The sequence below is a fragment of the Rhipicephalus sanguineus genome, chromosome 11 (assembly GCF_013339695.2).
Source record: "Rhipicephalus sanguineus isolate Rsan-2018 chromosome 11, BIME_Rsan_1.4, whole genome shotgun sequence".
NCBI lineage: Eukaryota > Metazoa > Arthropoda > Arachnida > Ixodida > Ixodidae > Rhipicephalus > Rhipicephalus sanguineus.
Window position 1 is genome coordinate 103,726,432 of NC_051186.1, and position 63,049 is coordinate 103,789,480.

Genomic DNA, 63,049 nt, shown 5'->3' on the forward strand with positions numbered 1-63,049 from the left:
TGGACCTGTTGGAAGAATTTCGCCCGTCTTTCGATGTCGCTCAAACTTCTCTCGGCCGCACGTCGGCCGTTACGCATGGCATCGACACTGGCGACCACCTGCCACTGCGGCAACGTCCATATCGCGTATCTCCCGCAGAACGCCGTGTAATCACCGAGCAAGTCGACGACATGCTTCGACGTGATGTCATTCGACCCTCCAACAGCCCCTGGGCGTCTCCTGTCGTTCTTGTTGCGAAGAAGGATAGTTCTGTGCGGTTCTGTGTGGACTACAGACGACTCAACAAGATCACTCGTAAGGACGTGTATCCACTACCGCGAATAGACGACGCGATTGACAGCCTGCAAGGCGCCGAATTCTTTTCATCTCTCGATTTGCGCTCAGGGTACTGGCAAGTACCTATGGCTAATGACGCTCGACCGAAGACCGCCTTTGTCACGCCCGACGGCCTGTACGAATTCAACGTCATGCCGTTTGGGCTGTGTAATGCGCCCGCCACCTTTGAGCGCATGATGGATACCGTTCTGCGCAACCTGAAATGGCACACGTGCTTGTGCTACCTCGACGACGTCGTCGTGTTTGCTCCGGACTTCTCCACGCATCTTCAACGCCTACGGCATGTTTTGACGCGTTTGAGCGACGCCGGTCTGCAACTCCATCTAAAGAAGTGCCGATTCGCAGCACGACAGCTGACAATCCTCGGCTACGTCGTGTCGAAGGACGGAATTCTTCCCGATCCAGCCAAGCTTCGGGCCGTGACCGAGTTCCCGAAACCTACGTCCGTCAAAGAACTGCGCAGTTTCGTAGGACTGTGTTCCTACTTTCGGCGCTTCATTCGAAATTTCGCGACTATCATATCGCCACTGACGAAGCTCCTCGGAAGTAACGGGCCCCTCCATTCGTGGTCGTCAGAGTGCGACGACGCTTTCGCAAAGCTCCGTCGTTTGTTGACGTCGCCTCCCATACTACGCCACTACGATCCTACGGCCCCAACGGAGGTACACACGGACGCCAGCGGTGTAGGCCTCGGCGCTGTCCTTGCGCAGCGCAAACCAGGGTTCCCCGAATATGTCGTGGCATACGCAAGCCGTACGCTTACCAGAGCCGAGACCAATTACACAGTCACGGAAAAAGAGTGCCTGGCGATCATCTGGGCCCTTACAAAGTTTCGACCTTATTGTATGGTCGCCCATTTGATGTCGTCACCGACCATCATGCACTATGCTGGCTGTCGTCATTGAAGGATCCCTCAGGGCGTCTCGCCCGCTGGGCACTTCGCCTGCAAGACTACGACATCCGCGTGCTTTACCGCAACGGACGCCAGCATGCTGACGCCGACGCGCTCTCGCGCTCTCCCTTGCCTGACGACAATGCGCCCTGCTCAGTATCTCACATAGCTGTTGCTTCAATCGACGTTCACACCATCGCTACCGAACAGCGCAAGGATAAATGGATCACCTCGCTGATCGACTTGCTGGCGGATCCGTCGGCAACACCATCCACTCGCGCGTTGCGTCGTCAAGCCCACCATTTCGCCATTCGTGACGACCTACTGCACCGACACAATTACAACGCCGACGGCCGCCAGTGGCTACTAGTGATACCCCGCAGTCTGCGTTCTCAAATATGCGAGGCCTTCCACTCTGACCCGCAATGCGCGCACTCTGGGGTAACCAAAACTTACCACCGCATTCGACAACGATACTTCTGGCGAGGGATGTACCGCTACGTGCAGAAGTTTGTTCGCTCCTGCCTCGATTGCCAACGCCGAAAACCTGCAACGCACGTGTCGCCAGCAGGTCTACAACCATCACCTTGCCCTAACCGTCCGTTTGGGCGCGTGGGCATCGATTTGTATGGACCACTTCCCCTGACTTCGGCTGGTAACCGCTGGGCCATCGTCGCTGTTGACCATCTAACGCGATACGCCGAAACCGCCGCCCTCCCAGCGGCTACAGCGCGCGATGTGGCCTCCTTCCTGCTCCACCGATTCATGCTGCGTCACGGTCCGCCCCAGGAGCTGCTCAGTGATCGAGGCCGTGTCTTCTTGTCGGAAGTCGTCGAAGCCATTCTCAAAGAGTGCAACGTCGTTCACCACAAAACTACTGCTTACCACCCGCAGACGAATGGCCTCACCGAACGCTTTAACCGCACGCTCGGCGACATGCTCTCAATGTACGTCGCAGCCGACCACACAAATTGGGATGCCATTCTGCCCTTCGTCACGTACGCCTACAATACCGCCTCTCAGAGCACTACTGGTTTCTCGCCATTTTTCTTATTGTACGGCAGGCACCCGTCGCACACCATCGACACCATCCTTCCCTACAGGCCGGATCGATCTGAATGTGCGCCTATTTCGGACACAGCCAGGCTTGCTGAAGAATGTCGCGAGCTTGCGAAGACCTTTACAACGCACGAACAAGAGCGGCAGAAGAGCCTTCGCGGTGACACCACCACTTCTGAGTGCACGTTCCTCCCTGGAGCGCTCGTGTGGCTCTCGGTCCCGACCGCTGCAACTGGCCTCTCTTCCAAACTACTGCCCAAATACGAAGGCCCCTACCGTGTCGTCGAAAGCACGTCCCCGGTCAACTACCTGATTGAACCCATTGAGCCATCTTCGGACATGCGCCGTCGAGGGCGCGACATTGTGAACGTGGAGCGCCTCAAGCCCTACCATGACCCGCTCATAGTGACCAGCTGTTAGGTCGCCGGGCGGCTCCCTTTGCGTACCCGGGGTAATTGTACAGAAGCATTAGAACGCTGTAATGGGCCGCCTCTTGAGCGCCTTCCAGTGGGTCGCCTTCTTCGCCTCTTCTCAGGGAGCACGCCCCTCGTGCGCTTGCTCGTGAGAGTCTGCGAGTCTGCGCTCTGTCGTTACTGTCGTCGCTGCGCATCGTCGCCATCGATCCCGCCGTCAATAAACGCCTTTACAATATATATATATATATATATATATATATATATATATATATATATATATATATATATATATATATATATATATATATATATATATATATAATTGCAGCGAGTAACTTCTTGGACGCCGGTAAATAGTATGAATAAAAAGAAGACACACGTCGAAAAACAGAATGGTTTTCTTCACGTTTCGGCCGTGGGACCGGCCTTCCTCAGAATAACCATTTTAACGCGACAGCGTTAAAGAGCTCGTATCGCAGAAATTCCGCCGTCGGCGTCGGCACCGTTGGTTGTGAGCGAAAAATCATCATCTTGTCCGTGACCGAAAAATCGAAAAAGCTGCAAATAAAATAAATAATAAAAATATTGGGTCCGGGTGAGAATCGAACCCTGGCCGTCTGCGTGGCAAGCAGGTATTCTACCACACAGCCACGCCTCTGCTTGGAGCAGCACTGAAAGTAACTTTGATGATTCCGAAAAATACGCGTCTTGTATACAAGTGTAACAGTACGAGATGTAATATCGCAGTAATATTGCGTGGTACAAGCGTACATTGCCATCGCGCGTCACACCATGTCATTATCATAACGACTTTGTGGTTTAAAGACAGCCACCCATTACAGAAGGCTCATTACTGCGCGTATTCCTTTAAGACCACGTAGTGGGTGCAACGCAACTTCGAAAAAGGTTCTCGCGCATAATTGCTCCTGGTTTAAAGCATGCTACCCATTACATAAGGCACACACCTTAGTGCGCGCATTCTGTTAAACACTCGTAGTGTTCGAAGTGCGCACTAGGGGCAGGATATCCCTATCGCGTTCAACTCTTAAAGGCGAAGCTTAAGCGTCCCCCCATTTTTTGACGAGTTATTCTGACGAAGGCCGGTTCCACGGCCGAAACGTAACGAAAACCGTTCTGTTTTTCGACGTGTGTCCTTTTTATTCATTATATATATATATATATATATATATATATATATATATATATATATATATATCAAGAAAAGATGATTCTGGGTCCGGATAGATATACGCAGTGAAACAGACACGCGTACGAAGCGATTTATTGACGTTTCAGCCGCGGGTCTGGCATTCATCAGAATGATGAAGGCCGGACCCGCGGCTGAAAAGTCAATAAATCGCGTCGTACGCGGTATATATATATATATATATATATATATATATATATATATATATATATATATATGTATATATATATATATATATATATATATATATATATATATATATATATATATATATATATATATATATATATATCGGAGATGACCTCATGGGACAAAATCGTGCGATCAAAGTAAATACACGTGCACCGGCGTACAAAACGCCAGGCCTGCGCGGAAAGCGCAGCACAGTCACAGCGAAAGCTCGAAGAGCGGCATTTCTAGAGCCCGTTATAAACTGTCTTGTGGCTGCGCCGTGCCGTCCGAAGCGTTTCCCGGCGGGAACAACTACATTACCAACGTACCCACTACACCACAAATCATAATTTTTGTGAAGTTGGGAAGCACCCACCACGACATTACTCGTCATTCTGCGGATAAGCGAGGTACCATCTGTAAGGCATTATGTGCAGTTTCTTGATGCGACGGCTGATGGCGATGAGGAATTCTTACTGAGCCTTTTGTAATGGGTTGGAAGCTTTAAATGACCCACGAGTAACGTAATTCGCATTGTGTGACGCCCGGTTGTTATTTCACTCTCCCACCACGCTTTATAAGATACGCTAACGTCTTTTCCCTTCAATTTGCCCTTTTCGGTAGTCAGCAAAGTATAGAGGTCGAATGGCTGTCGACCTGGACGCTTTTGTCGCATGGGGCAGCCTACTCAGCCTTGTTCACTCATTTATTGTGACACTGTCCATAATGATTGTCGGTTGTTTCGCCGGTAGTGGATGTGGTGTTCGTGGGCTCCGATTCTTCAGCTTCGGGACCTAATGTCAGTGCTGCATGCACATGTGATCGCGAGGCAGCGTTGCTACTGGCACTACATGCATTCGTTGATTGTTCGGACGCAACACGGTCATGTTTAGGGATACTTGCCATGCTTCGTTCAGTTGCTACCTTGGGCTGCAAACGTGAAGGGTAGTCTGCAAAGACTGACGCTACTGCATCCTTCTTAAGCCGCCGCGTCTCATATTCTATGAAATCTCCGCGTCGTAAACGACGGCTACATATTCTGGTGTAGTTTGAAGATATATTAGGAGACCAATTATCCCACCTAATTAGTGCAAGCACCTCTACCGAACATCAGCGGCAGCTGGAACTTCATGGAACGACAGCCGAACAGTGTATTAAGGCGAAAGCCTTAGATGCCTCATCAAACGCGAAAATTGACCGTCGGCGGCGTCAGCACGAGTGATGCAAAAAATAATTACGTGATGACGTCATCATATAACGTCACAGATAATAAAATTTTTTGACATCGTCGTGACGTCATATAACGTCGTCATATTGCATCTTCGCTTGGTCAAAATGGGCCGATCACGGAGGCAGTGCATGCCTCCGCTGATGTGCAGAAAGCTTGCACTGCCTCCGATCCTTGAGGCTGTAAGAAAACCACGTTATAGGCGCAGCAATATCTCGGAGGGAGGCAGGAAATGTTCAATAAATTCACTAGAAGAAAAAGAAGAAGATGGCTTTCGTCTTTCAGTCGTCTTAGATGAATGCATAAGGGACCCTGTGAGCTTTCTTTTTCCTTTATCAATAAAGGGGAATTAAAAATAAGACAATCGTGATCGATTTCTTTCAGTTCCATTTGCAGAGTGGAACACAACAGTATGACATACTAAAGCATTGGGGTGGTTGAAATAGCCTGAAATAGAAAAAAAACGCGAATACTATCAAACTAGAGTGCAAGTATCGAACCGGCAGCACGGCCTGACAGACTGCCTGCGGAATACGTACAGCGGGAATGGAAAGAAGACACGTCTCGCATTTATTTTCAAGTGGTTACAGCCTAGATGACTGATGAAACGACGAAGTCATCCATGACAGAATAAAAGACCATCTAGCACCTTTTCATTGTCACCACGGTTAGAGCGTGATGAAAACAGCGCGCCGCTATGTTCGCATTTCTTTCCGTCCCCCTGCACCTGTGAAAGCCTGCAAGAAGCACAAATTCAATTAAACTCGGATGCAAACACGAATTCGTGAGCTTCGTGATACGCGCGGCCATTCAGCGCCAGCTTCCCGCAGTCTACTTGCACAGCGCCACCACGCGGCAGCGGGGAGCGGACGCGGAGAGCGCGCTCGACGGCCCGAGGAGAGCGTTCGCCCAGGCACTAAAAAATAGAGGAGGCGCTGGTCAGACGAGCTGCGGTACACTTTGAATATATGGTCATTCCTTGACGTACAATCACCTAATTGATGGCCGAGTTTAACGAGTGCCTCCCACTGATCCGGATACTTCAAGCGTGACTTCAGCATCACGTTCGGGAGCTTCTCCTTAACGCCTATATCTTGCTGATCGCCTACAGTTTGGCGGTGGGGAGGCAGTGCGCGTAGATACAGTGCAAAGTTTCTGCGGTTCGCAAACAACCTCGCTTCTTGTTTGTTTGGTTTCAGTCGCGTGAAAGGCGGCTTCTGTTATGGGAACACTGCGCTTGCATAGGCGGCTCCACCAGCGCGGCGGCGTTCAGCGCCAACGCGGCCATTTCCGCGTCCCTGGGGTGATAGAGTTCCCTTTCGGACCAAACGCGCGGCTGCTTGTGCAAGCACGGTGTCGTCTGCGTGCGTTCTTCTGCAACTGCTGGCTGGTTTTCAGACCGTCCAAGGTTTGGATAAATTTTTCCGGGGAGTAATCATTGATAAACGCAAGCTTCTGTAGGATGGCAGGTCATGCACACGATGTTAAAGAACTTGTCGCTTCGGACGGAAGCGTGGTGACAGGTCAGCGTGTGGTCCCGACCGCGCATCAACGCACCGTCGCAGACCATGAGATTTAGAGTGCATAAGCGTTTTTATTCTACAGTCTCGTTTTATTTCATTCTCTTTTATTGCTTTGAAGGACTTTCGAAACTGATGCGTCATTGACGCGACCTGCGACTGCAGGCAGGCATAGCCGACTAGTGGAAGCACGCTGCAGCAGTGGCTGTGTACCTGCAGAGATATAGAAAACTGATTTTACCACGAAGGTTTTGTTATGTAATGCTAACCAAAATAACATACAAGCATGACAAGCGCTAAAAAGGTACACCAGCCCTAAAGATATAAACTGCGAATCGAGTACGTCTAGAACGAACGTAATACTCGTGGCTGTCAAGCCTAAACAACATGCAAAACACGCATAAATGTTACCGAACCTTACTCCCTACTGCAAATTTTGCTATTTTCTGTGGGCTCCCAGTCTGTTCCGTCAACGCTGCTCATGCAATAAGAACTAGAATTAAACAATGTCTTCACCATACCGATTCAGCGGGAACAAAAATACATCGCCATTTGGAGACCATGATTAATGGGGGTATCACAATTAAGGCAGGTCTGAAACAATGTTTTATTCCATGGGCGCCTCTCCCATGGAAAAAACGTAACACTCTGCACTGAATAAAAAGACAAAAAGTCTTACTTGTCACGGTGAACAAGTTGTATCCAACGCTGGTGTCTCTCCTTCTCACAGTGAGCCTTCGGGAAGCGGTAAAACTTTGTTCCAGGTGAATTGCTGTAGGTATTGTGGCAGCCCACAACGCAAGAAAAGTTGTTACAGCGACGCTGAGCCATGGAACGATCGCAAAAAAGAAACGCACCGGAAAACTGCGGTAAAAGACTGAGGAGCTGGCACGAATGCTGTCACCGGCCGCGACGTTCGAAAGCTTCCATCACCCCAAGGACACGCGCGCCGCCGCTAGAGGCGTTCCCGTCAGCGGATATTGAGAAGCGCAGTGTGCCCATACAGTGCAGCTCTTAGGCGCCCGTTACAAGGTTGAACGTCGTGCTCTCTCTCTCTCTCTGTAACCGAGCGAACGAAGACAGCGAAAGATGTCCTAGCTCGCGCGCCTTCTTTTGCTCTTCCTTGCCCTTCTTCTCCCCTTCTTTTGCACTTCTTTCACACCTTCTTTCAGCAAAATAAAAGCACGCAATGCCCCTCTTTTGCCCTGCTGGTGAGGCCGCCGAAACTGGGAATAAGGACGAAGAAAATACACACTGACAACACGCAATAAAACGAAGAAAATATGAATTAGGAAGTGTGAAAAACAATAAACATTGAAAGAAAAAAAAAGAATTGTCTGTGCACGTCTCTACAAAATTATCTGCCTCAATACATAGCCAAATGAAAACACGCGCACAGCAGCTCTCACATTGGGCATTAGGGAGCATCGTAATCGTCGGTTTCTTTTTTTTTTTTTTGCCAACACCTTCACCTGACGCATCTGTCATTCCTTCGTACCTACAGGGTGATTCTTTTATCGCTCAGCTATCTTAGTGGGCTGTAGTTTTGTTACAAACCATCCGAGTTTAATGTGGCTGGCGGCAAAAGGTTCAGGTAAGATGAAAATTTAATGGCCCGTCCCGTTTTTTGATGCGCAATGGCGAAAGAAAGAACAATAAGAAATAATGAAAACCGCGAAATTCCATACAAGAGGGATGCCGGACGCGCGCAAATGGTCGGTTTCCGCGTCAACATAACGGGATGCACCTGGCGTCACCAACTTCCGCCGCCGCTGGCTCACGGCAACGCTGCGCCGGATTAGCCATCCTTGTATGTATAGTATTTCGCGAGGCTGGTTATTTCATACTTATTCTTTTTTGTCGGCATTGCACATCAAAAAAGGGGAGGGGACATATTCGTGTCATATTTCCTGAATGTTTTGTCGCAAACTGCATTGAAATCGGATAATTGGTAACAAAACTATGGCCCAGTAGAATAGATCGCTTCTAAAAGAATCACCCTGTATTCTTACCTGAACGAGTCTACACGAGTATTTCAAGGAACGAGGTAGCGCTTCGAATAATGCAAGTCATAGCGGGCTGCCCCTGTTGCCGTCTAATGCGCCTGCGCTGACCGTCTTCGAGCAATTTGATCCACTAATGAGTTGAATGCGGTTATATGATTCAAAAAGCTGAGGCTGCCATGGCACTCCGTTTTATTTATTCTGCCAGGGTAAGTTTTGAGGTCTCCTATTAAGTATATGATGTTCTTTCCTCGGCGAGTTCGGCGAAAGAAGCCAGCAAAAATAGCATAAAGGCGAAGAAGAACGGAAAACACGCGCTGAAGTAACTTCTATAATCATATGACGTGCTGTCCTTATCTCAACAGAATGGTTAACTGGGGAAGTTTGTTGACTTCCATCTTGGTAATCATTTTTGCACTCGAAAGACGAAAACACAGAAAGACGACAGCAGAAGGCGCTTACTCGCAACCAATGGGGGACTCGCAACAACTGGGGCAACGAGTGGTTCGGGCCCGCTGACTGGATAAACAACTCTTCATTTGCGCGAGTTCGTTCTTCGCTGAAAATGACGTAATGTGTAGTGGTGTCCGAATATTCGAAAATTTCGAATAACGAATCGAATAGCGTTCTATTCGATTTGGTACTAGTGCATATTCCAAATACGGAATATTTTTCGAATAGTTTTCGAATAATCAGCAACAACGCAAATGCTCGAAGGAATGAGACGTGGGAACAGCGAGAGGTAACTTTTCTTGTTTTCTTCATGGACTTACCCAGATGCATGCAGTCCATGTACTTACGCCATATTGATCACATGATGAAGTCGTTTTGCCTAAAACTCTAGTGTCGCCGACGCAACAGTGTCAGCAATCAACTATCTTCACTATGACATTCATGACAAAGTTAACTCATAAAAATTGCTTAATATTTAATATCAATTTTATTTAAAAGTTGTTGACAATGTACCTCCTTAAATACTGTAGTCACTGCTGTATTTCAGCCTGCAGTTACAAAACATTTCGAAAGGTCGAGATGCTGCTCAGTTTAAATAGCTGTGGTATTTTTTTCGGTTAAAAGTGGTCTTAACGTACCTTTGCTGAAGCTCGTGAATATTTGTATCAAATGAGACGTCGTGGATTTCTTGGGCCCTTTTCTTGAGAATTGTCACCTTACCAAACTAAGGCTGCTTTGAAAATTGTTACCTTATACTATTCGAAAACTATTGGAAAACTATTCGAATAGTAATCGATTCCTATTCGCATTCAATTCGGTGTCATCACTCTTCGATTCGTATTCGATTCGGTTCTAAAATTCACTATTCGCACACCCCTAGTAATGTGAGGCGTTATAATCCGGACAAACATCCAAAGAAGGGTCCTGTTCTAGCCGTGGGACTCGGCGCACGATGTTTAGCCGGCTGCAATGATGAACGTTTCCAGCCATTACACCAAGACCTATTCGTGTACAAAATGCGAATAAACCATAGTGTCTCCTACGCCCGCGTCATTCTCGGCCAGCTCCCGCAAACAACGTCAAGATCTAAAAAGTGGTGGACGCGGTAATGATGAACCTTCGATCGAAGAAGCTCTCACCGACAGGCATAGGTGCGTGAAGGGTTCACCATTTAGAATGGGTTAGAATGGGATGGGGGGGGGGGGCAATTACGTCGAACGTGAAACCTGTGGAGGGGCGAAGCATGCAGTGTTCGCCGGTGTTTCCCACAGCAAAATATCTGCTAATGGCAATGAGAGACAGAAAACCCTACCAGCGCCTTCACACAAAAGGAGGCTGTCGCACTTCGCCGGCTACAGACCCGAACTTTTCCAAATATGCACTTCATGCATAAATTATATCCAACTCGCTATACCGATGACTGTCCAGGATGTGGCGCCATCCCCACAACGTTTCATGTAACCGTAGAGTGCACCGCTGTCTACTTCCCTCGCCTCCCACCAATCCTTCGGTCCATCCGTACCTCAGAGCAGTGGGAGGGCACCTTTCGCAACGCCACTCCCGAGGTCTCTGGGGCGCTCGTACGGCGGGCCCGGGCCATCGCAGGGGTTCTCATAAGAGACGCGGAATAGGGACCCTCCCCGTTCTGTTTGCGCTTTAGGAAAGAAATGTTTTCATTCATCCATCCATCGACCCCCTCCCCCTTAGCTTGGCAAAGGCTGTAATGCCACTTTGTAGACGTTCGGAGAACTAAGGTGATTTTGTGCACCATTTCTTTAGATCATCCAGCCTTCATTTCATCATATTCTCAAAGGTAGAACAGGTTTTCATAATAAAGAAGTACGTTGTGGTTAGTTTCTACACAGGCTGTGTGATCACCTTTGTCACGAGCTCTGAAGTTGTTGGGACATCAGAAGAAATTTATGTCAAGACTGCAGGCCATCAGTGAAGGTCGTCTAAAATAAGAAAGGACCATTTTGTTCACCTCGTTCGCTCCATTGAAAGACGAAGTCCGTGTCCCCTCATTTCGTTTCGGTAAGGTCAGCTTGATCCGGACATGCGGATCGTGTGGATAACACTCAAAGCCTTCTGTTTTTTAGGGGCGAAGCTCCTTAAAGCGGCACCCGTTCGTCCCTCGTAGTAGTGCGTAACCAGTCGTAACGCTAGTACCAGATCTTGACCTCCAAGGTGGTGCCGGTGGGAGATTTTTCCTGTGCGTTGTTGAACAATAAAAAATTCGCAGCGTGCGCGTTAACTAAAAGCCGAATTCTTCTGTCTCTCATTCCCCATTAGCAGCCATTGGCATGTTCCAGTAGGAAACGTTAGTAGAAGTAGAAGTGTTAGTGTTAGCTAAAAGCCGACTTCTTCTGTCTCTCATTCCCATTAGCAACCATTGTTTACCTCCAAGGTAGTGCCTGGTGAGATTTCTCCTGTGCGTGATTAAACAATAAAAATTTTGTTCAAAACGCCGTTGATTGATGAAATAAACCAACGAAAGACGCCAGATGTTTTCTAAAAGCAAAACGAAAGAACGCCAGATGTTTCTAAAGCAAAACGAAAAGACGCCAGCTGCTTAACGAAAGACGCCAGAAGTTTTGTAAAGCAATGGTTTTCTAAACAATGAAAATTCACAGCGTACATGTAAAATTAAAGTGAGCTGCAAGTCGTCATAACTCTCATCGAACCTTTAGTATAAACGCGCCCGATCTCACGTCGGTGATGATGTACTGGGCAGAATTCACGGAAGATTCACGGTTTACCGATGAACCTCCACAGCTTCGCCCACTCATCATCATTCACTCCGTGGATATGCTGTGATTTTTTTCAATCAAGACGCTGCCGCGACGCTGCTTCGCGACGCTGCCTGCGTCGGCGCCGCTGCGCCGCGAGGCAAGAGAGGGGGGGGGGCGTAGGAGAGGAGAAAGAGGGGGAAGCGTGGAGAGGAGAGGGCGATACATATCACGTACTGTCGCAGCGCATTGTCTTTACGGAGCCTTCATGTGTGCACGCCCCCTCAGTTTTTAAGACTAGTTACACACTACTACGACGGGGACGAACCGCCCCTAAAAACTGGAAAATTCGCAGAGCACATGCGGTCACGACAGTACTGGTCGGCGCCACCTAACGGTCTCTCAACCTACAGAGAGCGCGAGAGCTCACGTCATGCATAACTCGAATACGGTGGCATCATAGATGCTACAGAGTGATCATTACAGAAAGGAAGATACTACATGGCCATTGATCTGACGCAATATCCTTGATGAATGTGCTGTAGGTTAAAAGACAGAAGCCGTTGATGAACGTCTATCTAATGCAGCTAGTTAGCGTGTTCTTGCTATAGGGTTTAAGCATACTCAGAGAAAAGACATATGGCATGTAACGACGAGAGAGCGTATTGCGAGCATGTATAATAGCCTTTTGGCAACTAGGTTGCTTCAATTGGTTCCAACGTACGCAGTGCGACCCTTTCAAAGACACACGCATCTACGTTCGTTCACGCTATGTCGTATGTACCTTCTGATTGGGACCGTTCGTCGCGCTCCCATGGTAGTGTAAATAATAGATGGAAATGAAATCATTTTTCCGAACATGCTGTGCTTTCGGTAGTAACAGCAGTTAAAATGGTTAAAACTCCCAGGGTACCTTATGCATTTGCAGGGATGACTCGAAGGCGAAAGTCATCGTCTTAGTCTCCTCAGTCGATATACCGATGTTCCCCACCCCCATCGGATAGCTTTCTGGACCTAAGGTTGGTTTGTTTGCACTGCCTCCAGAATCGGAGGCATTGCAAGCTTTCTGCTCGTCACCTGGTTTTGCGCCGCTACCATTATCGTCCCGCCTTTGACCAAGCGACGGTTTCATGTGATGACGTCGTCATGTGACGTCACGGTACGTGACGACATGATGCCGTTAGAAATATTGGCGATATGCGAAGTCATTACGTGATGATGACTTTTTGCATCGCTCGTGTTGACGTCGATTCGACGGGTATATGCCAGACGTTTCGCCAATGTACCGTTACATTGGCGAAATGGGACAGCCTGTTAATGTCAGATTAAACGGGCATCGCGCGGACACAGCAAAGAAGTTACCCAAAGCAGTGGCACATTTTCATGTAGCAGGTAACAACTTCGACGATCTAAAACTTTACATACTTCAGTCAAACTTCCGGTTCCCAAGAGACAGAAAATTTACAGTCGTACGTTATTCAGAAGTTCAGTACACTACAGCCATCAGGTATTTACGTTTCTAAGGAGGCTCTTGAATTCATTCGGTATGGTACATACACGACGAAAACCACCGACAGTTAAACCCTTCTTCTAGGAATTTCGAACCTACTGTTGTTAAGTGCCACGTGCTTCCTCTGACAATCATTATCCAGCGAAACGTATACCCCCATTCCCCCCCGGTTTTGCTTTCCTATTTTTTTTCCTTTTCCCCCTTCCTTATGACTCACCCAGTTCGTCACGCCTGCCTCTCTCCCCCTCCCCCACCCCCACTTTGGCAGTTGCCCTGCCCTTCTCCCTTGTGATGGAGAAGGCACGAAGCATATACACACGAGAGCTAAGGAAATCAGTTCTAGCCTTGAACAAAACAAGTCCATTTGTCGAAACGTCGGCTCGACCACGCACTCCCTGTTTACAGTTTGTTTTCATTAAAATGTACAATCACTTAGCTTCATATTCATATCTAGTGTTACACTGCATCTATCGTATTGTTCATAGCAAGAAAATAATTACTAAAACATACAAGATGTCGCCAATTTTCTCACGGTCACCAAAGAGTTGAGGACCCCCTATTTTTGTTTACACGACACAAATTTTCTTACAAGTGGACATCATCCACATGGAGCATGTATTTGCAACGAACGTTTATATGCAACACTTTTTTCAACATGTGACGAATGCAGCAGCTCACTTGGCAACTACCATACTACAGTTTTAGCAGTTTTCGGGAAAATGGCTTGTTTGCATACATATTGGCAGCTGAATCGTTGTCTGTGATATTAAGAGCATGGTGATTTGGCGGTGACCTCATGAATGCGTGGCACAAGAGTTCAATGGGCCCACTGATGTTGCCTGGCTCTTCCTTGCGCCTCAAAATCGGGATGTTTACAAGTACGTCAACAGTACACTTGCCAATGGTTTCTGGTGGTTTGAAAATGGACTTCCGTGAAGCGGCATGGTTCCGGCGAACCACTAGAGAACTTTCAAGAAATACGCGAACTGTTTCGCTGGCAACACCGGTGTTGTGCAACTTAACGCATTGGTATGTGCCAGCTCAGCTACAGCGCATACAGTGTCACTCAGAATAACGCTTGAAGAGTTTCTCAAAGTAAAATTTACGTTCTAGAATGTTGGTCTGTTAGCGCAAACCCTGTACTCCAAGCAACTACTCACGCGACGCCAAGGTAACAAAGGTCTTCATTGTCGTCGAAGCTGGCAGCAGTCATAACTTTTCGCTTTTTCCTAGCTTCCTTCTGACCGCATTCAATCTGAAGATCGCGCTTTTGAATACTTGATTCAAAGCGTAAATTGGCAAGCACAGGCTTTAAATACGAGGACTAGCCCGGGAACGCGCTGGGCACCGCTGCCTTGTCGGATTTTGGCGCCGTCGCTGAAGCCAGCGGCAAGGAAGTGCTTACTGTAAACGATGGAGTAATTTGATATACTGTTCGGCTCCCATTTCTTTGGCGAGGTAACCGTTAGCCATGGCTGGCGCAACTCGAAGTCGGCAGGAATCTTGTGGAATGATACCCCGATATCATTGTTTTTTGCACTTGATATGCACGTGGGCAAGCAACATTGCCTCATGATGAACGCTGTCCGTACACAAAACTTGCTTCACGACATGTTCCTGGGCGCGTCAACACCATCAACTGAAAATTGCATTTCTTTGCTCCTGTGAATGAGTGCCACAAGCCCGTGCACAGCCGGTACGAATTGGATGGAACGCTCCGCGCTGTCCACCGGCAGCGCCACAAGAGGCGAGCACTAGCGAATGAAAAAGGGAAGCAGGCAAGGGTGGGATTCAATCGGATGGCCTCTTTTGACAGGCATTGTTTATAAAGGCGGAGTCGCCTCATCTGAACAGAAAGAGTTACGTCTCAAGAATACTTGCACATACTTTTACACTGCCGGACAGAAGTGCAGTGCTGTGTAGAGGCACGGCAGCTCAATGAAAATGAGGTGCGGCTTGCCGATTGGGCGTAGTTGCAATGGGGAAAAGAGTAACAAGCGATATTACCAGACGCTACCGCAATGGTGTTGCACATCGGTAAACCACGGCCGCTCCTCAGTGTACGCTAAGGCGAACGCAAGCCGGCGCTGTTGCTTAGAAGTAGATACAGGCTGGGCCAAGCATGCAAGAAAAAGTGTACTTTCTTCTTGTGGCGTCACCTGTGTCATTGCGTGCTTAATGCGGTCCGATATTTCACCGTAACCGCATTGTGATAAGTTGTTGTGGGCTGTGGTGCAGATGAAAGGTGGAAGAGCTTTAACGTTTACTTCTCGACCTCCCCGTGAATTATCAACTCCGGACTGCATGGTTAAGAAATATTTCGCGACGAGGGGACCACAAAGGGAGCAAGTGTGTGCCGCACCCAAAGACTGTCCTCAATTTGTTCAATTGAAGCGAGACAATTTGAAGGTAGGGTTCTAGCGCAAGGTGCAAGGGCCGATTGCCGTGCCAACCATATCCCACGTACAAGCAACCAGCGGCCTCGCCCAAACGTTGACCACTTCATTGAGTTCTGACAGCCGCGGCCATATAAAAAACGAAAAGTTAAAAAAAAAACTTGGAGGACGCTTGAGCTTTGCCTTCAAGAGTAGAACGCGATAGCGTAATCTGCCAAAGTGCGCACTGCCTTCGCAATTGCTAGCCTATCATTGGTTCTCGGAGAATGCCTCAACTGTGCCACAAGGAAATGAACGTCTGTGCTCCTATAGCATTGACTATTCAACTATCCTAGAATGCCTACTGCAAGTATAGTCGGGCAGTGCCCACTATGCCATAATTCTACCTCTCGTTAATCAGTGAAGGGCCCACTACGCGTCTGTAAGTCAACACGCGAACCTACGCAGCTGCTCACTTTATTGGTGCGTTTGCTTATGACGGTAATTAAATATATCTGAGCGCTTTGTAATAGTTGGGCCCTTAAAACACCCACTCGTTGCGCAATTCACATGTTTTGACGCGTGGCACGATTCTATGCTTCTGCCACGCAATATTACATACGTTAAGGAGACTCATCCCACTACATGACATTCATATAGTGTTTTCTTCCGAAGCAGTTTCAAACAATGGCGTGGCTCTCCTGTAGAACACGCGTTTGCCACGCAGAAGGCCGGGGTTTGATTCTCACTCAAATGGAAGATTTTTATTAATTATTTCATTTGCATCTTTTTAAATTTTTCAGTCACGGATAACGCTCATTTTTTGATAACAACCAATGACGCCGACACTCGAATTCCTGCGAAACGAGCTCTTTAACGCTCTCGTGTTAAAACGAAACTGTCCACCACTCATGTGCGGACATTAATGCCAAGGAAAATGAGGTCAGCGCAACGACGTCGTTTGCGGGCGGGGTCTCTTGGCCGGACGACTGCCTGCGCACTCGTACGTTGAAAGACCATGTTAAATTCAAGAACGCCAGATATTTTTTTTTAATTTAACGAGCTCCACCAAAGGCAGTAACAGAAACTAGCCCCACCAGACACTATCTCGTTTCATTCTAGGCAGCAGGTGCTAGTTGCATACTAGTCAGCAGAATCAACGAGCGGTTACAAATGCTACAAGAACAATGCGACGACTTACAGAAAATGCTGCATCAGTACGATAAACACCGAGCCGTGTAGGCTACAACGAAGATCAAGAAAGCTGCATCAGAGGGTGACAAATCTGCCAAATTTTTTATTGAAGTAGTTCCCAATTTTAACAAAGTAAGGCCGTTATTGCAAAAGAGTACAGTGCTAGAATGTCTGTTTTGGAAGGCGACTTAGCCTAAAGGCTACGACCACGTGAGAGCGAGGAAAATTTTCAAGGTGCCTTACCGGTCAAGCTAGGTCGAAGAGTGGAGGGCCGTTGTTTGCGAAGAGAAAAAAGGCCGTACTGCAGCTTTATATTGGATCAAATGTCGATACAGTGGAAGTTTGTTCAGGATCGACAAGTGGGTAAAATGTTCATACTCGTCGATGTCCATGATTAGGCTGAAAACGTAAGGCTGATAGCCAACAGGCTCCATAACATTATTTGGTTACAGTGCTCGGCTTCTGAACCGTAAGTCGCGGTCATTTCGATGGAGGCGAAATCGTGGATACGCGCGTGCACTGTGATGTCAGCGCACGTTAAACAACACCGGATGGTCTAAATTTCCGAAGTCATCCACTACGGCGTGCCTCGCAATCACGTCGTGCTTTTGGCACGTAAAACCCCGCAAATTATTATCACCAAGGACCTCCTCCCTGCACGAGCGGTGCTTCTGTTATTGTGAAAGGGTTAATTTGCTAATACTAGAGAAATATTTTTAGGCGAAAGCCTGAACTGTCTCGTCTACTTTGGACGAAACAGGTAACGCGAATGAAGCTGTACAAAACCCATGTGACCTTATCCCAGCCAGCCGAGTGTGGAGAGGGCACCGCTTGATGCTACGTCATCACGTGGCGTGATCATGACGTCGTAGACCACCAAGATTAGTGACGTCATCGCATGACACCAAGGAAGGTGCAAAAAGCGTCCCGGGGAGACGGAGAAACAATGTAATCGACCGAAAACGTCAAAGGAAGGTAATGTGTTTATCTCACACTGCTGCTCGTTAGGTATTGCAAGCAGTCTGGTCTTCTGTTGAATAATTTAAGGCATTACCAAGCGTGCAGCAAGCCTTCGCCCTTCAAATGTTAGAGAGAGCGTAACATGCTGCCGAAGTCTTAAGTGCGTAGCATTTTAGGGGTCCGGCTTGTCGTCCATCCACCGCCTCATGTGGCATGGTCACGCAATGGTCAATAGAGGCCTAAAACTAGGTTAACAATGCTCAAAACCCGTGGAAACGAACTAACAAGGTCTAAAAGAATATAATCTACAGAATGCTCCCAGATTTAGATCGTCATAATTTACTTAACATCGCGAAAAAACGCTTCGGAAACACCCGACTGATACCCGCGCCACGCAAGAGAGGGTGCCACCACCTCGGCAAATGCACGATTGTCAAGAGAATCGCTGGGTTGCCCCAGCGATTCCAGGGCCTACACAAGAACGATATTAGCGCATGATTTAGCGCTAATATCGCCTTATGCTTTAGAAGCACTCTTAGCAATTTGACGTAAATTATTGGGATTAAATCTTGGTTATTTTGAAAGTTGATAATAATTTAGACTATGTAAGTATATTTTGCGCTGGGGTTGAGCACGGATAGCCTTGTTTTAGGCCCCAATTGGCCACTACGTGACGATGCAACATGAGAGAGTGGATGAACGACAAGCCTGGCCCCCAAAGATGTACGCACTTAGAAGGGCAGCAAGCGAGACCATTCTTATTAGTCAGTATTCCGTGAGCCACGCAAGTGAACTCTCTAAACTTAGCGGTGCATGATTATCACATGGTGACATAACAATGGCGAAGCGTTTCGGCCTACAACACGTAACTAGGCTTATGGCGTCTGGCGTTAGACAAACAATATTTGATAAACAAAGCAATTTATTGTCCAATATGTGCAGAGGACACGAGAGCAGCACGATCGGTTAAAACGGTATGTTGCGTCTTTCACTTTCATTCGGCTTAAGATGAAATAGAAAAAAACAACAAAAAAACTTCTTTTGCTAGGCGAGAAGGTGACACATTCACTGATCGGATTGCTGCAACCCAGCCTCAATGATGACGAAGACATTGACAACTTGAAGCTATCGTGTATTGTACCCTCATGATCAAGGCCCTCCTTGAGAGCGGTTCTTGTTAAGTTGGTGTGTTTTCGTTTGCGCTTAGCATTCTAGTGTAGTAGGCCCCCAAGCATTTGAATCATAGTCCATCGCTTTTTGACGTCAGCGGTTGAATGAAAATGATGCGCGCAGGCAGCAAAGTCATGTCAGAGTCATCATTTCGATGCAGTGAAAAAAGTTCAAGGCTCGTTTGACGCCTGCTTCTACGCAGGCTATTCATCCGTAAAGGAAGCAAGTTGTTGCACGTCGTCAGAAACAGAACTTTCCTGTAGGAATGTTGGGTAAGGTAGCCGACATAACCAGTCCAAAAAAAAAAGGACCTCAAAAAGACGTACTCTAGTATGGTGACGTTAACCCTAATGCCGCGTTTGTGCTGTCCTCCTCGTGTGTGTTGTGTTTATGTTTGCGTGCGCGCTTCCGTTTACCTACTGTGAACCTCTGCGACTGCAGGAGGCATTTTTAAGTGCTTCGAATTTCAGGCCCTACAAGGTGCAACAGACGATCCCTGGATTGATACATTCTACGACATTTTGTGCAACAATGGACGACACTGTACTATAAGGGACAGTGCAAGGAATTTTCAGAGATTGGTAGCTACATGTGTGGAAACGAAGCGACCTGTCTCTTGCCCTGAATATGTTAGGCCAGAGTTCAATCGTGAGCCGTGATAATGAATGAAAAAATGGGTGATTATGTGACTTCTATTCAACAGCAAGCCATGCATTCCCATGGGCAAACATAATAGACACCTTGGCGCACGCATTATTTACCAAAATACCTAGGTAGCCATTCACCGAGATAATGTGAGGGTAAGGCCTACCGAAGTGCTGCAATAATGAGACAATTTGTGTTATTATGAATAAAGCAAACATGGGGATGCGCGTTCAATCGTAGATGAGTAATGGTACTAGCGCTTACATTATTAGCCAGAACTCGATGCATAGAAGAAAAGCATAGTATTATATGCTTAACGTCGGAGATACTATCACCACAGGGGAAAGAGAAAGAGAGAGATAAAAGCAAGAGAGCAAAAGCATGCACGCTAGGCAGGTCGGTTTGCTACTCTGCACTTGTGCTTGGGGTAAAGGCAGGAAAAAGGAGCAGGAAAGTGAAGTTTGCCCGCCCACTGCAGTCATTCATTCACATCCGTATCCTTAGAAGAACGCACTGGCGGTATTAGAGGAGTTCAGGTTTACGACGCTCCATTACAGGGCCCGATAAAGTTGCTGCCCGAAAAGGAATGGCTGCTGGTTCTGTCGAGCGTAGCGCTGATGGTAGACTTGTCTTTGTCCTCCGGAGCGGCGACAATCGCGCGGAAGGTGAGCAACTATCAATTTTCTCCCATCACTTCAGATTCTGGACTTGTGGCCTTTCCGATGACATAGAAACAGGCATAAGCAAGGGCTGCCTCAAGGCACAGACGACAGATGAGGCAAGTCATGACAAACGGTGTGGAAGGCCGAGCTTTCACAGAAAGATCCGGAGAGAGGCACTGGTTTTTAAGGAATGTTGAACTGCAGTGTTCGAAGGTAAGCTTACGTGCAGACGCGCGGAGTTTTGGAGTAGCAACGCAATCCGCATGGTCACGTGTAGATGAAGCGGCTGCATCTCCTTCGTCATTTCCGATGATACCACAGCGGCTTAGCACCCATTCATTCTAGGACTGCATCGTGTCTTTTCTCATCTCCTCAGTGGCAAGTTTATCTTGTCTTCGCAACAGGTTGTTCGCGGTGTCCACGGTGCAACGCAGCCAGATGAACTCTGGAGGGCTGACTTGGAATCACAGAAGGTTGACCATTCCTGGACTGTTTCTTGAATGACTAATTGAAGCGTTGCACGCAAGTCTGCAAGTCCGGCAGCCGTTGATGATGTCAAGTGTCATATCATGAATTTTGTTTGAATAGCTTCAGCTGACACAAACACTGCTCGAAATTCATCACTGTCATTGGGCAGGTTAGCGGTGGAACCGCAGGGCGAAATCACAAATGAGGTAATGCAGTATGGTATGGGCCGGGCGTCTTTCCATTAAGAGAAGTGCAGATAAAAGTTAGTTTTGCAGACAGACACAGAATTGCAGCTGAAAATAAATGCATGACAGATGTGCACAAATATCTCTATCAAGGCAAGCGTGGAAACGCAATGGAGGAAGCAGTCAAGAAACTTGGCAACGAAGCGTAGAGTAATTGAAAGTGTGAAAAGAAATTGCAGGGGGACCTAAAGTAAAGTGAGAGAATTGGGTACAGTAAATGGTTCACAAAATATGAAAACAAATAAAAAGCTCCATGAAGCTTTCACAAACGCGGCAAAAACGAAACCAGAAGGAAGAACTACGTGATAACACAAATGTCGTGCATTGATACTTGAGCATCAATATGACTGCCTGAAGGCAAAACCCCGCCAGGGCAAATGAGGCTGTTGCAACAAAAGTCAGGAATATACTCATCATACTATCACATAGCATCGACCATTCAGAGGCGCTTGAATTCATAGTTATCGGAAGCATTAATAGCAATAGACATGTAAAGTAGTGGTGGGAAGAAAAACAGGGAAGTTGATAGAACGGGAGCCGTTAGGCTTATGTTCATTCTAGAAATATACGCGTTAATGAAGATTCAATATCTCAGAAAGAGATAGCCAAAATACTAGAATGCAATAAATGCAATTTTAGAAAAGTGGCGCTGATCAGAACTATTGTCTTGGTTATGGATTTACGTTCTTGGTATCTGACCTCCCTTTAAATGGCTCTGTCAGGCCCGTAGCCAGGGGGCGGGCTGCCCCCCCCCCCCGGAATTGTGATGACACATGGAGTTTTATCGAAAATAAACGAAGAAAATAGGTGTTTTTCTCAAATAGTCAAGGCTTTCCGGAAGTGGGCCCTCCCCGAAAATACTTTCTGGCAACGGGCCTGGGCTCTGTTATCAGCAAACTGCCATGCCGGTGCGGCTAGACCTTTTCTCGGCTTGACGTGACGGAATACGCGGAAAAGGAATAGAGTTGAGCAGAGAGAACCAAAAGAAGAAAGTAGTGTGTATCTCATTTATAATCAAGAACCATTTAACTTAAACTATAACATGTTTCGAGTTACTGTTTGAAGCTCAGCCCCGCCACGGTGGTCTAGTGGTTATGGCGCTCGACTGCTGACCCGAAGGTCGCGGGATCGAATCCCGGCCGCGGCGGCTGCATTTTCGATGGAGGCGAAAATGTTTGAGGCCCGTGTACTTAGATTTAGGTGCACGTTAAAGAACCCCAGGTGGTCGAAATTTCCGTAGCCCTCCACTACGGCGCCTCTCATAATCATAGCGTGGTTTTGGGACGTTAAACCCCAGATATTAATGTTTGAAGCTCACTCAGTGGTTCTCTATTGTTCAAGATAAGAAATGATGAACTAGTAGGAAAATATCAGCACTACATGAAGCAGTTCATTACGTCGTCTGGACTGTGAGCTTATCGCCTCTACTCGCCCAGTGTAACTTCTTACTTTGATCACGCTTAGCTGGCTCAAGCAGCAAAACTGACCGTAGAAGTTATGCTTTCTGATAAGACAGAAATTCATGGAAGAAAGAATAGTGTATGCGGAAAAAAACACCTTCACAGACGTTATGATTCTCAAGTTCGACAGACAAAAATTGTAGTCTGCGTCATGAAGAATAGGCGCACGTGCGATATCTTAGACTTTTGCTTGAAATAAGCGGGAAACGTGAGTATTGTCGGAAAATTCGGCAGAAAACGTTGAAGTCTGTTGCAATTTTATCGAGACGCCACCTTATCAACCACTCTTTAGGTAAGCATTCTTGCTATTTTGGCATTATTTCTTTGGAGTCGCAATCAACAAGTCCGGTGAGTCTCTTCGGAGCCTTTTCTTCGCCATTTTCGATACGATACTGACCTGCGAATCGGGACACGTAATCCAAAATCGTGTATATCTGCGGGCGGTTAAGAGAATAAAATGGTAAGTTTTGGATAAACTGAACACAGTGACTTTCGCAGGCAGGTCCACATTTTATCACAGCTATACCAGAGGGCCCTTTGAAGTTTCAACAGTGACGCGCCGCTTCGAGTGGCAGTGGTGGATCGAAGTAATCTGTATCGAAAGGGATCTCAGACATAAAGAGAACATCAAAACAGGCACTCTTCGCGAACAGCCTTTGAGAATAATTACGCATTACGTAATTGCAGCCGAGAGCTGGGCTATCTTGGAACTGTCTTTTCGTGCTTGGTGGTGCAACCTTATCGCCGTTCCCCATATCATCTTCAAAACTTCGTCCAAACTTCAGACTTCGTTAGCACATGTAACCTGTCAAACAACGAATTACGTTCCATAGAGTGCAAAAGCGAATACCCGACTGCGCGCGCAGGCTGCTCATATTGTCACGCTTTCCTTTTCGATATCATGTACTGCGGAAAAATGTGTTTGTTGCCGGCTGTCTCTTCTGGGTGCCATACCTTAATACTTCTCGAGCCACCTACAGCAACGTTACTCATAGCAAACATCAAGGCACGCGATTTTCTGTATGCTCCCAGTCCGCACGTCCCTGACCGTGATGTCACTGAACTCTTTGAAAGCAATTATCCAGTCTTTCACCCTTCCCGGCGAGTTCGCGCTGTAAAGACAACTGGTGGTTTTCGGGCTTTATGGCACGGCGGCAGCGAATGACTTGAGCAGCAGGATGAAGCTCTTGGGCGCGTTCTCGTTCGCGTCGAGCGCGGGCAGCTTGTCGAGAGCGTTGCATTCCTCCGAGCCGCTCTCGTATCGGCCACAGAAGACCTTGACCAGGTTGTGCAGGACGTATTCGGCCGACTCGCGGACGTACTGGATCGCCTTGGGGTCTTTGCAGTTCTCCGTCAGGCTGGTCTGCTTGCAGCTGTACATCTTGCTGTACTCACTGTATAGAAAGATCAGAATGAAGAGAAGTATTCACTATTGTAATGAGTGTGTAGGTTCTGGATGCCATGCTTTTTACAATCGCATAATTGTAAACGTAGCAAAACAGAATGCTGGCACATAGATATAGAGAGCCCGCTACTCCTTGGCTTTTTGAGCAGGAGTTGTTTTGTATACATGTTAGCATAGTTTTCTCGGAGGAAGAGGAAACTAACAACCTACACACACGCAGCAACATGACCACCATCAGGGCTTGTTGCCGAGCTAGTTGGTTCGTTATTTGAGAAAATTTGGTACGGCGCAAACAGGACGGGGACGGAGTGAAGTGTCTGTGTCTGGGACGAAGTGCCTGTCAGTTGGCGTCTTCACTTCGTCGCCGTCCTTTATGCGCCATACTAATTTTTTACAGGTTCACCATACTATCAGTGAAAACAGGTACTCGATTATTTTGATGCCACCTGAAGTGCGTGAAAAATGCAACTACAGGTTAAAGCAAAATCGTATTCTCGATACCCCTAGACAACACGACTGAGCACAAAACCTTCCCAGTCTTGAACATAGGGAAAATCATAGTAATAACAAAGGCACATGTTTTCAACAGTTCGGTTGTATTTTCTTAACACAACCCTTCGTTTTCCTCAAAATTTCAACGTCATTCACTGTTTATAAAAACTGCACTACAGATACTGCGAAATACGAAGTTAGGGGGGAGGCACGAAACGAAGTGGACACTACAAGAGCAAACTATCAACTGAATTTTATTGAACAAAACTTGAAGGTAAGAAGACATCCAGGAAAGGGAAAGATCAGTTTGCGGAGAGGGTGGAGAGGGGGGGGGGCAACCTTGCTGCATTGCCTTCATGTGCTCCACGTGGGGTGATTGCGATGAGGTGAATGGGTGATTACGATTGCGAAAGTGGCGAAGGCTCAAAGTTCTTTTCCGAGTGCGCTGACTCAATTGCTATCTCTGGCTTCTGATGAATTCGATTTCCGCGGCGGTTAGTAGAATGCAGCTTGTACTGATCTCTCCCTTTCCTGGATGTCTTCTTACATGGTTTCCTTGTTGTGCTGCAGATGACGAGACGAGGACGGTAGGTCGATACAGGGACACAGGACAGGTGGTGCACCACCTGTCCTGTGTCCCTGTATCGACCTCCCGTCCTCGTCTCGTCATCTGCAGCACAACAAGGAAACCATGAACGACCACCAACTAGCCCAATTCATCGCTCTTCTAAATGTCTTCTTACCTTCATTTTTTTGTTCAATAAAATTCAGTTGATAGTTTGCGCTTGTAGTGTCCACTTCGTTTCGTGCCTCCCCCCTAACTTCGTATTTCGCAGTAACTGTAGCGCAGTTTTTATAATCATGAAAAAACCAACTAGCCCAATACCTCACTTTGCTTATGATCATTCACTGTAAGCAGCGGGGAAGGTGCGTTGATCGTCAAACGTGTCACGTACGTACTCATAATGAAAAATCCGTGAATGATGAAGCAGTTTCAATAAAAATGTCAAGAAGCAGCGCAGGAAAGAAGTGAAGAACGATATTAAGAAACTTGGAAAGCAAGAGCAGCGCGTAAGTTCAAGTTAACATTGAACCAGCTGAAGGGCACGTGAACTACTCAGAAGGCTTAATAAATTATTCAAATTAATTAAAAATTTATAGAAAATAGCAGCAGTTAATGTATGAAATAAATTAATATGGTCAACGGGTTCGGCATTGTAGAAAATTTCTTGCAGATAGAACCAATTTGTTGTGATTAAGATATTGTATCTAGGCGGCAGTAAAACCAAGAAACTTTGACCCAGTTCAATTCACGAGTAGTTTTCCTTCATAATTTTTCACCTTACGCTGCTGCTTGTTATATTCCTCTTGTCCCGCTTGTGATAGTCATCGATCGGTTTAACTTCTCAAAGCAAGCTACATTCTTGGGGAAGTACTTTAATGGATAACTTGGGACCAGATTCGTCAATGCCACCATTTGCTTGTTATACACTGTGTTACGGATACCTTTAGGCAGTTGTAGCAACGGAGATTAGCTAATACTCGTGCTCCGCTCATCAATAAGACCGGCAGTTGCCTACGCCGCTCTTGAGAACGGATGCTCAACGGCAGTTGCAGTCAGGCGATATCAATTGAATCGAATGAGAAACAAAACAGGCAGAAGATAGCTTTCATCTTTGAGTCGTCTTAGGGCAAATGCATCAGGGACCGTGTGACGTTTCCGATCCTAACTTGCGGCTTCCTCTGCCACACGCACTCTCCCATCGGGAAGCAACTTTTTTGCGTAGTGTGTGCTTGGGGGGTACATATGCAAATGCCCTAATATTTTCTAGTGATAGCCAGCTACATACTGCTCAACTTTGGTGGTTGATAGTAGGTAATTATATACTCCTTCTATGCTGCTCCACATCCTTAGACGCTCGACAATGTGCTGTGCAAGCTATGCTCTTAGCCGCTTATATGAGTGGCCACTCTCGGGTGAGGAAATGCGGGGAATCGCTTTGGAAAGACCCTGCCGCACGTCTTGTTGGCGAATGGACTTTACGAGCACTCGTGACTGTCAGTAAATCCTACTGCGTGAGCCTGGCCGCAACAACTGATTCACTATTTTAACGCGACAGCGTTAAAGAGCTCGTTTGGAAGGATTTCTGGTGTTGGCGTCATTCGTTGTGAGCGACGAATCAGCATTCTCAGTGAACGAAAATTCGACATACACGCAAACAATTAAACAAACGAATAAATAAAACAATTTATTAAAATTTTTGGTTCGAGCGGGAATCGAACCCAAGATTTCCGCACGGCAAACAGCTGTTACATCACAGAGCCAACCCCGTGCTTCAAAGTATTTCAGAAGAAACCCTACACGAATGCAATGCAGTGGGACGAGTCTCCTTAACGCATATAATATTGCCTGGCAGAAGCGTAGAATCGCGTCAGGTGTCAAAACATGTGAATTGCGGAATGAGTGGTTGGTCTAAAGGTCCAACCATTTAGAAAGTGCGCGGGCATAATTAATCAGAATTATCAGCAACAGCATCAACCAAGTGTGCAGCTACGCCGGTGCGCGCGTTGCTATACGGACGCGTAGTGGTTACTTCGCCACATGGCGAAAGGAAGAATTACGCCGTAGCGGGCACTTCGCAGCTGTACTTGCAGCATGATAGTTTGAAAGGGCCTATGTTACGCGCACAGAGGTTTCCTTCCTTGCAGCACAGTTGAGGTGTCCACTAGCAATTAAGAAAGCGATGTCAACGGGGCGCGATTACGCTATCGTATTCTACTCTTGAAGGAGAAGCTCAAGCGTCCTCCTGGTTCTTTTTTTCTTGTTTTGGTTGGCCCAAGCGTGTCACGTTTTTCCATCGTCAAAGTGTTAGTTGTGATCACTTGTTTTACGTACCAGCACGCGTAGCGTATTTTCTGCTTGGGTGGCGCCTTGAGAGCGATGCGATACAGATCATCCCGGAAATTGTGCACGCATTTGTGGATCCGGTCACCGGCCTTGTTTAGGCAGGGGGCGCTCTTTAGGTAGCCTGCACGCATTGGAAGAAATTAGCAAAGAATCTCTGCGGTTGTGGATGAATGAAAAGCATGTCATTGAGCATAAACGTTTTGCAATATTTTCCGTGGCAATGTTCGCTTCGTATGTAATACATGCTTCCTTGCATGTTCTCTTTTCCTTCCCCAACAGGCTTTTTTTATGCAGTGGTCCAATTATTTTCAAGAAGAAATGCAAAGAAACCAAACGAAGTTTCAAACTTCGTTTGTACCCCCCCGGCCCCCCTTCGAATAAATTTCTGCCTAACCCTCTGATGTTGTGTGCGTGTGCGCGTGTGGTGCACATGTGTGTTTGCATATATGGGTGCGCACGCGCGTGGCAGTTTATAAAGCGATCGAAAGCACCAGAGGTAAATAGAAAATGTGACTATCACCAGTTATCTTCTTTTGCCTTTTCAGAGCATTTACATATGAGTATAATGTAGCGATTACTGCGCATGCACACGAATGACTGATTTTCTACACTATATCTCGCATTGACTGGTTGTTCTCTTTTTTGTGTGTGTGTGCGTTTGTGTCAGGATAGTCATGAAGGCATCGTTTGTTCTGAAATACGTGTGGTTCTTCGTTTGTACTTATTTCTATCTGTGTCCCAGTGACGACATGTCGAGCTTTTTTTTGCGACGTTGTCGCTGTTACCGTCTTCTGGATTATCCGCGTATCAGTAACATAAAGACATGTTTCTGAAGGGACTAGGGCAAAGAATGGGTGTTCATTTTCTTCGTACGCGAATATTGGCTTTATGCAATGGTACAACTAGTGCGCTTCTATTTGCTACGTCCATTTCCTTCTCCTCCGGCGTGGTCTTCTGACAGCGTAATGTACCAAAGAAATAGACATAAATAAGACACAGTGAAGAATGAAATCACACGTGACACCTGTTTGCGTGAAAGGGCACCCGGTTGCGAGAGTAGTAGCCGGGGTGCTGTTTAGTGCACTATATACATTACGCTTGTGGTCCGGGTGCGTAGCGTCGCACTTCCGCTCCGTTTCCTCCTGCAGCGTTATCAACGCCGTGACGGCCGAGCCGCGAAAGAAACCCAGGAGGCAGCGCTCCGAGTACTCGTTGGCGCAGTCGATGCCCTTCAGCTGGCGCCTGCGGAGATACAGAATCGATGCGCTCAAGAGCAGCAGTAGAGAGCACCGAGTACAGCAGCCAAGCTATATATCATAATCGGACTTTCTACATCACTAAAGAACATAACATTAGTACGAAAGAAGAAGTACTGGCTAGCCTTGAGAAACGAACTTAGTGGAAACTAGTGCACACTATGAAGGGGAAGTAAGATAGAAAGGCAGGGAGGTTAACGAAGCACATACGTTGTTGGTCGATATAAACACATACGGGACATCATCAATCAACTAAAGTAATAAAGGTTTCCGTATCCCATGTCTTTCGCGTTCCGGCGGCTGTACCGCACAAGTGGCCGGTAACGGACATAATGCAAACAAGTAGCGGATGTTGTGCACGCCTTTGTGTGCGCGTATATATTGCTTATGTGCAGGGTCGTCAACATGTAACGTGAGCACCTCATTTGTATTCAAGACATCATAGAAGCCGGGGTTTAGCTCATAATACAGAAAATTATTTTTTTATGCAAAAAAGACCCTAAGGTCCTCATCACGAGGGTACTCAGGGTGGAGAGACAGGCATCGGTTACAGGTCATGCATCTCAAAAGTTGTAACTACAGTACAAAGTAAATGGAGTCAAGAACAATGTGCAAAATTCATTTTCAAACAGATCACAAACAAGAAACAGCAGCCGAAATCACCAGATAAACACCGCAATGAGCGATAAACAGAAATTTAAAATACTAAGATTAGGTGGCAAGTTGTGCGTGAATAATATCTTGAAATTTGCTAAGGCTGTGTTTTCTGGCAATGTCTGATGGTAATTCGTTCCATTCGGTTATTGGGCGCGGCAAGAATGGATGTGCATGATGGAAGGCTGGCAGATTATGCGTTTGAATTTCTGTGTATGATCAAGACGTGGGAAGTTAACTAATGGTGACTGAAAAAACTCATCGGTGAAGTGAGGGTTGATGATGAAGTTTATGGAACAGTGATAACCGGGAGATTTTACGGCGAATCGCTAGGTTGGCTAACTCACCTTTTTTTTTTTTAATGGTGACGCTAGTGTAACGTGAATAATCACAAACGATTAAACGCACAGCACGGTTCTGCAAGGCTTTTGTGTTATTAATGATAGCTGTCTGTTCGTGGCCTCAGAACACACTACATACGAATCATGGTGTTTATGGACACCGTGATCCGATGTCATAAAACGGATATTTCCCTCGTGAACTAGAATAAACGCCCTACCTTTACCGGCTTCAATACTGATAAGGTGTTCACCTAAGACGTGGTTGACCCCGTACATGCTTGTTTGCACGTATTACAGCCAACTGTATACGCCTAGATCAGGGGCCTCAAACACTCGGCCCGCGAGCCTCTCGCTTGTGGCCCGCACTTGACTGTCTTCGCCCCACATTTTTCTTCTTAAGTATGTTCGTGAGTTACACAGGCATGACTGGCATTGTTTTCGTGAGGCACCTCATGTGGTCACCATATGCTGAAACCTAACCATGAAACAAAAGCTATATTTCAGAATCGCCACCAAGATTTTAAGCATTTCGGAGATCGCTATGGACACGTTGTTCGAATCGTGCCATCAAATCTTCAGAGGTGACCCATATATGACATGTTGGAAAGGTTTTCTTGCAAATTTCTTTGAAATGGCAACGTTTGCTGCCTATTTGTACACCCTCCCCCCCCCCCCCACCCCCCCGCTCCTACCTTCCTCACTGCCCCGGCCCTTGCGGGACTAAATTGCCTGGCTGCGGCCCGCTGGCTGAGGTGAGTTGGAGACCCCTGGTATAGGTTGTGGCGCATCGCATCAGGGGCTGCGTATAACAACACTTTTCTTCTAACGTATGAACGCGATTGCGTTGAAGAGCTCGTTTCACGGAAACACCAGTGTCGGTGTTTCCGTGAAATACCGGCGTCGTTGGTTGTGAGCGAAAAATTGGCGTTGTCCGTGAGCGAAAATTCAAGATAGATGCAAATAAATAAATAACAAAGATGTTCGGTACGAGTGCGAACTGAACCCAGGCCTTCCGCATGGCAAGCAGGTTTTCTACCACAGAGTCATGCCACTGCTTGAAACTGATTCTGAAAAATAAAAAGCTATACGAATGCCGTGTAGAGCAAGGAGTAACGCATATAATATTGCGTGGCAGAAGCGCTTAATCGGACCAGGCATGAAAACATGTGAATTACGCAACGAGAAGGGGGTTTAATGGCGCATCCATTACACAGTGATCGGGCATAATTAATCGTCAGCAGCAGCAAGAGCATCGACGAAGTGTGCAGGTACGTGTGTTACCTCACGGAAGCATGGTGGGTACTTCGCACTGAATACTTTTCAGGAGTTTCGGAGCAGCACAGCGCCTGGTTCTGTCTGGAGTCAATGCGTGGAGGGCAAAGACTGGGCTCATGAGGACTGCGTGGGGCGCATGGAGTGAATTTGAAGTGGGTCTACTTCAAGAACTGAAAGAACAAAATTTTTCACACTGTCTCTTCCTGCCTTATACAGCGTCTCGTTTGGCCCCGCAGGTTGGGGCAAAATGAGACATCTGGTGCATTCTTTGTTTCTTTTTAAAATAATATTTTGAGCAGTCGCAGCATGGCCATATTTATGTAACACATACCTTGTACCCAAAAGAAAGTTCCTGTATTGACATGTAATGGTAACGAGTGAAATAAAAAAATATTCACTATTTTCAATTTTGTTGCGTTTTGCCCCGCCTTACCCTACTTGCAGTAGGCATTCTAGGAAAGTCTGAGACAGCCAATCTTACGCCCACTGACGTTCCTCTCCTTGCGGCACGGTTTAGGTGTCCATCGAGGAGCGAAGGCAGGCTAATGAACGAGAAGGCGACGCGAACGGGGCCCGACTACGCTGTCGCGTTCTACTCTTGAAGGCGCAGCTCAAGCGTCCTCTAAGCTTTTTTGAGGTTGACTAATCCTGCGTTCTTGCGCCGAAAAAATGAACACGGCGCAAAAGCAACTATAAAGGTATACGACTGTGCCGACGTGACGAATTGGCGTGAAAAATCTTGCCTCAAGGACAAGACCACTTGTACAAGAAACGAATGGCATCCCATTTTTAGCACTTTCGAAGCAACGGCATTTCTTATGTTATACAGGATTTCATTTTGAAACCGCCTCTGGCCGCCGTTGATGAGATGATATGCGTCAAACACAAGAGAAACACCGGGATCTTTGTGTGCACAAATGTACTCAATCATGAAAACACATAAACCCACTATAGCAATATTCACTATAACAGACCCACCTCAGTCGCAGCTTCGCTGGCTTCCACATCCACAGTAGTGAAAGCACTCTGACTCTTGTGTGCATACATGTTTGGCCTTTTTAGAGGCGAAGCTTCTTAAGGCGGCACCCGTTCGTCCCTCGTAGTAGTGCGTAACCAGTCGTAACGCTAGTACCAGATCTTGACTTCCAAGGTGGTGCCGGCGGGAGATTTTTCCTGTGCGTTGTTGAACAATAAAAAATTCGCCGCGTGCGCGTTAACTAAAAGCCGAATTCTTCTGTCTCTCATTCCCCATTAGCAGCCATTGGCATGTTCCAGTAGGAAACGTTAGTAGAAGTAGAAGTGTAAGTGTTAGCTAAAAGCCGACTTCTTCTGTCTCTCATTCCCATTAGCAGCCATTGTTTACCTCCAAGGTAGTGCCTGGTGAGATTTCTCCTGTGCGTGATTAAACAATAAAAATTTTGTTCAAAACGCCGTTGATTGATGAAATAAACCAACGAAAGACGCCAGATGTTTTCTCAAAGCAAAACGAAAGAACGCCAGATGTTTCTAAAGCAAAACGAAGAGACGCCAGCTGCTTAACGAAAGACGCCAGATGTTTTCTAAAGCAATGGTTTTCTAAACAATGAAAATTCACAGCGTACATGTAAAATTAAAGTGAGCTGCAAGTCGTCATAACTCATCGAACCTTTAGTATAAACGCGCCCGATCTCACGTCGGTGATGCTGCACTGGGCAGAATTCACGGAAGATTCAAGGTTTACCGATGAATCTCCGCAGCTTCGCCCGCTCATCATCATTCCCTCCGTGGATATGCTGTGATTTTTTTTTTTGCATTTATATGTGAGGAGCCACCCGAGAACGGTGTGTTGCGGCAGTGACGAAGGAGACAGACGAAGTGTATAATAAAGATCGATCTTATTACACTTCTCGTGTGCACGTGTGGGGCATATGTGTGCATGTGGGTATGTGGTACGGATACGCGTGGTAGCACGTGCATATACATGTAGGTGTCTCCATCTCTAAACGTATGCATGTCATGTACGTGTGCTCCTATGTTTAATGTTTGTGCGTGTGTCCGCATGTGCGTGTCTGTACGCGTAATGTAGGTTCGACATGTAAGCTCTATGTGGGTGGACATGTGCGAGCGCATATGTGTACGTATGTGTATTCGTGCCTACATTTAAACGTCCACGCATCCGAGCGGGCGCCAGTATAATGACGTTAATTTGACGTGCGTAGTTCCATTCGCACTTGTATTCCGACTTGTTTGAATAAGTTCTCGCCTTAGCCAAGTGTCATATTCAAGTTCATCGCCTATGTGCAGCGCCACCCGCTGCCGCACTCACTTGCAGCTCTCGGCGAGGTGCGTCTCGTTCTCCGGCAGCCGTGGTTCGTGTCCGAAGCAAATGAACTCCGTCCCGCAGGCATCGATGGCGTCATCTCCGCAGTCTGGATTGTCACGCACGTACTTTGCTCCTGCGCACAATACAATACCGACAAGGTCATCGGTTATTTCGAAACTCGTGGAACTAACGAGTAAATTCTCGGTCGGGGCAAACTTCTAAAGACTATATTGCGGATGGGTTTCGGTGCCGCCATATTGCGTTATCATCGCCGTTTTGTATCTTTAACAACTAAACGAACAGCGCCACGGTAGACGCATACGAATGAAAACGGTTGGGCTGGCGCATTCGACGTTTCATGACTGTGTTAACTTCATGTCCTGACATACAAAAATAAGAAAACGTTCGCGCCGCCCAAGGTGTCGGCGCACATGCGTCACGTAAAACCGTCTCTATACTGTTGAAATGCATGTGAAACGTAAAAATGCTTTTATGCGACAACATAGCGACACTTAAGGGGTGTGTATAATAATGATTGTTGGGGCTTAAAGGGGAACTCCGGTGCATTTTTGACCATATTGAGATAATGCAGTTTTCAAATAGTATTAACAGTCCTGTAACAGCAAGGGTGACTCATTTTGCTGAGATACTAGTCAATAATTTTAAATAAGCAATAAACGATGAGTCGAAACCGAAACAAGGATCTAAGCTGCTACGTGATGGGTATGCGATGACGTCACGAAGTCCGCTACACGCCGCCACGGCTGGCCAGTGTGTAAACATAGCACACGCGCTTCTACCACGCGAAAAGCAAGCTGGCGATGTCATCCGACGCGGAATAAAGCTGTGCCAGCCCGTCTCAACTCACCAGTGATGAGTTCAGTGATGATTGCAGCTACTATACGAGCGCGGGAGCATCGCCTTTTGATTTCTACCCGCCGGCGCGTGAAGTAGCTCACGTGCCCCGCATCGATCTCCTTGTTGCTCATTACTGTGCGTGCTTACTGTGAGACCCGATGTCAATAACAACTAAGACGCTATGCAGCTAACAAAGCCGAACATTGCTCGCGTCGTCGCCGCCTCGTAGAAGAAAGCGCGCGCTGCAACCGTGTGCTGGGCGAGGCGGGGTCGGAAAAGAGTAGGCACGTTAAGTCACTTACGCAGGGTGGCCCGCGCTAACAGGCCTGATTCCAAAATTGTCTACCAATTTTAAAATTTGTTTCCTAAAAAACTAAATGACTTACGGTTGTATAATTTCGCACATATCATCAGGGTACCGAAGAGAACAAATGTTGAAAGTTTAATTGAAATCGGTGAATATCGAAAAATCCCCGGAGTTCCCCTTTAACTCCCCAAAACCACGATATCGTTATAAGGGACGCCATAGTGGAGTGCTCCAGCAATTTAGCGACCTGGTGTTCTTGAACGTTCACCTAAATCTAAGTACACGGGCCTCAATCATCCTCGCCTCCCTCGAAAATGTGGCCGCCGCGGCCAGGATTCGATCCCGCGACCTTCGGATCAGCAGTCGAGCACCATAGCCACTGGACCACCGTGGCGCGTTCAAGGGGTGTGCAAACTAGGGTGTTCCGGGAATCGTAATTAGTCTAAGCTAACTCGGCGTTTCTCCTCAGTTCGCTTTCAATACAGGTAAAGGCTAGGCGAGAAAATATTATTTTATTATAAAACTTTCCACCACGCTACCGTGCTCCGTAGGCTATCGCGGTCGGCTCCATAACACTGAACACACGCACGTGCAAACGCACTCACCAGGCCAAATAACCAGACACAACCACACGCTCAGCTGCCCCTCGGAAGCGAAAGGACGTCTTGCTCAGTTAAGCGCACTAAGTGCCCCAACCCTTTCACTTCGAGGGCGCGACCCCCATCTCTCCCTTTTCAACGTCTTCGTCTCCTGAAAAAAAGATTCCGTGGGAGAAATTGATCTTTTGTTTACTGTGCCTCGTTTCTAGAGCGTGACACGTGCCATTCGTCGTGGCTCTTTGTATTTGTCTCGGCTTGTTCCGCACTGGCACAAGTTACGAAGCGGATGACAACACCTGCCTGACCCTCGGCCTGCGCAGTGATCCGCCGCACATGCCAGGGTAGCGTCCGGCATTGCCGTCGAGTCTCTCGACAGTGAGCATGCGATACAATTTCAGTTTGTTGCAATAGGACCACTGTGGAGTTTTCTTTTGTTTGTTTTTTTCCTGAAGTGACTATGCAAGCAAGACTTGGTTACTCGCGTTTCAGCTATGGTATAAGATTGCCTTCAAAAGACTAAAGTAAACAATAAATCGGTTCTTATCGACAAAAATATTCTTTGAAAACTTTACTACCGTTAATGTCACCATTACAGGTTTAGTAATACAACAAAAAATGGAGGCCGAAGATTAATTTTTAAAATTTTGGGCCGAAATCACCGCGCAAGAATGTTGGTGACGTCACTGACGTCACCCACATTCATGACGTGACATTGATGTCAGTGATGCAGAAGTTGTTTTTTTAGTATTTTTCCCACATTGCCTGAATAAACTGTTATGAAATACAGTAGGTCAAGTCTCGGGCCTCCTTAGAGCGTACTGTATTTCACTTTTATTGATTAAGAACTGCGCAGGAACGCCGTAAAAAGTTATAGCGTCATGGGGATTGACGCAAGTATGTACGTCAGTACGACATTGCTATCTGCTTTTTCTTTTCTCGCGTTTTCTCGCTTACCACGCGTCTTTTCGAGCCCTTTGTGCTTTGTTATTGTGAAACGGTAATTTACTAATACGAGAAAAATACTTTTTACCTCGCTAGTGTTCAATAAGGTGACAGGCAAGGTAGTGTTTTCGCGTCATGGTTATTTTATTTCTGCATGCATAAAAATGTCTACTCAGAATTTTTTATTTATAAGACATTAAGTAGTGGAGAAGAGCGAGTGAGATGAAAACAGGCAGCAACTTTACGGTATGCACACAAGACTGGTTCAGTAGCAGGAAATACAATTGACTCCAATATTTTTGTTCTGAACATAAAATAAAACAGCGAGAAGGCTGGTGTTTCACCGCAAATCAGAATAAAATTATAACAACCGGTGAAGAATATACGCGTGAGATAAACAACGAAATAATTGTTCTCGTGGAACATCATTTTATTTAGGTTGAAAATATGTATATCAAGACGAGAGTTCAATCAGCTTTAAAAATGTCCGGGAAGAGCAGTATGCTAAAAATATAGAGATACGGGTGGACTTTAGGGATTAGGAAAGACAGAGATGTTCACCTTAAAACTGAAATCTGTCTAGATTGCAGGCTTTTTTTTTTTTTTCCTGTGGTGATATATTGGTACGAATGATGAACATTACGTAAATACAAAAGGAAATAGCTTAGTACTTTCGTCTGCTACTTTGGCTGCTGGCATAAAGGTTGAGAATTCAAGGAAATGCAAAACGGTAGCGCTCAGGCATGTACCATACAGCGCTTCAGGAACGCGAAAGGCAGAGTTCGTAGCTTGAGCAGTGAACGCGGGAAGGCGTCTCGCTTCCCGCTGACTCTGCACCTAAGGAGGATTTGAAGAATTTCCTTGTGTAGTTGAAGTAGTACTAAATCCTACACTAAATGCATCTCCACTAGCTTTAAACATGAGAAAGTGCGTAGCACGGCATGATTGGATGCCGGAGACGCACCGGAAGGCGGAGAAAGTGCGCGTTTGATGAGGCAGAGGCGCCCTTTATTGAGTGGCGCTGGTGGCAGCCTGAGCTTTCAGAAGTGTTTTTAGCGATTTTTAGTGAATTATTGCTAAAAATTCCTGGCTTTCGCTGCGTTTTAAATTATTCTGAATCATATTAGTTTATTTGAAACTTGTTTTTAGCAATTTTAGCTCTGTTTTGGGCCTGTTTCTGCCACTTATTTTTGATCGTGATCATGAGACAAACATATAGACGTCGACAAGCCGGGCCTCTAAAGTGCTACGCATTTCAAATGATGAAGCCAGCGGGACGAACCTCCATCGACTCTGCCTTATGACTACAGTGGCACTGTGGCTTCCACTGCTCGTATGAACGTTACGGACACAAATTACACACACTGGCGTTTCTGCTGGCCCAGATGTGTAGTTACTGCGGGTTATGAAAGGGTATGAAAGGCTGCTAATAAGCTAGATAAGATATTCACCACCCCGCAGAGAAAGAATCAGCAGGTAATATACAAAAGGAGGACTGACATTCGTTTCGCGAGACACGCCAACAAATTTATTGATTGTCGTGCAGATGTAATAAATAAAGTTCTTTTTAGCTGCGCCCGCCTCTACGTATGGCAGACGGGCCGCTGTGTTAATCGGGGATTATTGGAGCATGAGCGGTGCTTCACCGCAGGCTCGCCATCCAATCTATCTTTACGCTGTCAAAAGTATGGACTCACTCTAAAAGTCGACGATTGTGCTGGTTTGTACAGGCACATGAATGAAGAAACACATCCAATCGTTAGGCCCTGGCATATCGATAGTGAAAGCGTATGCGTGGGCTTCGATAAAGAAGAAATCAGAATGCCTGAACGGTTGTATCACAGTAGGCGACCACGCGTCCCTGATCAACAGGTGGCGCTCCATAGATACGCATGCGCAGAGAAGATTTTGTGTCAACATTTTTTCCCGCATGCACTGAGCTTCTTTTCAGTTGATAGTCGGCGTTGTGCTTATGTTCTCTTCATCTCTTCTCGTGTGCGCATGTTTGCATGCGTACATCATTTTATTATAAAAAGGACTGGCGTTCGTTCGGGCGGATGCCAATTTTTCTCTTTCACAACCCTTCCACCACCTTGTGGAATTCCGAAGAGTTCATCTGCCTTACAGATTAGTTCTGCGCACACTTAAAGCCCAAGAAAACAGGCAGCGAACTTCCCCTTAAATAAGTTCAGTTATGTTCCCGGGCGCTGACGAGCGTCACCACTTTTCCGCCGGTGACAACTTTTGTACCACTGAATCGTGACGCCGGCAACGCCACTAGATACCGCCAGTAGGGTCAGCGTTGTCGCATGCCTACCTCATCCCTGTATCCTATCCTTACAAAGCTCCAGCGGTTGTTTCGCGTGGTTCTTCGCGTTATGGCTACGTCTCGTAGTGTTGATAATAATATCTGGGGTTTAACGTCCCAAAACCACGAGATGATTATGAGAGACGCCGTAGAGGAGGGCTCCGGAAAGTTCGACCACCTGGGGTTCTTTACCGTGCACCTAAATCTAGGTACACGGGCCTCAAATATTTTCGCCTCCTTCGAAGATGCAGCCGCCGCGGCCGGGATTCGATCCCGCGACCTTTGGGTCAGCAGCCGAGAGCCATAACCACTAGACCACCGGTCTCGTAGTGTTGGCACAACGTGTTGGGGGCTTGAACACAGTGCTAAACCTTCCTGTCGCATTTTACAGCAGAGCTGTTATTCTCGAGGTTGGCCGTATGTCGTAGATTGAAAATTATCATCACGATGAACCGGTATGCGATTAGCCTAATCACCGCCTAGGCACTGTGTCGAGATCGTTAACAACAGAAGCTGAAACGGGTGGCCCCTAATAGCTATGTATAGTATAGTATAAGCAAGGACTGGGAAAGAGAGAGGTGATAGCTTAAAAGCCTAGCAAAGCCAGGACCAGCTAGGTGCCCAGCAGCTCTGCTGTCACCCAGCCTTCTCCGACTGATTGCAAGCTGTACAATTTTTTGTTTATTAAAATAAATGCAAATCAAGGCTTCCGCTCGATGTCTTCAAAAGACCGCTATTCGTCTTTCGATTTGTCGTTTAACGATATTTTTCCTCTTAGGGCGGTTCACCGCCGTGTGACTAAGTAGATATGACTTTGTGTAGCTGTGTACGATGGTGACGGGTTCGACTCCCGGGCCCCAACGGGCACTCGTAGATAAGTGCCCGGATAATTGCAATAACGCCTGTGTGTGTTTGCACTTATAGGAGGTCGTAAGGGAACCAATGTATTCAATAGAATTCGCAGCCGCAATGTGTATTACTAGGTTGCACTGTTGCTATGAGGCCGTTGGACCCATGAATCATTACAGCTGTTCCGATTTTGCTCCAATTTCGCGAAGATACCCGATTTAGGATTGATTTCTCATGTAACACTTGGCACAGACAGCTGCTTTGTCAAAAATGAAGTGCGGAGAAACCTAGACAGTAGGCAAAGTGAACCGAGGATAACGACTCGAAGACAATGTATTTTCGAAGAACAACACTTGTATCAGACATCTGCGTAACTGCCACCTTCGTTGCGAGCCCTATCGCTCAACGTGTTGCCCCTGTTGGTCTTTACTCAGATTTGACAACAGATCCACTTTGGCTTTTTTTTTTATCCGGGTTGTAGCGAAGCCTTGAAACTCAGTAATGGGTTGGTAATAAAAATAGCGGTGCTGCCCTGAGTGACTTGAATGGTCGCGAAAGGTACCAGCAACCCTTTCCTAGTGCATACGTCGTCAGATGGCGAAAGGAGTGCAATGGTGTCGCAGAGACCGGAGCAGTAGGCTGACACAGCCGTTGACGAGTTTGGAGGCACATTGTCGTCGTCTTTGACAAGTATCTGGCTCAATGCCGATGGACTGTCAGCCGCCGTCAAATGTGAGAACGGTGAAAGTTCAATTTCGGCTGGTGCGCAATGAATTACAGCGTCATGGCGGGACAGAAAATCCCGTCCCGGGTGACGTCGTGGGAGCATGCACCAATTATGATGAACTCGCCGTCGTACACAACGTCCTGAATGACGACGCGAGCAGTGCATACGTCTGTAGGATGAATACTCTGGGAGCTGACGGTACGCAGGGACATTCGTGTCGTCACTTTTCGGAGTAAGCGGCTAAGATTTGCGTCCATAACGGATACGGCGGCTCCAGTGTCGATAAGGGCAGATGCGCGAACACCGTCCACAAACACGTCCATTATACCCCTGTCACACGGGCACCCGTGAACTCCGTTTAACTCCCTCGTCTTTTCCTCGAGGGAGATGGGGTTCATGTCACACGGTCACCACTTAGCTGAGGAAGTTAAACGGAGCTTTTGGTGGAGGGAGTTCGGTAATGACCATTTCTGCTCGATGGAGTACTCTCGGTCCCAGCTAGCTACTGTTACGCTGAAAAGCGCACTAGGAAAATCGTCCTAACGAGCTCAATTATAATTTTAAAAACTATGCTCTTTTTTGCGTCGCATTTCACGCTCCGTAGTGTAAGTTTTAGTTGTATTTTTTCGGACATCAGCGCTTGTACTCTCCACACCAACGCCTCGCCAAGCCACCGCTGTGAAGCGTCGCGCCATATTTGTTTCTGCACGTGTGAGGAGCACGCACAAGCCCTGTGACAGCAATGGTGATTCCGAGCACTTCATCAACAAACATAAACACGTTTTTGTTGCTTTAAAGGCGACTGCGCAGGAAAAAAATGGACGTTTCGACGAGCGCATCAGCGCTGTTTCTGCCCCATGCGGCAACCGTCGAAAGCTTGCACCGAGCCGTGTAGCACGGCCACAACTCCATTCTGGTTAAGCTCCATTAAGGAGTTCAGTGCGGAACGGAGATAAACGGAGTTCGGTGGTGGCCGTGTGACAGGGGTATTACATTCGATGGACTTCGTTGAGGGTTGAGGTAAGGGGTTTATTTGACGGCATTTAACGGCAATACGCAATGGCGACAGTCAAGGCAGAAGCACGGACTCCGCGCGAACGGGGTTTTTTCAGGAGAAGCCAAAGAGGACGACCCACTAGAAGGCGCTGGAGAGCGCATCCCATTACTCAGCTCCAAGGCTTCGCTGCAGGGCAATAAAGCATAAAAAAACGCAGAAGCAAGTCGTCTAAATAATAGCCCCAGATAATTATATGAAACTACAAAATAGGAAGGAATGTGGTAGCTCTGTGCTGCAGTATTGTGGACAAATGAATATTCGTTCAGCTTGCGGGATTGCGCACAACTGATTTTTTCATACTCATTGTCCATTTGCTACCAGTGTTCGATTAATACGCCCTAGCGCTGCCAGTAGCCCTTTGCCGCTGGACACCCTTTGCCGCTGGACAGACTCAGAGACGCTAGGCGCTTATAAGCGTTTCTTCATTACCAGCGAGATGGCGTTAGGAGCGCGACGGGTGGATTTAAAAGTCGTCGGCGAGCGCGCTCGCTTCTTGTTATGTTTGCGCAGGGAGAACCTTGCCCTTCCGCTGTCTGCTCGCGCGGTTTTCTCGTGCTGAGGGGAAGAGGGATGTTTCACGCTTTCACCGTGATGTCCGCGCTCATGTTACGGAGCGTACGAAAGACCAAGGGACGCCGCTAAACGAACAAACAGAAGATGAGCGCGAACTATCAAGTGTCACAGCTCGACACTTGAAGCACTCGTTTCCTTCGCTGCTTTGGCCGCCTTTGCAACAGGAGCGCTGTTCAAACTGAGAGTATCCATTGGCGAGCCTCACTTCGTATAGCATTAGTTTCTTGCTATCGCATTCATTGCTTCGCCCTTGCGGCGAAGCCGTGACTTTTTTTTTTAGCTTCGTGTTAAATTATAACGTGTATGACATTCTTTTTTTTTTCAGTATTCTTCTGACCTATTGAACATATTGCCCATGTGCCATTCCTTGGAACGCCTGGTTGGTCACTTCGGTGGCCCTTCACACCATGCGTCTTGCTAACAATGTACATACCTGTTAATCGAGGGAGGTTTCCCTGTTGTATCCTACAGCCATCGCGTTATTTCGTTCACTGTGGTTCAGTGGCTGTGAAGTTGTGACCAAACGCCACACAGGATTATTACAAATCGCTGGAGTGGGAGAAAAACGAAATGAACACGAAGTAATACCTTGCGCCACCGGTTTCCGTTGGCGCGTGGGGCATCGGACGCCGTGACCAGGAGGCTCGCGCCGGTCGGGCATGACCGCACCCCTAGCAAGACGTCAAGGTGCGGGCCTAGGGTCGTCTATCTTGGGCGAGCATCCCGACAAGCCACTACCGCGACTAACTCGTGAGCATCTAGGGAGCACCGCCACGACCAACTCCAGGCGACGTTGTCCGATGCTATGGTCATAGCAACGACAGTGCGTCTGCGTGATCTCCTCCTCCAGAACCGGACTTTCCTTACCCATCTCTACTGATGAATAGATTCTCCTGAAGTCTATGACGAACATGTCGAACCGTAGTTAAGCGCTCCGGCTGTTGAGACTTTTTGAACTAGCATGAACGGAACCTTCGTGTCTTTCCGTCTCCTTGTAACCTTGTGTCACTGTGGGTTTTCTTTGCATCATGCGAATCCTCATCCATATATGCAGTTTCGTCGCATATCTGTCCGATAACATGGGCCTAAGCAAACACTTCTTTCGGACCACGGACGCGTAGATCGCGGGAACTCAGCGCACCCTGCGAACCACGTAGCCAAGCGAGCGGATGAATCCTACCTTTCAGGGATGCGCTTCGCGATCACAGTGACCTCTAGCTCTTGCTTATCTAGCTGAAATGCTTCCACGTTTCCGCAATTGTAGTACAACACAACATTATTCGCATTTCTTAAAGCTTATCTTGCAAATGTAATGCTATCTTATTTTGTATGTGATAACGACTGTGTGTGTTTCATATGCCAACCAGACTTTTTCATATCGTGGTGTTGTATTGATTCGTACGTGATAACGATAACTGTACGTTTCATGCCCGATCTATTCAAAAGCCTAGAGATAGCCGGCGCCATACATGTGCACCTAGCGCCTCCAGCTAGTTTATCAACAGAAAAAGCGGCGTTTGATTTACATGACATTAGTGGCTAAAGCCCATGAATTATGCGTATTAGCGTAGCCGTGCATTCAAGGTTTCGCTTACCATGTCTGCCAAGGCGATCTGAAGCTGCCGCATAATATAGAGTACGCGATGGGATACTTAAAATGTGATCTCTCGACAGTTAGGCATCCTCATCGGCACTTTTATCGTTTGCAAACTTCCGTTCTCGCGCACTCTGCGACAAGATCGCTAGACACCGCGTAAATTTCCAGTTAGATAACTTCCAAGTAGGCCTAGAGTACCATAAATAAATGTATGACTGATGATGGCAATGAATATATGCCTTCGAGCCCAGGGCTAAGCCCAACGCTCTAGCCATTAGTCCACGCTTGCAAGCATGTTTTTGCCATCAAAAATATTTTCTAAAAGCCGGGTCAATTCATGATCGTAAAAAAGTGACTCCGACTTAACACAAGTATTAACGAAGTGTCGATTCGCTTTCTGAAATGTCAGCGCGTGTGCTCCACGTGTAATTCTCTCGTATTCTTCCCTCGTCACGGCTAGCATCTTTCCGACGCTTCCTACACTGAACCATGACGTTCCTGTCCAGTAGATAGGTTCACTTTCTTTTTCTTCCTAGTGTAAGATTATGTAGCTTACTGAATCCGCTCGTAATTTTCCTTAAAGGTGTTTTGGTACGCTTCCGATGTGCTTAAAATTCATCAGCTATGCCAACTGCATTAAAGGTATCAACGCGCGGCAGCGTCACTCACCGGCGCTCAAGAGCGGTCCCAGAGCCGCGCAGACGATCAGGGTTAGCAGGTATCGCATCTTCGCCGTCCTTTCCGGAACTGCGAAGAAATCTTTGGCAGCTGCCGCGGCACTTGTGCGTTCCCACCCAAAACAACGACTCACTGCCAGCTATAATCCGCACCACGTTGCCCGTTCGACGTCGTCGTGGTTGGGCGCTTTTTCAACGGCGAGCCACACCGGCGATAGTTTCCTTGATTGGAGGGAACGTTACCTTGACTCCGTTACGGCGCAACGCTGCTCCGAGCGCTTGAGACGAACGAAGTGTGCGGCGGTAGCTCCTCGAGCCGCCGGGCCCTTTCTTGTCTCGCGATCTCCCTCTTACCGACGACGACTTGGCAAGGACGGGACCTACATGGGGAGTCCGCGCGACGGCGTTTTATCTCCGTTTCATGCCGACACATGCGAGCGACGGAATCCCGTACACACGAAGTTGAGACTTAGTTTTCGAAAACAAACTGTTGACAAGAAATAACCTTTCCGGCTTTCGTTTCTCGCGCTACGTCTCTCTCCTTACCTCTCTCACTCTCTTTGTCCTTGGCGGTAGTGGTCGTACTTGTGGAATGGAAGAAATGATGCGGCATTAACTGCAACTGCCCAATTATGCAACTGCGCAGCGGATACAGCGGTAGTGTAAATAGCAGTGGTAGTTAGAATCAGCAGTAACACCAGCAGCAATAGTGTATAGTTGCGATAGCATCGGACGCAACAGTCGCAGTATAGCCATTGAAGCCGTACTAACAACAGCAGCTGTAGTAGTAGATTTAATATCAGTTTATGCATATTTACGTGCCAAAGTATGCGCGCAGATTATTAGGCACAATAGAGTGCAGGGACTCTGGTTGCATTTGACGACCTGTGGTTCTATTAGCTTGCACATTTATCTGAGTACACGTGTGTTGTTACATTTCGTCTACATCAAAATGTGGGGCCGGCGTGACTGGAATCAAACCTGTGTTTTCGAGCTTATCAGCGCGATATAGTAGTAGTAGTAGTAGTAGTAGTAGTAGTAGTAGTAGTAGTAGTAGTAGTAGTAGTAGTAGTAGTAGTAGCACTAGTAGTAGTAGAAGAAGTTGTTGCTGTTGTTGTTGTTGTCGTCATTGTTGTTATTGTTGTTGTTGTAGAAGAAGACGAAGCCGAAGCGGTCGTGTCAACAGCGGCAACAGCAGTAGTAGCAGTAGCAGCAATAGTACTAGCAGTAACAGTAGCACTACTACTAGCAGTAACGCCTGCGTGCAAGAGACGCAGAAGCGTTCGTAGTCGTTAACGATACTTCGCGATGCGTGCCCGGTTACTTGATGGAGGGGAAAGCAAAATCTGCTGCGTGCGTGACCTGCAGGCCGTATTGAGATAAAGAGGACGCCTTGACCGCATCGCCGCAACGAGAGAGTCATTAGGCGAGGAGTTTAAAGAGAGAAGTCCGTCATCGCGTAACACGGTGTAAGCGATTGAAGTCAAGGCGAGACGCACATTTGCGGCTCAGTCATTCCCTGATCCTAACCGCATTCCACCAACCCAGCTTTACAGTGCGCACAGCTGAACCTTGAGCTATACCGTGTGAACAGATGAATACAGCTGTGATGGAGGGATCTCTAACTACGGGGCAACTCGCGATGCACGTACGCTATCGATTACTTCGAAATGCCTCGGCGGAAGTCGTAAAATGAGGCCATTACGTAACGAAAGTCAACGGCTACACAATGTGTTGCGTGGGGCGAGCATTTTCATCGCGCTGCGCATTGACAGGCAATAATAGTTCTGTGAAATCGTGCGAAATCACCCGCGTCATCGGAGGATTTGATAAGAATCGATGGAACACAAATTTTTAAAGAACATTTGAACAATTCACTGGTACCCAGTGATACGCTTGCCAAGCTTTAATGCGTTGCATTAGCTTCAATGCCAAACAAATTGGCATTCATTGTACACGACGACGACTTTGTCATCGCCGTGGCAGTATTTTATTATAACTACCAAATTTCGTTTCCCCGCGTTCAGGTAGCGCCCGCAAAGAGCCCGAAGACTCGTGTAATCGCCTCCGAGGCATTTACCTGCGTATCAGTGAGTGACAGTCGACACACCCAAACGACTCCCTCCTGTGTATACGTTTTTACTGAAAGCAAGGCCCTCGGTTTTTATGTGGGGGCTACCTGTCCACAAACAAACGAGGCATAGTGATGATGTAATGGCGTAAGCGATACACGTGGCTTCGTCTAGAGGCAGTTATAGCGTGGCGAAGGTCTTGAGCAGCACCAGGACGCTCTTGGGGATCTTGGTGTTGGCGGGCAGCCTGGGAAGCTTGGGAAGCGCCTTGCAGTACTTGGACTCGGTGGTGAAGCCGCCGCAGAAGATCTTCAGTGCGTTGCCCAGGATGTGCTCTCCGGCGTTGCGGGCGAACAGGATGGCCTGCGCGTCACCGCACTTGTCGCGCAGGTTCTTCTCGCGGCAGTGGAACATCTTGGTGTAGTCGCTGTCCAGGGAAAAGTGGGAGAGAAAAAAAAGTGCAGCGGGATTAGGGAGCTGTGCTTTGATACGCGTGCTCATTTACCTACTGCTTACATATCTTGTTGCTTAGTTACCATACTTGGTGAGTTGCTTGCTTATGTTTTGCTTAGTTAAGTAATGCCTGACTTGATTTATCTTGCTACTTACTTACGCTTTCTTAACTGATTAACTTTTGCTCATTGAGTGCGTGATTGACAGATGCGCAGATGAACTTATTTCTTTATTTTAATTTACCTTAATTTAGCTTTCTTATTCGTTACTGGATATACTGGCTTATTAATTTTATTATTTCTTTCCTACCTCACCTGTTTACTTATACCTATTTGATTGCTATCTTTTACTGACTGAATGAGTCAAATTCATTAATCAGTTGGTTGCTTTAGTTCAATAAGATAAGCATGCACATAAGCTTTTCTCACCTATGTCACAAGCAATAGTTTGTCCACTGGTTAAAGACTAATAACATAAGGGGTATTACGGCTTCACAACCATTAAACCACTCTTTGCAAGTATGCGTAAACTACAAAGCAAACAATGAGACAGCAGAAAAAAGAAAAAAAAAGAGACGTCCATCCACGTCCAGCAGCTTTTACATTTATACGCTAATCTAAAGCCTGTGCAGTAGGACAGCTAATGCAGCAAACGCAGGCGTATTCTATGTGTCGGCAGATACAATATCACTTTTATTAGAAAGCAATTTCAACGCAATTATAGGAGCCCTGTGCAATAACCGGTGTTAAATGATCCAGAAACATTTATACTTTAAGAAGGCTATTCGCGCAGAAATGTCCACGATGTATAGTCTGTTAGAAAAGGGAACCGCAACAGCAAAGCTAACGAAGTTTCTAATCATTATCATCAAACGGCGTTATATAAACGTTGTACATTGCGATAGGTGATCAGAAACTAATATGTAATGCAGTAATGAAACTTCGATGGAAATTCTTGTAAGGAGCGGTTAATTAAATTTCGTTTGAACTAAAAGAAGTTTCTTGTACAAGATATGGTGAACATATATTTCTGTTTGCTTTTGTGTGTGTGTGTGCGCGTGCGTGCGTGTGTGTGTGTGTGTGTGTGTGTGTGTGTGTGTGTGTGTGTGTGTGTGTGTGTGTGTGTGTGTGTGTGTGTGTGTGTGGTTGTAAAACAAAAGTTTAACACATGTCGGAACAGGCGACACTCTACGGGAAAGGTGCCCTGTAAGCACACAGGGAAACCAACAACAGCCCGTTGCTTTCTCCACCGGGTTATGCAATTCGCGGTCCGATATGACAAGTAAGTTGTCTGGAGACGAAGACGATGGAAAACGCGTTACAAATGAACTTTCTGACCGCATGACCGCCACCAGTACCAGAGCGCGAGGGTTACTGCCGTTACGGCTCAGTGACCACTAATGACCGTGTCGCGACGGCCGCGTTCCGTCCACCGTGGGGACAAATGCGTCCGCGACGTTGTCGCAATAGTCGCGTAATCTACGACAAGAATGAAAGACGCGACGACGTAGCTGCTTTCGCATTGAGACAGGAAATGCCTGTCATTGAATTCGGGGCGGTAAAGAAATCAGTTCTGCCATCGCATGTTCTCACGTGACGTATGATTAATGGCGTCGGGTCGCTATTCCGGACACTGTCAAATTACTCCATCTTGTCAAATTTTGTAATGGCGGCATTTTAAGCCAATCGCAGAGGCCGTAGCAGCCCTCCGGGCCAATCAGACTTGACCAATGGCGGATTCAAATACATGGTGGAATTTGACGTCGTCCAGAATAGGTGGGGGGGGGGGGGGGGTCTAAGCAAGAAATATCGCTGTCACCAACATTTCGAGAAAAAGGACTTGCGTATGTTGTTGCTGCCGCGTTTGTTGCTGCTCCCACTGTTCCGTGTTCTCTTCTCCATATCAAGTTACGAGCAACGGCAAAGGCGGTGCTTGCTTAACGGGAATAAAGGAAAATATTTAGTTGAGCTGGATTGAAATATTAGGCTTGTGTAAGAACGAATTCACCGTTCCTGGCAAGAACAGATCGTTTGTAAGCGGGAAAGCGACGAAACTGTCAAATCGGAGTGGCGCGCTTTGTCATGCTCTGTGGTTTCCTCCTTAAAATGGCGTTAGATCCTCTGTTTTGATTGCTTAATTACTGCTACGGCGCACAGATGGAAAGTGATTCGCAGGAATTTTGACAATAAATCAAGGTGCAGTAAGCTATAGTTGCTGCTACATGTTACGGCCGCGGAGCTCTCGGACGCCCGCTGATTCGCAAAAGCTGACGGCCGAGATGGTGACGTAAGGTTTTCCGCTCGGCGCAGCCGCTTCAAATGGAGCAGCTGCACCACAGACTTTCGGTGGCTGTTTCCCACGCAAAAAAGAAAAAAAGAGAAAAAGTAGCTTATCGGCTCGCAGACAGCGGTGATAGACTCCACACCAGGTAAAAAATCAATCTAACCAAACTCAACATTTTTCTTTTGTGTCCCTTTAATAAAATTAAGGCAAGGCACATGGAACGTATCCCATCTAAAAGAAATAACTCATTATTGCAAGAAAAAATCGAAAAACGGTAAGGAAGTCAGTCTCGTGTTTAAATTCGGTGCTCGTTCTACCTTATGCGCCCTGCCGTTTTTCAACATCGCGTAAGCTGTTTTCAATTCGTCCTTTTGGCAAGAAAATCGCCAATAACACTGCTAAGTACGCGTAAGATTCTCCTTTCTACGTGCTTTCGTCTTATTTGCTTTCCCGGTAGTCACGCAAATCTATTAGCACATGTATATTCTGTTTGCGAGAGCAACCATCCTACCTCCCCCACCCCCTGTGCCCTTTCGTTCCATTTTGGTGCCGTGCGCTCTCTTATGCCTGTGACGTATACTTTGAACAAAAAAACGTTCCGCCCATAAAGCGAATGAAAATGAGTTCATCTTTAGACAGCTTTGCGAAAGAGACAGCGAAAAGCTATAGAAAAGTCGGGAAGTTAACTAGACAGACACCTGGTTGGCTACCCTGCACTCATAGGCGTGTGGACGAGGGGGGGGGGAGTAGACAGAAGTACCCTCCCCCCTCTAGTCACCTAAGGGGTGGGGCGCAATGTCTTCCTCATACTTTTACTCAGTCTCACCTGTCCCGCCATTGTTTAAATAGCAGCGCTATGACCACGCAGGTTTTTTGGCGGAAATGGCGGCCCAGGGCCCCTGACGTTCCATTCTAAGGAGTGTTTACTTCCAATCTTTACTCTCGGAAAGCCAGGAACCAAAGGCAGGCCATTGTGATAAGCAGGTCATCGCTTAATTTTTATTGTTCATCCATTACGAAGCGCGTTCTGTTTTGAACACTACCAACGGGAGGGGGGAGATGCTGCGATGAAGCTTTGCCCCCCCTTCCCCCCAAATGGAGAACCCTGCGCACGCCTACGCTAGCAGTGGATAAACTAGGGGAGTAATTGAATAAATAAAACAAAAGACCAGACGAGAGAGATGGTTGGCGTGGAATCGCGGAGACACATGGTGTGTACACATTCACTTAACTTTTCTTTTTTTCCTAGAGACCCGCCCAGCTCGGTACCTGATATTAGCGATAAATAAAGCCTGCTCACCAGCATCCGTAGCGGATGCGGTTCTTCCTCTCGGCCTTGATAGCAGTGGTGTAGAACTCCTTCTTGAAGTTCACGATGCACTTGTGGATGGAGTCGCCGGCCTTGTTCAGGCACTTGGAATGCTGAAGGAAAGCTGCGGTGACAAAAAAAAAAAGTGTATCAGCATCTCGGACTTGCTGCACAGTCTGCAAGTCTATATCTATAGTCACAACCCTTGTTAAGTAAAGGTATACAAACTCCGCCGAGAGAGAAAGTGAAGCGGTCTAGCACTGTCTCCGAGTAGGACGCCTGCTTGAAAGACTACAGTGCTCTTGTTGTTGGCCCTTCCTCTTGTTACGGCTGCACTGCATTGTCTAAGAGATAAATACCTTTGCGAAAGTGCTTTAACGCTGCGGTTCAATCCATCAGCCGAGTTTATCGCCATGTGAGATGTACCCTTACAAACTCTGAGATGATCACAGTACCTCATCTCGTATTTAAAAAAAATATCCACATATGGACCTCTCTCTTCCACATATAATATAATAATATCATCAGGACCTGTATTCACAGGAAACCTGCTTCGATGCGCTGTAATCGATCGTATGTGAGAATTCCAGCCAGTACTATGCTGTACATGGCGGCCGGTCAATGACGATGAGCTATTACGGGTGAAAATTTCACGTCGAACAGCACTTGAAGCGCGCCGGCGCACAGACAAAAGAGGCCATAGAACGGCAGATACGACATTGTTTAAGGTGGGGTACACTAACGCAAGGAAATCAGAATCAGTAATTACTCCATCCGCAGACACGGCAGTCTACTTTCCCGTAACATTCTGCCTGCCTGCTGGCACGCATGAAGCTCTCTTAACGATTAACGCGGAAATGCTGCTAAAACGAAAATGTGCTAAAACGAAAATGTCTGCGATTACTGTAATCGATGAAGATTCATATTGTGATGGTTACGGTTACCATTACTGGCATTCCTTTTGAAACGCGGTATTGACCGGTACCATGTCTTCTATAGGCGGCTATTGTTTCATCTATCGCAATCTTTTATTTATTTATTTTTTATTTATTTATTTATTTGGTTGTTTATTTATTTATTTATTTATTTATTTATTTATTTATTTATTTATTTGTTTGTTTGTTTGTTTGTTTGTTTTTTGTCTGTTTGTTTGTTTTCATATATTCTAGATTGGTGGCAACGGTGGCTCCGAGATGTCTATCCAACTGACGGCCTTACCGAAAATTAAACGCCAAGAGTGCAACCCACCTGCGTGCTCTTCGTGTGTGCTGTTACACCTGCGCTCGTTCTCCTCGCGCATGGTGTTGATGGCGGTGAAGGCAGTGCCTCGGTACAAGCCAAGCAGGCACTTGTCGGTGAAGTTCAACGCGCACTGCAGCGCCTTCGTCCGCTTCCTGCAACGAGAGGATGACGCGGCGGCATGGAAACCAGTTGCACCTTTTTTTTTTTTTTGCATTCATTGCTCGTTGAACGCTTATTCATAGCCAGAATCCCATCGTGTAGAACTCACGCATTCCTTATTTCATTCAGAACGCGTGCATCGAAAGAGTGGAATTGCCTTCCCGCACTAACGGCGGAAATTAAAGACTGAATTGTTCATTCGTGCTTTACCAGCGACGTCATAACTTTTTCTTTGCTGAATTTAGTCTACACAGTGTAACAGCTATGCTTCTTTATACATTCTGTACGGCGTTATCTCATTTCATTTTAAGCTATTATTAGCAGTAGGGTACGGATTTGGGCTGGTTGGTGCATGACTCCAAGTAGAAAACAGCGCTACGAGACGGGACAAAGAAAGGGCACAAACACGGCGCTGACTATCAACCAAATGTGCTTTTATTCCAACAGTCTGCATATTTATACTCCACCATGACTAAAGAAAGCATAAGAAAAACCAGAAAAAAACGGTCAGCCTGCGCAAAGGCCAGAAAAGTTTTTTAACTCGACAGAAATGTTATCTCCTTCGGAAGCAGTGAAATCGAGGGGAGGCTAACACATGCCTCGCCGCCTTTACAAATGTGATACGCTACAGAAACGAGACGCGCACGTTCGTCATAGTACTTTGATATGAAACTCGTATCTTTAAAAGCTGGCTGGCAGCCGCATTCATTGCAATGAATGGACAGTTGACTGTCTTTTGCTTGTTTAGAGACCTTGTTCGCGTGCTCGCGCCAGCGGTCATTAGCACACCGGCCAGTTTGACCAACATAGTAACGCCCGCAGGAAAGAGGAATCTTGTACACAATACAAGATTCCCCTTTCTCTGTTATTATTCTCTGCCAAAAATAAACTTGGTAGCCTGTGTCAGCAGGTAAACAGAGAAACCAAGGCGGAAAGATGTAGTAAGAAGCACCGACAAAAGTTTGTTGAATGTTTCGATTCTGTTGTGTACAAGATTCCTCTTTCCTGCGGCCGTTACTATGTTGGTCAAACTGGCCGGTGTGCTAATGACCGCTTGCGCGAGCACGCGAACAAGGTCTCTAAACAAGCAAAAGACAGTCAACTGTCCATTCATTGCAATGAATGCGGCTGCCAGCCATCTTTTAAAGATGCGAGTTTCATATCAAAGAACTATGACGAACGTGCGCGTCTCGTTTCTGAAGCGTATCACATTTGTAAAGGCGGCGAGGCATGTGTTAGCCTCCCCTCGATTTCACTGCTTCCGAAGGAGATAACATTTCTGTCGAGTTAAAAAGCTTTTCTTGCCTTTGCGCAGGCTGACCTGTTTTTTCTGGTTTTTCTTATGCTTTCTTTAGTCATGGTGCAGTATAAATATGCGGACTGGTGGAATAAAAGCACATTTGGTTGATAGCGCCGTGTTTGGGTCCTTTCTTTGTCCCGTCTCGTAGCGCTGTTTTCTACTTGATATTATTAGCAATTTCATTTTACGCTATTATTGTATAAATACGAATGACCACTTCTCGTGTACGTATAACCACTCCCCTCTGTAATGTCTACTAACCTTCAGGGAAGATAAATAAATAAATAAATAAATAAATAAATAAATAAATAAATAAATAAATAAATAAGCATTCTGAAGACAGATGTACCCTTTTATGGCGCCTTTCTTTCCCACAACGCCTGTCGTCTATCCCGCGTACCTTTCTTTGCGTTATCGCCGCTCGCCCAGTATTATGAGGTCACCAAGCGCGTGTGCGCTATCAGCATGACACAGCATTACTGATGGAAAAGGGGCCGACGCCGAGCTTTCAAGAAGGGAAACGCAATTAGGTGATATAACTGTTACTGTTGCGTAGCAAAAAACACTCCAGAAAGGCGATATACTGTATTAAAATGCACATAATGGTCCGTGAGCATATCGTTTGCTCCTACTCCTCACCAGCGGAAGGGTAAGCCGCGAAGATAAACAGATTGCAGATATATGATATTGTCACGTGGGCGTGACGTCGACGAAGGCAGCAGGCGGCGTGTCTGAGATGAAACTCTTTATTTAGCCGAAATTGTGGCCGGGAAACGGTAAGTCAAACGACAGCAATACACACCGTACACTGATAGCGGCGAACAGAGCGGCGGCCGTCGATACAACTGCTCATGTCTGCGACGCGCCGTCTTTTATACATCACGCATCGAACTTTCCACTCTTATCACAGGTGGTCGCGCAAGCTCTGGAATAATCTAGACCAAGTGATCTACTACAATCGTCAGCGTCGAGCACTGCTAACCGCCCTTGATGGTCATACCCGAATGCATTAAAATAAAACAATAAGCGGGCGTGGCAATATCGTCGTTTGTTCCTTTCCTGATGGTTTGTGACGACATGATCAAAGCTAGTCAGCTGTCTGGAGGAGCTAGGTAGCAACCATGGCGCGAACAATATTTTTGTCGTTCTGTCTATTATTTGCTCTTTCCAGCATTTTGGCAGATACCTTCATGTACAGCAATGAAGGCGTAAAGCAAACAATTTTTTCGGCGTAATAAGCGGGCTTTCTTTCAATCAGACCCGTAGCCAGGAATTTTTTTTTTGAGGGGGCAAGATGGGCACTTGTTGAAGGCCTTGACTATTTTACAAAAACATCCATTTTCATTATTTATTGTCGGTAAAACACCTCCCTCCATCAAAATCTCAGGAATGGGGGGAGGGGGGGCGTAGCCCGCCCCTGGCTACGGTCCTGCTTTAAATGCATCTATATTGTGATGATCTTTCAAGGCGCAGACGGCATAATTATCGCATCATTTTTTTCACAATTAACTATTTATCCACGCTTCTTGGTACGTTAGACGCGCAATCTGGCAGCCCACGACTATCTTGTTTTTATTTATTTTTTTATTTTAGTGCTCTGGCAACCCCCTTCGAGTAGCAGTACTAACAACGACAAACGCAGAGTGAATTCACTTCACTGTTTGCGAATAATCGAAATGAAGAGACAAGAGACGGAAGCAGAGCGCGAGCACGAGCGAGTTGCGATGACGTCACTTACTTGCAGTAATCAGCGAGCTTTGAAGCGGTGTCTGGCAGCTTGGAACTGAAGCCGAACGTGAGGAACTCCAAGTTGCATTTCTCGGCGTCCGCGTCACTGCATCCTTTGCCCAAACTCACAACCTGCGCCACGGCTGGCGAAAGAAAAGAGCCAACACGATGAGGACGCTTTTTTTTATCACTGGCTGCTATTAATGATAATAATATTATTAGGTAGGGCTAGTCTTACTCACTTTAAAATATGTAGGCAGGGACTCTAAATGGAGCTGATTTGAAAGATTTTCATACTTCCATATATTTTCATAACCTTGGCGCTTCTTCGGCATATTTTTTTTTAATAAATATATGTAAGGAGAGGTTGGTGCCAATGCGTAGTTAGTGCTAATGCACAACAGTTGTCGTCGCCATGTAGAAAACAAACACAACGCAATACAAAGGCACATAGTGCAACACTCACGCACTCAGTGCAAGTCCTTCAATGCAAAAATGTGTCCTCGCAACACAAAAGTTGGCAAAGCACAAGTATTCACGGAAATGAAATGTCCACGCATACCATAAATGTTCGCTAAAATGGTGTTGTAGCCGACCATAAGCCACTCGGGAATTGACTGTAACTGCTACAATTACGTTTTCACAAAGAATTGTCTGCTAAAACGAAAGCACAAAAATTATGTAGCCAAGCATACCAGTTGACAATAACGCGAACAGAACCGTTATTGGATTTTGTTCCTTGGTCACATTTCTGGTTCCTCCAAAAACTACATTACTGCGTGCGCAGGAATATTTTCAAAATTTCCTCTTGGCTATGGACCCAAAATTATCGCTATTCATAGGGCCGTTTACCCAAAGAATTTAGTTTTTGTAAAAGTTTCTTTTTTTCGAGGAGCCTCATAAGTATTACAGCGTTTTTCTAATGTTGATATATCCTGGAGTACATGTGGCTCTTTTTTTTGTTCGTTTGTTTGCCGCTGTGCAGAAGGCCGGAGGAAGCGGGTCGATCTTGAACCACAGAATAATCCTGCGTAATAGTTTAATGCATCGGGAAGTTATTCGAAGTGGCTAATGCTGCTAATTTAACATGGTCGTGAGGTTTCAACCAAAAATAGTTCAGTGATAACGATAATGAATCGATGATAAGGACGACGACCGGCTGACGATTTGGTATTTGTCATATTTGAAAGGCTCTTTATAATTTAAATACAGCCTTCAAATGCACACTGCGGCGGCGGTTCGCCTTTGGGAATGTGAAAACAAAGAACACACCCCGATTTTCTAAAACAGGGTCACATCACAAGCTTACGCTTTGCCTGATGGCTTACTGTTTGCATGTCTTCAAAAGTTCAGAAACTTGAAGCGCGCGTGGGCCTCTTCGAATTAAATGCGAGCGAAGAGGCAAGCGGTACAACAACCGCTCCGGCAAGACGTTGGTACCGAGTTCGAATCCCGCACCACGTCGTATTTCGCGTCATCGAAGAATATTTCCTTTCTCAGAAATTCGTATAGATTTCCTAGAAGCTCCGTGCTGCAAACGAGTGAATTGCAATTTCACTTATCATACTTGTTCCATTTAAACTGCCGATGAGGTACTGAATAATTACTGCTACACCCACAATACGTTACTTTCATTCCAACGAGTTTTTTTTTTCTGCTGCATTAAGCTCACCCGCTAAAACCATCTCAACTTCTGTGAGGTCGCTTCTCTTAGCGTTCTTACCACTTCCATGCCTTGATGACAAGGCACAATAACTTTCATTTAATCACACATAATGCGCAATTGATTCTTGATTTCAGCGGACGATGAGCTCTGGAGAACGCTGGATAAAACTCGACAGCCGGTCCCTCACCGAACATTACTGCCTGGACCCTGGTCCCAGCCTTTACCAGCTCAATATGCTCCAGTGCCGATACTCAGTGGAAAATTACAGTCGTTGTGGACTGCCTTCCCTGTGTTTGTGTGGGTATGTGTTATTCATATACTATTGAAATATTATTCTATCCTCGTCATTCACTACCCCAATGCGAACTAGACAACAGAACGGTTAGTCTTGCTGCCCTTTCTTCAATTTATAAATCACTTACTATCTCTATTAATGAATAATAGAAGAGGGAAGTTTTACGGGCTCGTTTCTTTTTTAGACACAATCCTCATGAAAACCAGCAGATAATGAAGCCAAGGAAGCTATAGGGGGTTTTAAATGTACTGTTTTCAATGGTGATATAGATGTGAATAAACTAGAGTGGACGAAAAGGCAACTTGCCCCCGGCAGAGACCAAACCTGCATACCTTACACTACGAAAGCAGCAATAATCACGTCATCAAGGATGTATGTCAGTCTGGTCGTAAGTAATGTTCACAATACACAGCCTTTAGGTGGACTCTAGTTTGACTGACATAGCTCCTTGAATAGTAGCTATTGGCCCGATGATATATTCTGTACGTCAATTTTTGTGACCACAGAGGAGAATTACCTTAGTTCGAGTGACTAGTGTCGGTATGTGTTCGGTATGTAAAGACTGAGCAGGAACTGTGAAGCTGCATCACCGACGCAACGAGACTTGTCAGAGCATGGTTTTGTTTGCACAACTTAAGACCTTTCAACTTCGTTCCTTTCTGTATTTGGTTGGCACCTTCTGTGTGTCCCTGGTACGTTTCGTGTAACTACAGTTACAACTACGAAATGAAGAAAAATGCACACCCACTTTACGTTATTTAGCCAGAAAGACGGCTCTCCGAAGTCAACGTCCGAGGTTTGAAAGAGGCTCAAGTTCCTTGGTTTATTCAGTCTTTTGTTTTAGTTTAGCTCCGAGGCATGATATAAGGGTCATAATTAGCGATCACAGAGGAGTTGCTACTATAACAGCAAATCATGACGTTAGTAATCGCGCCAAAAAGTCCATACTTAACAACTGTAATTGTAAGAAAGGAATGGTGACTGTGTCTTAGGCATGATTGGCGAGCATCTTCCACTTACCCGTTCCCACCAGCGCAATCCCAAGTAAACAGAAGAGTACGGACTTCATGACTGCTGGCCCTACTGCGCTGCTCTGGTCCGCAGGTGTTTGGTTCACGCGAACGACTGTGGTTCTTGGCAGGTCACCCTAGGAAACGGCCGACCTTTTCAAGGAGACCTCGTCCAGCAAACTCCGTCACACGATTGGATAATAGTCGCCTTGGTTGAAGTAACAGAGACCGGGTTGGCCCTCGACTCCAGGCCGTTTTGCCACTCCATTCCCGCCACCCCCTTCCCTTCAACCACCGAAAGATCTCATCTTTGCCCGTGCAAGGACAGAACGCGCGATGCTCGATGTCCAAGGCAAGCGGCTGCCGGAATTGGCTGCTTTGTGACCCATATCTGCTTATCAAAGCGTGCAAGGATCTTCGTTTATGCGTTTTTATCGATACTCGCTTCTGCGCACCGGCTAACCTTTACTGCGTTTATGCAAGCTTCATCGGTCCTTGCTGCGCGGAAAGAAAAAGTCATTTTAACAGCGCCAATATAAAAAAGGACAAGGTTGAGAGAAGGGCAGCACGTCTTTTATTCAAGACGCAAAGAATAATTCGCTTAGTCACTTTCCGTCTCCCTCAGTGTCATGAACCGAAATTCTCTGAACTCTATAAGCCATAGTTTTGGGGCGCAGCTAAGCGAAATTGCGGTTTAGAAGGGACCCGTGCCAAAGCAATAAGCACCTGTCAAAGAATGAACGCTGCCAAGCGATAAAATCGCAACCAAAACGAGCACTACTGCCAGCTCTCGAGTGTCTTTCTGGCATTAATAACATTCAGATAACGCGTGAAATCAGATGAAGAACGTATCTCAACAGCAACTAAATGTTAGCTGCAAATCCTTGAATTGGCCACCCTAGGTTTGCCATGAACAAGCGTAAATCGCGAACAATTGCCATGGGTAAAGCGAGCAAATGAATTAAATGCCTGAATCAAGATAGCCGAAATGTGTGTGTGTGCGTGCGAGCGTGCGTGTGTGGTTGTGCGTGTGTGTGTGTGTGTGTGTGTGTGTGTGTAATAATACTATGTGTGGTTTAACGTCACAAAACCACGATGTGATTATGAGAGACGCCGTAGTCGAGGGCTCCGGAAATTTCGACCACCTGGGGTTCTTTGAGGTGCACGTACATCTAAGTACACGGGCCTCAAACATTTTCGCCTCTATCGAAAATGCAGCTGCTGCGACCAGAATTCGATCACGCGACCTTCGGGCCCGCAGTCGAGCGCCATAGCCACTATACCTCCGTGACGGGACGTGTGTGTGTGTGTGTGTGTGTGTGTGTGTGTGTGTGTGTGTTGTGGAGATAGGTTTGCACTAGGCTTACCTGTATGAGCGCGACCGTGTAGGGACGCGACGTTCTCCACTGCCGCAGCGAACAAAGACGCTACGGCCGGGTTCGTCGATTCTCCGGCACGGCGCAGAAACCACGCACGAGGCAGGGTAACAACAACAACACGGGTTTATTAACCCAAGATGCAGCACAGTACGACACTCACAGGCTTGCAGGCCGTAAGGGGGAACTCCGCAAGACCGATCGAGTACGCTTGCCAGCGGCGCTAAGACTACCACACAAAGGGCAGCGGTCGAGCACACGAACGAGAAGCCGCCTGCTAGAGCAGCGCGTCAACCTCTCGTGCTAGCCTGAGAGCATCTGCCGCCACGAGCGAATCGTCGGGCGCATCTTAGCTCGTAGGAGAGGAGGATGTCACCAGCGGCCCAATGGGGAATGGCGCTGCGTTGTGACGTAGGCCCGCGCAGCGCGCCAGCGTAGCGTGCCCGGACATGCCAGCGCGGGACGGAGCCGACGCTTGGCTCGCCCAGACAAAGAGGCGCCCTGGCCACCATCTTGACGATTGCCGGTGCCTAAGTGCGCCCGGGCTACGCGGCCGGCACGCGCGCGGCAGCTGGGGAACGAGGCGCCAGGTAGGAGGACGCTCTCGATCCCCACATTCCCCCCTCCTAAAGACCGAGGCCAGCCTGTGAAAGAGGCTGTCCGAGGCCAAGTGGCAAGGTCAGCTCAGCCGCAAGGGGGCTGGCCAACGGGGCAAAGTCCAACAGGGGGGGTGTCGTCTTCCTGAAGGTACAAGCCCAAAAGTCGGCCATGGCCACACAAAAGTTCCACCAAAAGTTCCACCACAAGGGGAGAGCCCACCGCCGGGAGGAAGGTCCACAGCCCAGGAGGAACGGGGGCAAGACTGCACAAGGGCGGGCAGCCAGCCCGCTTGAAGTTCGCCGGACTGGAGAGGTTGGCAGCCGGGAACGTACGAGGCGTGGCTGCCAGTTGCGTGCGGCAGCCAACCGCCGAAAGTCGCTGGGACGGGGGCCACACAGGAACGGCAAGTCGGAACAGCAGGCAGCCAGGAACGGAGGCCGGAGCGACCACGCTCGGGCCTGGGCCAAAGCTTGAGTGGCGAACCAATCGCCGAGGGCGGCTGCCGAAGCTGCCAGGTGGGCAAGGCAGGATGGAGGTGGCTGCAGGGCAGAAGGCAGGAACCAGGCCACAGCAGGAAGGACCAGGGAACAGCAGGCCACAGGTCAGCAACAGGCTGGTGGCACGGTAGAGCCAGGCGCAGGGAGACGACAGGGCGACGCAGGAGTGGACAGAAATGTCCCCGGCATAGCCGGCTTGCCAAAAAGGGTGCCTGCCTGACAGTGCTGCCCAACAAAGGGGGCGCTTGCCAGGTTATGGCTTGGACAACACGTCAGAGGGGATTTTCGGCCAAGAGGGCCTTTTACCACTTACAGACGTGTGCCGCCGCACCTTAGCGGTTATTCTCCATTCACTGTCATGGTATGGAATAAAGTCCAGCTACCTGTCAGTGGGAGAAAGGTTGCTTAGGTGCGTTTCCGCAGGTTGTACCGATGGCGTGGCTTGGAGCCAGCCTCCTCACGGTTTTCCTGCGGTTCGGTGACCGCCTCCCCCCCTCCCAAGTCGTTGCTGCGGGCAACGAAAGGTTTGAGGTCGGAGACGTTAACTGGACCACCGACTTGTCTCCCTTGGGAGTCAGCCAGCTTGTACACCAGAGGCGACATTTTGGTCTGCACTCGGTATGGGCCCAACCACTTGGCCGACAGGGAGGCAGAGATGCCTTTGGCGGCGTCACTCAAGACGTGATTGCGCCTGAGGACGAGATCGCCGACATCGTAGTGCACTTCCCGATGCGACCGGTCGTATTGAGCCTTCTGTCCAGCTCGCGCTTTTGCCAGGTTGGAACGCGCCAGGTCGAGGGCTGCGTCCATCCGTGAGCGCAGTTCCGCCGCGTAGCCAGACGGGCCGGCTTTTGTGGCGGACGCACCGCTGCCGCCCCGCAGAACGCGGTCCATGGGGTTAGGCAGCTCTCTCCCAAAGTTGAGGAAAGCGGGCGTGTACCCGGTTGAACGGTTCACCGTGGACCGCAAGGAGAAGCCTATCTCGTTAAGACAGGCATCCCAATCCCTGTGTTGCTGCGCAAAGGCTGTCAGCAAGGGCTTGAGGTTTCGGTTTATCCGCTCAGTCGGGTTGGCCTGTGGGTGATACGTGGTTGTTTTGCGGTGCTTAATGCCAAAGGCAGCACACGCATCCACAAACACCTTGGCCGTGAAGTAGGACGCATTGTCCGTGATCAACTCCGCCGGAAAGCCAAAGCGGGTAAAGACCTCGATCAACTTGTCCCAGATTGCGCGTGCCGTTAGCTTCCGAAGGGGAAACAGCTCGACCCACTTCGTGAAGTGATCTGTGACAGCCAGGAGAAAAACATGGCCTCTCCGGCTTCTTGGGAAAGGTCCCATAATGTCACAGGCCGCGACTTGCCAGGGTTGTTGGCTGTCGATCGGCTGCATGAGCCCGGGGGGCTTGCCACCACGAGGCTTCACACATTGGCACACGCGGCATGAGCGGGCGTAGTGAAGGGCGTCACGCTTCATGCCAGGCCAGGTAGCAGAGCGGCACAACTTTTGAAAAGTCTTAAGGCCACTCGCATGTCCGGCCAACCGCGAGTCGTGGAAATAGCCGAGGGTGGCTTTCCTTAGACTGCGGGGTATCACCACCTTGAAAGACTCCTGGGGAGCTTCTTCAGATGGGACATAGCGCAGGAGAACGCCATCAGCATCAAGCAGATACGAATCCAACGTGCCCGCAGCAATACCAGTCTGCGTCCGGCACTCGGCGCCGACAGCAATACCAGCTGTCCGTTTGCGCCCGGCGGCTTGACCGCCACGCTCCTCTTGGGAGCTCAGCTCTTTGAGCCCGTCAGCAATTTGCTGACAAAACGGATCGTCCTGCTGTGCCTTGAGTAGGTCCTCTCTGCTGAAGACGATACCGGCGGACGTGACCGGGTCTACCAGGTATGCGTCCTCACCCGAGGCGGTCGACTCGAAAGTCACTTCGCCGTTGGGGTTCGCGCCGTTAGACCCATTGGAGCCAGGAGCCCCTGAGTCTACTCGGTGCGAGTGCTCTTGGGAGTGGCGGACACAAGTGTCAGACGCCAGAACGGGGGCACGCGACAAGGCGTCGGCCGCGACGTTCGAACTCCCTTTCCGGTAGCGCACAACAAAGTTGTACCGCTGCAAGGTCAACGCCCAGCGCGCGAGGCGGCCCGAGGGCTCGCGCAAGCGCTTAAGCCAGGTGAGTGCCATGTGGTCCGTCTCCACCACGAATGGCACGCCGTCGACGTAGCAGTCGAACTTCCGGAGAGCAAAGACTATAGCGAGACATTCCCGTTCAGTCACGCTGTAGTTGCGCTCGGCGGCGTTAAGTGACCGGCTCGCAAAGGCGACTGGCCGGAGGACGCCGTCGTGCTCCTGAAGCAGTACCGCTCCGAGACCCAGGTCGCTCGCGTCCGCTTGGACAACGAACTCCCTGTTGAGGTCGGGCAGCTTCAGATCGGCTGTGGCCACTAGAGCTTGAGATAGAGCCTTGAAGGCTCGCTCTTGCTCTGGCCCCCAGCTCCATCGTGCCGACTTTTTCAACAGTGCGGTCAAGGGCGCTTGGAGGTCCGCGCAGTTTGGGATGAACTGCCGGTAGTAGTTCACCATGCCCAAAAAGCGCCTCAGGCCCTGAATGTTCGCCGGCGTCGGGTACTCCACAATGGCTCGTACCTTCTCAGCGTCTGATGCCGTAGGGTCGGCAAGGAGGTAGAGCTCCTGCAAAGCCCGGACGTACTCGAGGAGAGATTCGTCGGGATGCTGTGTTCGGAGCTCTAGCTCACGACGCATGCGGCGCTCGTAGTCAGGAGGAAGGAATTCGCTACGGAAGAGCGCCCTAAACTCCTCCATCGAACGAGCTTGGTGGCCGACAAGTCGGTACCACCGCGCCGCTTGGGCTGTCAGCGATACAGGCAATACACTACCAAGCATAACGCTGTCGCTCAGCCCCATCGCCCGCTGATAGCAGTGCAGCGCCTCGAGGTACTCTGTGGCACTCATGCGGTCCGAATAACCGCTGTACTCAGGCAGAGGTACCCGTAGGCTACTCGGTGCGCTTGGCTGAGGGGGCTCGAGGTCTCCCTTTAAAGCACAAGGCTGCGAGCGCGCCGCTTCCAACAGGACGTTTAGGAGCTGCGCCGCAGTTGCGTGCAGCGGTGATTGCTCCGACGCAGGCGCGGCCGTAACAGGGTCGCGCGCCTGTACTCCGGCATGCACGTCAGACCGAAAAGGGCCACTAAACGGCATGGAGGAGGTT

At 47.6% G+C, this 63,049-nt stretch overlaps 2 protein-coding genes across 2 annotated transcripts; both read right to left on the reverse strand.

The window, feature by feature from the left end:
• Positions 1–23,843: 23,843 nt before the first annotated feature.
• On the reverse strand, positions 23,844–44,128 carry LOC119374666 (uncharacterized). The gene is made up of 6 exons (XM_037644830.2): positions 43,965–44,128; positions 43,823–43,900; positions 33,340–33,469; positions 28,605–28,750; positions 27,497–27,629; positions 23,844–24,097 (listed from the first exon to the last, which is right to left on the reverse strand). Exons 2-6 carry the CDS (start codon positions 43,878–43,880, stop codon positions 23,845–23,847), a joined length of 720 nt encoding a protein of 239 aa, XP_037500758.1. The 5' UTR covers positions 43,881–43,900; positions 43,965–44,128; the 3' UTR covers position 23,844.
• Positions 44,129–46,058: 1,930 nt separating this feature from the next.
• Positions 46,059–57,512, reverse strand: LOC125760400 (uncharacterized). The gene is made up of 5 exons (XM_049420448.1): positions 57,358–57,512; positions 54,387–54,519; positions 51,196–51,341; positions 49,939–50,071; positions 46,059–46,329 (listed from the first exon to the last, which is right to left on the reverse strand). Exons 1-5 carry the CDS (start codon positions 57,404–57,406, stop codon positions 46,083–46,085), a joined length of 708 nt encoding a protein of 235 aa, XP_049276405.1. The 5' UTR covers positions 57,407–57,512; the 3' UTR covers positions 46,059–46,082.
• Positions 57,513–63,049: the final 5,537 nt, after the last annotated feature.

Excerpts from the sequence above, each read along its gene's own strand:
- LOC119374666 (XM_037644830.2), bottom strand. The coding sequence starts at position 43,880 with ATGCGATACCTGCTAACCCTGATCGTCTGCGCGGCTCTGGGACCGCTC. Across the intron at positions 33,470-43,822 it reads GGGACCGCTCTTGAGCGCCG|GAGCAAAGTACGTGCGTGAC; the intron begins GTGAGTGACGCT and ends TATTGTGCGCAG. Across the intron at positions 28,751-33,339 it reads CACCTCGCCGAGAGCTGCAA|GCGCCAGCTGAAGGGCATCG; the intron begins GTGAGTGCGGCA and ends GTATCTCCGCAG.
- LOC125760400 (XM_049420448.1), bottom strand. The coding sequence starts at position 57,406 with ATGAAGTCCGTACTCTTCTGTTTACTTGGGATTGCGCTGGTGGGAACG. Across the intron at positions 51,342-54,386 it reads AAGCTCGCTGATTACTGCAA|GAAGCGGACGAAGGCGCTGC; the intron begins GTAAGTGACGTC and ends CTCTCGTTGCAG. Across the intron at positions 50,072-51,195 it reads CACACACGAAGAGCACGCAG|CTTTCCTTCAGCATTCCAAG; the intron begins GTGGGTTGCACT and ends TTGTCACCGCAG.